Source organism: Prionailurus bengalensis, chromosome C1, assembly GCF_016509475.1.
Source record: "Prionailurus bengalensis isolate Pbe53 chromosome C1, Fcat_Pben_1.1_paternal_pri, whole genome shotgun sequence".
Taxonomy (NCBI): domain Eukaryota; kingdom Metazoa; phylum Chordata; class Mammalia; order Carnivora; family Felidae; genus Prionailurus; species Prionailurus bengalensis.
The window spans coordinates 25052887-25123885 of record NC_057345.1 but is presented as its reverse complement, the minus strand read 5'-3'; the positions used below and the strand labels follow the sequence as shown (position 1 = coordinate 25123885).

The window sequence follows — 70999 nt, the reverse complement described above, 5'->3', positions numbered from 1 at the left end:
AGATCACTAGCAGTGTCGTGCTGAGCTATCCTGGAACCTGAGGCAAAGGAAAAGTCAGTACTGCTGATCCTGTCCTTATCTGAAGTTTCGAGATGTTGTGTTTTATGGATTTTTTGTCGCTGTTTGTCACGGGCGTCATCACTATGGAAGACGTGTCACCTCATCTCGAGATGATGGTCTCCAGAACCAGACTGCTTGAGTTCCAATTATGGCTTTACCCTTACCTGCTTAGCTGCATGCTTTCAGGCCAGTTTCTTGACCTCTCTGTACCAATTTTAACGTCAAAAAATGGGGCTAATAGTGCCTACCTCTGTGTCATTCCGAGGATTAAATGACCCAATGCAAGCAAAGGACTGAGGACAGCGCCTAGCCCACACTGGACCCGTTAGCCTTAACAACGGGCCTTGGTACCCACGGAAGGATTCTAAGCGGGGAGTGTCTGCCGGCAAATCAGGCTGGGGCAGAATGTATGTGGAGGCGGGTTGGAGACAGGAAGACCACAAGCTCCTAGGATGGCTAGGGAGGCGGCTATTGCAAAACTCCAGATGAGAGATGGGAAGATGAAAGCAGCCTGGATATTGGGAGACTTGGGGGTTACTGAGCTGTGCGGGGAGGAGGATGTTGGGCCAGGTCTGGGGAGCGCGACGGCGGTCGGCCCCGGCTCTGGGTCACCCATCCCTGCCTCTTGTTCCAGAGGGAGCTGAAGGAGCAGCTTCAGGCCCTTCAGGACAGCGAGCGGGAGCACACGGAGGCGCTGCAGCTGCTCAAGCGACAGTTGGCAGAAACCAAGGTGAGCCAGGCCTGGGCGCAGGGGCGGGTCCTGCGGGGTGGGCGGGGCGTGGGGCGGGGCCGTCTAGGAAGAGGGGGCGGGGCGTAAAGGTGCCAAACGTATACTGAGAGGGGCTGGGGTGGCGGGTGTGGAACGGAGGCTGGAGCGCACCTGAATGTAAACGGGACAGGACCCATTCCCAGGACTGAGGGCAATGATTTGGGCTGGTGCCTGGCTTTAAGGGTGGGGCTCTTTCTCCCTTCCTGCCCTGGGTGGAAGGTGAGGTGGGACCAGGGACCCTCAGGAGAACTCCCAGTCCTGCAGGGCTGGGAGAATGTACCTGGTCTCTTTTTCCTCTCGCCTTATTAAACACGCCCACCCAGGGGCACCTGGGTGGCTCAGTTGGTTAAGCCTCCCACTTGGGTTGAGGTCGTGATCTCATGGTGAGTGGGCTTGAGCCCCAAATGGGGCTTTGGATTCTGTGTCTCCGTCTCTCTCTACCCCTCCCGCGCTTGTGATCAGTCTCTGTCTCTCTCTCTCTCAAGTAAATAAATATTAAAAAAACAAAACCACGCTGGCGCATTGCCAGAGGAGCCAACCCTGAGTATGTGCCCTCGAAGCCCTCCTGATGATTTGTGACCCAGCCTTTGTATCATCCCCCCTCTTAAACTCGGACACTGGGCCAAACCCTCTAGTCTCTGGCTGCGGTGGTTTGAAAAGAAAGGCTTCTTCTTGACCTGAGAAGGAGGCCCTGGATTCTGATCCAGCCACTAACTCACTGTGTGACTTTGGCTAAACTGCATACTCTTCTGGGCCCCCAGTCTTCCCATCTGTACAATGGAGACTCTGCCAAGGTCTTCGCAGCCCTGAAGTTCTAGATCCCGTGGGCTCCCTCTGAGTTCCCCCCACAGATGTCTCACCAACAGGACAAGGCTTGCTTTGATTTCTGCCCTTTCTGGGACCAAAAACTGAGGGCCCAGGCCCAGCTGCTAACCTCTACAGTGATTTCAGCCTGGCCCCACTCACTAGCAGGGGTGCAGCTGCCGGCAGCAGCTGGAGCAGAGCCTTAGGAATTTTCTGGGCCGCTGAGGGGTCAGCCTGGGGCCCGGAGAGGCCATTGGAGATCCAGATCTGTGCCTCAGCTTGGCCACCAACCCGTGTGGGGTCTTGGGAAGGTCACGACAAACATTTCTTCAGAGAACATTCTGGACTGCCTGCAGGCAGGACCCTCAGCAGGCAACAGATGAGAACAGTTAGAGGACTCTAGCCTATTTGCCGCCCACAGCCTCAGTTTCCCCATCTGTCCGGTGGTTCAGCACCTCTCAGGTGAAGAGAAGCTAATGGAAGCCTCTGTGTGAATGAGAGCGGAATATTATGGTCTGGTTTTCCCCCCAGCAATCTCTTCTCTCCACTCCCCATTGTTTTTCTCCACTGACCTTTTCCTCCCCTGCTTTCCTGTCCATCTGTCTACCTCTGGGGGGTCCTGTGGGGCCAGCTCCCCCTCCAGTTCCCCCAGCCCTGCTTCCTGTCTGGACTGGGGTGTTTATACAAGAAATGCCTATGGATGCTTTGGAGGTCATATTTCACCTGGTGCCTGACTCGGCTTTCCTGCAGAGCTTGCCCCTCCAGTGGCCCAGCCTGAGGGCCTGTCTGATCTCCCTCCCCAGGCCCAGTGTTTTCTTTGGTCGGTCCTGACCAAGTGACGCATTCTTGGCAGGGTATTTTTCTGAAGCAGCCCCAATTCCTCCAAGCCCCAGTGGATTCCCAGGGATGTGGTGGGCTGGGGTAGGGGCTACTTTCCCAGCCACAGCACCAGAGGGACTGGGGGTGGGGTGGGGGTGGCTCTGCCCTAGAAAGAAACTAGAATGAATGGGGCACACCGGTTGAGTGGAACCTTTCTCTGTGCGGGTAATTGTGTTTCCCATTCATTGTTTCACTGAACCCCACGGAATGTCATCTCTATGACAGCGGGACTCCCCAGAACCTAGCACAGTGTCTCCCACACACAATAAGTAGTTGTAGAACAAGTGAGTGTGTGCGGGGGGTTGGGAGGGAGGCAACTTTTGATGGAGGAATGTTATCTCCATTTTATTGGCAAGGAAACTGAGGCACAGAGAGGTTGAGGAACAAGCCTAAGGCATCACAGCTAGTAAGTGGCTAGTTGGCAGCTTACGGTCCAGTTTTGTCAGAACCTAGTTCTGGCATATTCCAGGCGTGTGCTGGGGTGTCCTCAGCAAGACCTATGGCTTTGTGGTCAATAGGACAGGTAGGCTGGGAGGGGGGAGGACCTTTCAGGGACAGCCTTGAATCACGTGTGGTGGCTGACTGTCACTCCGATGTTCTTTTGAGCTGACCTCTCCCTGCCTGTCTCCCTTTTCCTACCCATCTTCTTTCGTCCTGGAGACACTAGCCCGTACCCTAAAAAGAAGACAGAGTCTGCACTCACCTCTGCAGAGCAACTTTTGGCAAGATTCTTCCCCTTCACCTCTCAAGCAGGTTTTGCCTGCCAGGCTGTGCCAGGCCCTGGGATGGGCACAGGAAGCGCAAGGCTGAAAAAGACGTCATTCCTACCCCCGGGGGGGTTCATCCACTAGCTGGAGCCACGTAAAATGTGAGACTGTGTATTAGGAATATTTACAAAATGCTCTGGAGACATTTAACTATTTAACTGCCTGATAAAGTTAGGGAGGATGTCACCGAGGAGGTAGCTTTCAAGCTGGGTCTTGCAGGATGAGTAGGAGTTTGCCTGTTGAATAAAGAGTTTGTTGGGGGTGGGGCCCATTCTAGGCAGGTGTAAGTACAATGCAGTGGCACTAGAGAGGTGAGCTGGGGTCAGATTGAGGACTCTGAATGCCAGGCTAAGGAATCGAGTGTTTTACTAGTTATCAAGGAGCCAAGAAATGTTCCTAAACACAACATTGGCTTTGACCCACTTTGCACATCAGAAGGATCACTCTGGCAGTGAATTGGTTGCCAAAGACCCAGAGTTGACTTGCGGACCGAGAGAGTTGGATGGGCTGTGGGATCCCAGGAGTATGTGTAGTTGAGGCAGGTGGAAGGATGAATGTGGTGCTCAGGAGACACTCAAGACCATGGCTAAGGACACGGGAGCCATCCTCAAAGCCATGGGGTCAAACAGGAAGGAGGCCATGTAGGTGAGAATGGAAGGAGCTGGCCCAGAGAGAGCAGCCATAGAGGTGAGAGGCAAACCAGAACCTGCCGCCGGTAGAGGGGGGCCAGTGCACCAAACACTGTCATAGAGGGGTTGAGAAGGAGCCGGAAGGGGTGGCCGTGGGATTTGGGGGTCCTTGGAGGGCAGCAGCAGATGACGCAGGAAGGGCAGTCCCCGTCACCCCCGCCGTGACCCGCACAGAAGCCTCAGGGTGCAGGAAGGGGCTCAGGGAGGCCACAAGCAGCCTGGCTGTTCATCCCCAGCTTCTCCCCCGCCCCCTTTGTCTGCCTGGCGCTCTGGGTGGGCATGCGCAGGGAGGCTGGCCCACTGCCAGCACTTCTTCCTGCTGCCGCGACAGGAGGGAACTGGCCCTAATTGAGCCTTTGTTGAACCTCCCACAGAGCCCTGGGCACTGAACACAGCGGGGTCTCTGACTCTGTGAACTCCCAGCCAGAATCCCACAAAGTAAAATTGCAGAGGCAGGTCCCACACGCTGCTGCTGCCCGGCCACACTTCTGTACCCCGCGTTGTCCTGACTCCGGCTGCTCCCCGCACCCCCGGTTGACATCCTGCCCCTCCTTCGGGCCCCAGCTCAGAAGCCATCTCTCAGTGAAGACTTTTAGGGTGTGCCTGTTAGAATGGATCCCCTTTAATAGCCAGGCTCTTCTTCTGCACTTCAGACAATGGCGTGCATTTTGTGAACGTGCCCTCGCTTAGTCTTCACCAGAACCCTGCGACGTGGTTGCGTTACCCCTTTCACAGAGAAGAAAACAGGCTCAGAGACATTAGGCAACCGAGGTTTCTACAGCTAGAGACCCAGAGCTGGGATTCTCACCCAGGCTGGCGGCTACCAAAGCCCGCGCCCTGCACCGCTCAGGCCCCTCCTGGGCCTGCCAATGCCCGCGGGAACAGAGAAATGTGCAAGTCCAGTCTTGCCTCCTGTGATCATGGCTTTCGCCTCCAGCTCTTGTTTTTCAGCCAAGGGGTCTCAAGGATGAGCGACCGCCAAGGTTTGCCCGGCACATTGCCGTTTATAAAGCTCTCTGCCCTCCGTGATCTCCTTGTCGTCTTTGCTTGAACCCCATGCGTGATTTTTAAAATTTTAATTTTATTGTTTGTTTGTTTGTTTTTAAGACTCCATGCCCAACATGGGGCTTGAATTCACGACCCTGAGATCAAGAGTCTTTTGCTGTACTGACTAAGCCAACCAGGCACCCCTGAGTGATTTTTTTTTTTTTTGAAAGAAAGACCTCACTGTATCCTGGACTGAACTCAGCGTCTTTTCCTGCCCCCCTGTTCTCCCCCAGCTTCTCTGTCCCTCCCACCCCCAAGCCAGAAATCTGGGCATCATCCTCACACCTTTCTTTCCTGTACCCCTACAGCCAGCCTGTCAGTCACCAGGGCTAAAGAGACTGCCCCCAAATGTCTTTCAAGCCCACAGCCCCTCGAGTGCAAGCCTCAGTGTCTCACCCAGAGCACTTCATGAGTGTCCTGATAGGCACGTGGAAGTGTGTGCCATCCCCGGCCATGCCAGCCTGACATGCCATTGCACTTTAACAGGTGCCGTTCCCACCACGGAGTGTGCCCTTCCCCGCCCTTTCCTCTCGCCGCGCCAAGGCTCTCGGTTTCCTCCTCTCTCCCAGGGGTCACCCCATCTGCTCCCCCTGGCATAATCCCTGATGACTGTCCCCACAGTCTTCCACCAAAAGCTTGCGGACCACCATCGGTGAGGCCTTCGAGCGGCTGCACCGGCTACTGCGCGAGCGGCAGAAGGCCATGCTGGAGGAGCTGGAGGCCGACACGGCCCGCACGCTAACCGACATTGAGCAGAAAGTCCAGCGTTACAGCCAGCAGCTGCGCAAGGTGCAGGAGGGGGCCCAGATCCTGCAGGAGCGGCTGGCCGAAACCGACCGACACACCTTCCTGGCTGGGGTGGCCTCCCTGTCCGAGCGGTACGTGCCCGCCACGGGCTGCCTTCCCCAGACGGGCATCCCGTCCCCAGCCTGTGTGGGGAGATGGCCCTGGAGGCAGATGGGGTGGTTAGCAGAGAATTCATTCACTCACATCTTCATCAGACAGTTACGGGGCATTGGCTATGTGCCAGAGCCTGGTCTAAGGCTTTATGTGTTTCTATCGTTCTATATGTAATAAGTAGAATCATAGAATATTACTTACAGTACAATGTTATTTATGTTATAGTACAAGTATATATTATAGTCTTTATAATAACATTGATATTATTGATAATAAATAATATTTATATTATTATAATCCTATTAGCTCCCTTGCTGTCATCTCCATTTCACACATGTAGAAACAGGCACAGAGAAGCTATGTCAATTGGCCGAGGCCCCTCATCTAGTATATGACAGAGCCAGGATTCAACTCCAGGTCTCTCTTGTCCCATCGCCACCGTTAGAAATAATAACACTTAATTATCGGTCTGTTGATGATCCATACTGACAGCTAACATCACGTATTTGGTGTTGACCGTGAGCCAAGCACGGTGATAAGCATTGTACATACATGACTCCATGTAATCCTCACCACTAGCCTAGGAGGCAGGTGCTATCATAGCACCCATTTTAAAGATAAGGAAACTGAGGCTAGGAGAGGTAGGAAGTGGCACAAGCAGGCACTTGAACCTAGGGCTGGCAGACTTTAAATACACGGCCTTGCTCCCTGTCAGCTGCCCTGAAGGTGGCTGTGGGGCCCCCCGTGTGTTGGGACAGAAATCCGGCCCCCCAATGCAGCCTGCTCTCCTGCTTTCCTTCCAGGCTTAAAGGGAAAATCCATGAGACCAATCTGACTTATGAAGACTTCCCGACCTCCAAGTACACAGGCCCCCTGCAGTACACCATCTGGAAGTCCCTGTTCCAGGACATCCACCCAGGTAAGGCCCTTCCTGCCAGTTACCAACAGGGCCAACAAAGAGGCAAGGGTTATCCTGGGCAGGAGCTAAGCGGGGGTTACATCCCAGCCCAGCTGCCTGCTCTAATCACAGCCTGGGGGCAGGGCAGAGGGATGAGAAGAGTTTCGTGCTGAGCACCTACTGTGTTCCAGGGCTCGTGCTGGGCACCTGCGTAATCACTCAGCTCAGTGAGTCCTCCTACAACCATGAGGTCGGTTCCCTTAGTGTATCCATTCTCCAGATGAAGAGACTGAGGCGTTGGACAGTTCATTCATCCATCCTATACATGCAGCACATATCAAACCCCCTACTTCACACCAGGTGCTGGTCTAAGTGTTGGAGATGTAGCCGTGAGCAACACAGGCAAACGGTCCCTGCCTTTGTGGATCTTACATCATAAGGAGAGAGAAAATAAAAGCAAATAAGTAAAATCCATAGTTCATTAGATAAGGATAAAAGATAAGGAAGGGAGCGAGGGGATGTTGAGGTAGGATAGAGATTTTAGGTGGAGGACCCAGTTAGAAGACCTCACCGAGAAGGAAGCATAGAAGTAAAGGCCTGGGGGCAGCTGGGAGGCTCACTCAGTTGGGCATCTGACTCTTGATTTCAACTCAGGTCGTGACCTCACAGTTTGTGGAGTTGAGTCCCACATTGAGCTCTGCACTGACAGTGCGGAGCCTGCTTGGGATTCTCTCTCTCTCCCTCTCTCTCTCTGCCCATTCTTTCTCTCTCTCACTTCCCCGACTTTCTCTCAAAAATAAATAAATACTGAAAAAAAAAAAAAAAAGAAGAAGTAAAGGCCTGAAGGAAGAAGGAGAGTGATCCATGCAGGTTTCTGAGGGAAGAGTGTTCCTGGCGGTGGGGATAGCAAGTACAAAGGCCCTGAGGCAGAGCAAGCCTGACATGTACAAGGAACAGTGAGGAGACTCAGGTGGCTAGAGTAGAAGAGAGTAGAGGTGAGGAGGTCAGGGAGGCAGCAGTGGCCAGCCCGTGAGGGCCTACAGGCCAGCGTGAGAACTTCAGATTTCACGCTGAGTGAGATGGGAGCCGTTGGAGGGTTTGGGGACAGGCAGTGACGTGAGCTTAACTTCCTAGCGGCTCCCTCTTGCTGCTGGGTTGAGACCGGACTGAAGGGGATGGAGGGTGGAGGCTGGGACACTGGGTAGGAGGCTACCACAATACTGCGAGGTGATGGTGGCTTGGAGCAGGGTGATGGCAGTGGAGGTAGAAAGGAGTGATCAGATTTAAGATATATTCTGAAGGGAGAGCCAACAGGATTTGCTAATGAATGGGGGAGAACTGGGGTGGGAGAGAAAGAAGACAAGGAAACTACAGCGATTTGGGCTGAGGTGCCTGGAAGGACAGAGCTGTAAGCGTGTGAGGTCTGCAGTACCGATGAGATGTCCAAGTGCAGGTGTAGAGAAGGCAGTTGGGATGACATGTGCAGTACAGGACAAGGGTCAGGGCAGTGTCGGCATCGCGTGGACAGCATTTGATGAGCCTAGGTGAGATCACCTAGAAAGTGAGAGTGGAGAGAAGAGAGATGAAGTCACTCTAAACTTTGGAGCCCTGGGGCACTCCTAGAGGTTAGGGACAGGAGGGAGACCCAGCCAAGAGGATCAGGAAGGAGCAGCCAGAGAAGCGGGAGGGGAACCTGGGTGAGTCCTGGAAGCCAAGTAGAGAGTGGCTAATGGCAACAAAGGCCGCTAAGCCAAGTGAGAGAACCCAGAACTGACTGTTCTCTGGCAACATGGAGGTCTTCAGTGACAAGAGCTTTGGTGGAGCCACAGGGGCATAAGCTGGATAGGAAGCTGTCCGAGAGAGAGAAAGGGACATGAGGCATCTGGGTGGCTCAGTCAGTTGATTTGATTTGGCTGAGCATCCAACTTGATTTCAGCTCAGGTCATGATCCCAGGGTCGTGGGATCAAGCCCTGCATTGGGCTCCAGGCTGAGCGTGGAGCCTGCTTGGAACTCCCCCCCCTCTCCACACCCCACCCCGCCTTCGCTCATGCTTGCTTGCACACGCACTCCTCTCTAAAAATTAAAAAAAGAGAGAATGGGAGGGGAGCGAGTGGAGACAGTGCTTTCAAGGAGTTTTATTTAAGGGAAGGAGCGAGAAGGCGGCAGAGGCTGTTGAAGGTGGGAGAAGTAACAGCCTATCTGTGGGTGATGAGAAAGACCCAGTGGCAAAACCGAGGATGCAGGGCAGAGAGAGGTGCTACAGGGACAGCCAGGAGTGGGGTCTGCTGCTGCCTCTTCTGACAGCTCATCTTCAGGAACCCAGAGGAGAGAGAATAAATGGGCAGCGGTGGGAGCTTGAGGGAACGCTCTGCCCATAGCCTCCCCTTTCCCCGCGAGGTAGGAAGCAAGGTCATCCGCCGAGATGATGATGGGCGAGAGGAGGTAATGGGAGGTTTGCTGGGAGAGAAGGTCTGAACAGGTTTCTAGTAGAGTGAGTAGACCCTGGGACCCGAAATCATACAACCTACAAAGGCACCACGTCCTTTAGAGGTAAGACAAGGATATAAAGGGGAATCCTCCCTCAGAGGTCGGCACTATTATTATCCTCATTTTTTCAGATGGGAAAGCAGGCACAGAGCTGTTAGGAACAGACGTCTGAACCGGGCGCTGAAGGCTGATGGCTTTGCCACTCGGGGAAGGCTGGGGCCTGGTGGTGCCTCCAGACCGTCCCCAGTGTGGGGAGCTGCATGGGCAAAGGCAGTGGGGGAGGAGCATGAATGAACCCAGGATGCTCATGATCGGGCCTTCCAGGTAGGGATGGAGAGAGGCTGAAGGCACCACTGAGCGTGTGAATGCTGGACAGAGATGGGGGTCCCCTGTAGGTGGCTGAGGACCACACTTGATGTATCAATACTGATTTCCCAGGAGTTAAGGGACAGCTCCTGGTACTTTTTTTTTATTAATTTTTTAAAAAAATATTTATTTTTAAAAAATTTTTTTAATGTTTATTTGTTTTTTGAGAGAGAGAGGGGCAGACTGCAAGCAGGGGAGGTGCAAAGAGAGAGACAGAGAGACAGAGACAGAATCAGAAGCAGGCGCCAGGCTCTGAGTTGTCAGCACAGAGCCCAACGTGGGGCTCAAACTCACAAACCGTGAAATCATGACCTGAGTCAAAGTTGGATGCTTAACTGACTGAGCCACCCAGGCGCACCCCCCCCCCCACAAAAAAAATTATTTATTTTTGAGAGAGAGAGTGTGTGAGGAGGGGAGGGGCAGAGAGAAAGGGAGACACAGAATCTGAAGCAGGCTCCAGGCCCCAAGCTGTCAGCACACAGCCCGACGTGGGGCTCAAACTCACAAACTGTGAGATCATGACCTGAGCCGAAGTCAGACACTTAACCAACTGAGCCACCCAGGCACCCCATTCCTGGTACTCTTAAATCTGGATCTGTGCCTAGTCTGGGGAAGGGCGCATTTTCCAGCAGACTGGGGGGACTCTGGGTTATCCTCTTGGGGTCCTTCTGGCCTCTATGTGCTCCTAGACGTGGAGGGACCTCCACACTGAGACCCAGCAGGATGAGGGCCACACATGGGTGAAACAGCATAACTCAAGGAGGCAAGAAGTGCGTCCCCCACCATTGACCCAGGGCAGCCCCTCGGGTGGCTGGTCTCAGGAGCTCTATTTGTCTCAGCTGCCACCTGATGCATCCTTGTGACAGCTTAGAGAGGCAGTCCAGGGACCTCAGCCCGACAATCCAGGCCCTATAAGACCTGGGCCCTGCCATTCTCTCATTCTCCCCTCCACATCATACTCAGCCACACCGAACCATCTTCAGGTCTTAAATGAGCCCTATTCTCCCTCCTCCACTTTCACACATGCTGCTCCCTTGTGCCCGCTACACAAACCTCAGGCTTTGATGACTAACTCCTACTCCCCTTCATGTCTTAGTTTATAAACACCTCCTCTGGGAAGCCTTCCTGGATTTCTTCAGGTAGCCCGGCACTTTTCTGATCTCACTCTTTTGTCAATGTGTGTGTAGCTGTCTGTGTCGCTAGACTTTTAGCTCAGGGTCAGGCCTGGGTCTAATTCATCACTGTAGATCCCTAGAGGAGCCAGCACGGTAAATGTGTGTGGAAAAGTAAATAAAGAAATGAATGAATCCGAGTCTCAGTTCTGCTACTAGAATAAAGTAGGTACTCAGTAAGTATTTTTGAATGGAACTTGCCACACATCCTGAACAAGTCACTTCTCCTCTGAGCCTCAGTTTCCTCCTCTGTAAAATAGGGATGTTAGCCCCTTCCCAACTCCCTCACAAGTGAGTAAATGGATGTGGGAACTTGCTGGTTGCCCCAGAGCAGGGTTTCTCAACATCAGCACTATTGACATTTGGAGCTGGATAATTCCTTATTTAGGGGGCTGTCCTGTGCATGATAGGATGTTCAGCAGCATTCCTGGTATCTACCCAACTAGACGCTCCCCTCCCCAGTTTTGACAACCAAAAATGTCTCCAGACATTGTCCAATGACCCCTGCGAGGCAAATCGCCCCAGTTGAGAACCACTGACCCAGAGAAAACTGCGTGGAAGAGGGGCTGAAGGAGCAGTAGCCTGTGCCCTGAACATCCTGCCAAGGATAGCGGTCCCTGGGGAGTCCAGAGACCAGTGACCTGGTTAGCCAGGCCCCTTCCTTTGTCTGTAGGGCCTGTGAAGTCACTATGGCTCGTCTGCCAGCACCAAGGCCCTTTATGTCCAGATGGGAGGGGCAGGCGCCCCCAGGGAACTAGCCCATGGATTCTAGCAGCTTCCTGCCTGCCCTGCTTCCAGTTTGGGCTTCCTATTGGGTCATCTGAGAACTCCATTTAGCACCTGTCACTCCCCTTGCTTTGGAACCTCCACTCTCTACCCACCCCCCACCCCCTGTCCCACCCTTCAGCCGACATTGGACACCCTCCTCCAACTGCCTGGCCTGATTGTTGCTGCCCCCAAGCACAAACTTTCTCCCCAGCCAGACCAGGTGGCCTCTGCTCCCAGGACACCAGACACTGCCCGCCTTCTTTGCTTTTACCATCTGCCTCTTCTGGGCGGCTCGCCCCTCCCCCTGCTCACCTGAATCCAGTCATTTGTGGGTTCCAGCGTGCTCACCACCTAGCTGTGTAGCCCAGGGCAAATCACTGCCCTCTCTGGGCCAGTTTTCTCCTCTGTAAAACAGGGATGGAGAAGATGTGATTTATCTCCCAGCCTAGGGATAAGAATTAAATAAAATTATCTATTTGTGATAATAATCCTGGAACTTAGTAAGAACTTGATACTTGTTTATCATTGTTATAATGACAAATCAGTTGGTTCCTCAGTCTTGCTGAGCAGGCTTTCTGGAGCCACACAGAGGAAAGAACACGGTGTGACAAGGCTTTAACTCAAGTTCCAACTCTACTTCCACCCCAAGTGGCAACCTGAGCAGGCCACTTAACTCAGAGAAGTCTCCTTGGAGCCTCAGTTTCCTCTTCTGGAAAATGGGATGGTAATTTGCACTCCTGGGGCTGCTGTGGTATTCCCATGAACCAGTGGGTGTGAACGTGTTTCTCGAATGCCAGTATGGCGCAGAGGGGGCCGAAGAGGTGGGAGAACTGGGGCAGCAGATTATGTAAGGGCCTGGCCAGAGGAAAGAGCTGGCAGCGTCTCCTGTCCTATCAGGCTTCTGAAGGGTCAAGCCACTGTCCTTGAGAACAAAGAGGAACCAGCCATCTGCTGCCAAGTGATAGTACTTGACTAGGGGGTTTCTCTGCTGCTTGGGCCTGTGATGTGTGGTTGAAGATGGCCAGAAGACATTTTCCTGGCGCCTCCACAGTCCATGCCCGCCCTAAATGCCTTTGACCTCGAGGTCTCAGGCTTAAATGGGCTGCTTCAATACCTGCTTTTTGTTTTTATAAAACAGTGGGTCAGGACCTAGAAAAGAGCTCTGATCTGTACTATAGTGAACCCCAGGGGACTGGTTTGTTTTGCTGAGGTCTGGCACTTCTCCCAAGGATAAAGGATGGGTGGAGGGATTGCCAGTCTCCACCCTGGACTGACGTCTCAGAGAGGGGAAAGGGTGTTGCTAGGCCCCCTTCTAGGTCTGTCTGTGGTCTGAAGGCTGTTACTCCTGCCAGCCGTCGCCTCAGGGAGGGTGGGAAGGAGGCTTGGAAGACAGAACCTCTGTTTATGAGGAGATGGGAGACCCTGGAGGTGGACCCCAGCCTGTCCTTTGGAGTGTAAAAAGCTTCTGAGAATCAGGCCACGCCCTGTGCCAATAAGAATACCAGGCCCCGCCCCTAGCCCTGCCCCTGAGATGTGGAACCCAGCACCAAGTTATCAGGCCCCACCCCCACCTAGTCCCGCCTCCACTGCCAGCACTGCCCAATGAACAGCAGGCCCCGCCCCTAGGCCCACCCAATGAGTGGCGGGCCTTGCCCTCACCCAGTCCCCTGGGCTTCCAAGCTGAGGCTCCACGCCCAAGGAGCTGGCACTCTACGCAGTCAGGATTTCCTCTGCACTGCAGGCTCATCTTTGTGGGCCCAATCTCCGAACCACTGAGAGCCCACTTGGCTGCCTCCTGGAGCGCCCTCCCCACTCATCGGTGGCACTAGAAGTGGCCCACGTTGCCCCACATTAGGCTTTCGAGTCTGGGGCTGAGCCCTCCATCTGGTGTGCTAGTGTCTCCGCCCCTCCCCCGCCCGGTCGCACGGTCCTTCTGCCCTGAGCTGCAGTTCCTGCCTGTTGCTGACCTCCTAGATCATCCTGAGCACCACAGGCTCCCGCGTGGCACTCAGAACTGCCGCTGCCCACACCTTGTCTTTGTGCGTGCTCTAACCCTTCCTCTGTACACGCCTGAGTGTGACCCGCATTCCACAGCCGGGAGGAGTGGCCCATCTGTGTCTAATTAGATTTTTCTTTCCCTTGCCTCCCTTCACACATAACTTCCTACACCTCCCTCCACCTCTCACCTCCTGACCCCACTGTGGGAATTCCTACATTCCATGTGGCAGGAGCCTCTGGTTCTGACAGGCTGCCCTGTGACCGCTCAGACCACAGGGTAAAACATATGTCCACTGATCCAGTGTCTTCCTTCCCCTGACTCCCCCTCTTCCATGTCCCTGGATAGAGAATTGTGATTCCATTGACTGACCCCTCTATTCACAGGGCTAATTGTTTCCATGCATCCCTCTGAGTTCAAAGAACAGGAAAGGAGAATGTAAAATGCAAAACTAAATTTACTCCTAACAGAGCTCGTGGAAAGAGCTTGATGTAAGTCAACGGTCAGCTTTGTTAGTGGCCTTGTGAACGGGAGCACCAGTTCAGAAACTGGCTGTTGCTCCCTGTTGGTGACAGTTGCCACCACTGAGGCGTTTTATTTCTGTGCATGCGTGCAGCCAACAGAGGTGATAGAAGGAGGGGGTAAGGCTCCAGCCAAGTGTAGTCATGCTCCTGCTTCACCAGATAACGAAACTGCCAGAGAGCAGGATGAAGAAATTGTTCGCTCCTGGGTACTGGCGGCAGGATTCCTTTTCCTCATCCTTCCTCGCCTCTGTCTTGCTCTGGCCTGGAAATGGTCATTCAGGCTCAGGAAGGCTACTTCCAGGTTCTCCATCTTCTGGTTGGGCATCAGCTCCGTCACGGAGGAGAGAGTAAATAGAACCCTTGACATGAGAGTTCATGAGACTCTGAGAGCCAGACCTGCTAAGCCAGTGTGGCCAGCCCAGAACAGGATGACCCAGCCTGTGCCACGTGTCCAAGAGAACACAAGCAAGGGCCAGTTTAATTTGGTGAGCCTTTCTGGAAACGCTCACCATGCCTGTCTCTGTGCTGGGCACTGGGCGCACAAGGGACAGCCTATCTGCGTGGTACACAGCCCTTACCCTCCTGGTGCAAATGGTGCAAAAAGATGTGGGCACAGAAGACAATACCCCTTATATAACCAGAACACAAAATTAAGGAATTTCAGAAGAAAGAGCAACCAGGGAGCAACCACCTTCCTGTGGGCAACCAGGAAGGCTTCTCACAAGATGGGCTCTGGAGTTGAGCCTCATGCAGAGGTGATTACAACAAGCAGGGAGGAGGCAGTGGAGGGGCAGTCCGGGTGAAGGTGTTGGGGCTGCGTGTGGTGGAAGTGACGTGTGACAGGTAGAGCTGGGGCTGGACTGCACATGACCTTGCTTAGTCCTCGCCCTGCCTTTGAGTGCTGGGTGACCTGAGATTAGTCACCTTTCCTCCCTGGGTCTCATTTTCTCCATCTGTCAAGTGGAAGAGTCAGCCTAGAATCCACGGTTTTCTGCTTTTTCAGACCTGTCACCTACATTTCATAACAAATAGTTTGCAATGTCTCAAAGGTAATAATAACCTTTCCACAACTGCACTATGTATATAAACTTGAAAAACTGTATATATACAGGTATGTATATACATACTGTGATGACAATGTAAAGGAAAAATAGAAGGAAATGATTTATAATAAAATATTGTGTATGCCAATCTGTACATGCTCACTCACAGCCACAGTGGAAAACATAATGAAGCAGTCAGGTGCTCACACCGTAGATGAAACACGACTGTGCCTCACATATGGTCCACAACAGGTAGGTTATATGAGTCAGTGGCATTTTTCTCAGACATATACTTTCCCGAAAAGTGAACAATTCTCAGCAAAGTTCCAAACAAACCAAGTTCAGTCTCCCCTCAGTTTACATGGTAGTAATACTCAGTCTGTTAAAACTGTACAAAATGATTTCCTTCCCGGGGCACTTGGGTGGCTCAGTCGGTTAAGCATCCAACTTCAGTTCGGGTCATGATCTCCTGGCTTGTGGGTTCAAGTCCCCCGGTAGGGCTCTGTGCTGACAGCTCAGAACCTGTAGCCTGCTTCGGATTCTGGGTCTCTGTCTCTCTCTGCCCCTCCCCTGCTCACGTTCTCTCTCTCTCTTTCCCTCTCTCTTTCTCTATCAAAAATAAACATAAAAACTTTAAAAAAAGATTTCCTGTTTATACGTAAAAGGGAGTTAAGTTGTAATTTTAGGTCATTATAAAAATGATTTTTCATCCACATGATTGCTTGAGCATTTGAAAATTTATAGGTGGCAAAGGGGTCATGGGACTTCCCTGTGCATTTCATTCAGGGCATTTAAAAAATTTTTTTTTAATTTTTTTAATGTTTATTTTTGAGAGAGAGACAGAATGCAAGCTGGAGAGGGGCAGAGAGAGAGGGAGACAGAATCCAAAGCAGGCTCCAGGCTCTATGCTGTCAGCACAGAGCCCGACCCGGGGCTCAAACTCAGAGTTGTGAGATCCTGACCTGAGCTGGAGTCGGATGCTTAACAGGCGCCCCTCATTCAGGGCATTTAGATGCATAGATCCCACCTACTGAGAAAACCCACACCCCACCCCACAGATTCCCTTATCCCCCAGTCCCAGGGTGATTACCAGCACCTGGGATAATCTTTAAGCTCTCTCAGTTCTGAAGTTCCCTAATTCTGGATTTCATTATGGTTTACTCAACAAACTTTTGTGGGGTGCCCACTATGTCCTTGCCCCAGGCATTGGCAATGAACAGGCAGCCACAGCTTCTGCTCCCCTGCAGCCAGGCTTAAATCTGGAAGGACTTCAGCTATCGCCCTTCCATTTTACAGAGGAGGAAGCTGAGGACCAGAGAGGGCAGGCATCACATGTGTTCAGCATCACACAGCCTCCTGGGCACCGACCAGAACCTGGCCCTCGGGGAGACACCACAGAGTGGATCCCCAACCTTCTCTCCACTTATCTTTCCTCCCTCCTCCGCCCCCTGCAGTGCCCGCCGCCCTGACCCTGGACCCGGGCACTGCCCACCAGCGCCTGATCCTGTCCGACGACTGCACCATCGTGGCCTATGGCAACCTGCACCCACAGCCGCTGCAGGACTCGCCAAAGCGCTTCGACGTGGAGGTGTCGGTGCTGGGCTCCGAGGCCTTCAGCAGCGGCGTCCACTACTGGGAGGTGGTGGTGGCGGAGAAGACCCAGTGGGTGATCGGGCTGGCCCACGAGGCGGCCAGCCGCAAGGGCAGCATCCAGATCCAGCCCAGCCGCGGCTTCTACTGCATCGTCATGCACGATGGCAACCAGTACAGCGCCTGCACCGAGCCCTGGACGCGGCTCAACGTCCGCGACAAGCTCGACAAGGTGGGCGTGTTCCTGGACTACGACCAAGGCCTGCTCATCTTCTACAACGCCGACGACATGTCCTGGCTCTACACGTTCCGCGAGAAGTTCCCGGGCAAGCTCTGCTCCTACTTCAGCCCGGGGCAGAGCCACGCCAACGGCAAGAACGTGCAGCCGTTGAGGATCAACACAGTCCGCATCTAGGACGGCGCAGGGAGCCCACAGGGGCCACCTGGGCCACGGCCACCAGCAAGAGCTCTGCCCAGGGGACAGAGGCCAGGACTCCGGTCCAGTGTAGCCCCCACACCCCGTGAGGCCTCGGGCTGGGTGTTTACCCTTCAGCCTCCATTTCCCTTCTATATTGGTGGTCATGCTCCATGATTCTTAAACACTATCAGCATTGATGTCCTGTAGTTCTGACCTTGATGGGGAGGCAGCTTTGGTCCCAGGATGTGACATGGCTTCTCCTCAGGGCGGCCCCTGCCCAGCCTTCATCCCCATCCTCTGGGCGGCGGGGATGGGGAGCTTCTCCCTGTCTCCCTCCTGCCCACATGCCCTGACCTCAGGATGTGTCAAGAGTGTTGCCGGCAGTTGGCAGCCTGAAAGATACATGAAACCCACTTATGCTTCCAGGTCTAAGACTTGCCCGGCACCCCACCGTGGGCCATTTGACCCTTGACTCCGGCCCGCGGTGGACACAGGCTGTAGCTGGTCCTAGGGTTCCCGAGAACCACCTCTCCTTCTACCTCTGGACCAAGAGCTTTATGGTTCCTGTTTCTCCCACTGACCTGCAGGTAGAGATGATGCTGTGGCCTGTGGGAGGCACCCGGTCACTGAACCCACGTGTTACGGTCACTGTGCCACCAACTTCCAGCCCGCGGGTCTAAAATCAGGATGATGGCACGCGAGGCTGATGCAGAGCCTGGTAGCCTAAAAGCAGCTGCAGGACACGCATCACTGGGTGACGGAGGTCCCCAGAGGCTTAAATAAGGGTCCAAACCGGCCTCTGTGACCAGGCTTAGGGTGCGGGGAGGCTGAGGGGAACAGTTGTCTCAGGCGAGCACTGGGACAGGCTGTTGGCTGGGACTTCCCATCAGGCTTGGCGTCTGTCTCAGTTAGGATCCTGTTGCAGAAAACAAGAGCTGCTTTAGCTAGTTTAATTTGACAGCACTTATTATCACATCCCCGATTTGCAAAATCATTGGAAGGGCTGGAGGAGCAGACTCCGTGCTGAATTTCCAGGAACAACTTGCGGCTCCCACCTGCAGGAAGCCACTGCATCAGGAAGCTGCTGACCGCAGAACTGTGTTCCCTCCACTACTGGCCGGGCCGGCAAAGAGGTGTCCTGAGGCCTGCCTCTGTCCCACTCAGTTTAGTTCTCAAATCCAAATCTCTGTGAGGGATACCGTTGGGGAAACATAAATCAGATCCAGAACGTTGGCGGCAAGGGTGCCTGGGAAACGTAGTTTTCTCTCTTCTCACTGCAGCCATGCAAAAAGGCCCGGAAGGATGTTTAGGTGTTGAACAAGCCCATCCACAGTTTTTGTCACTGGAGTTCACCTCCGGGCCTTGGCTTTGAAGCAGCAGAGCCTCCACGTGTCCTGCTCCGTGGCCCTGTCCCTGCCCGAGGGCAAGAGCCCAAGAGGTGGATCTATCCGCAGCATTGGCCGAATGTCTCAAGCCTTCACTTCGCTCCCTAGTCCCGGAGCCTAGATTCTGAGCTTGTGGGGTCCCTGACCACCCTCATCCCAAAGGAGCCAGACTAGCTGAACTTGGGGGGCTCCCACCTCACAACTGCTGCCCATTGGGGTCCCCCATGGGCAGGAGGAATCCTCATTCTCACCTCACCCCTTCATCTACCAGAAGCTGGGCCACCCCCCAGCAGTATTTTTATTTTAAATGTTTCCCATTTTGTGAGTTATGATGAATTTGTATTAAATTAAAGTTACAGAATGTCAGTGGTCAGTTCTATTCATGTTGACAAAGGCCTGCCTTTTCTGTCCCAGGTAGTATTCATGTATTAACATGGCTAATCCACAAAGCAAACCTACTGGGTATGTAATATTATGCCCACTTTACAGACTTGGAAAATGAGGTTCAGAGAGAAGACATGACTTGCCCACAGTCCCAAGTCCGTGCTGGGAAGCAGTGGAACTTGGATTAGAACGGAGTTCTAAAGCCAGCATTCACATCACAACTTACTTGTCAGGGAAGACTGGCAGTCTGCCTGGAGGAGGGGGTCATGGCAGCCTTGAGAACAGAGGGGAGCTCAGGAGACAGTGCCATGGTCTCTTGAATTCTATAAGAGTGCCTGGCCTTGAATCCGAGCTCCATTGCTGTGTGACTTTAGAGAAATGGCTTAGCCTCTCTAGGCCTCAGTTTTTCCACAGAGAAAATGAGGGTAGTAACACCCATCTCATATGATTTATTGATAAGCTGCTAAATGCAGTGCACTTAGGGAGGTCCTGCCTCCCACTCTACCTGTCTCCAGGAGTCAGTGCCCTAAGACACCTGACCTTAAGGAGTCTATCTTCCTCCTTATGCCTTGTGTGGAGTGTGGGACTACCTAAGCCAGAAATGTCCCCAGGTCTGCTGTGTACAGGGAGGTCCATCCTACCTCTGACTCATGGGGAAGGAGTCTGACCAGGAGTCAGGCAGGGCCCTGCATATGGACAGATGAGCTGTGCACACTCTAAGTGGCAAAGCCCTGGGCCCCCCACAGCTGAGAAACAGGAGTCCTGAGCCTAGTCTTAGTTCTGTGCTGACTCACTTTGTACCCTGAAGGCCCTTTCCTCAGTCTCCTCCCCTGCAGATGAAGGGGGTTACACTGGATACTCCCTGAGGCTCCAGATGGATCTTCGCCTATACCTGGAGCTGGAGAGAGAGAAGGAACCACCCCAGTTGTTGAATTGCTTGGAGTTCTAGAAAAAGGGGCATGAACAAGGATTGGGGGGATTGGCAGGAGCAGAAGTAAAGGTCTCTGATCGGCTGATGGAGAGCACCCAGTTTGGGGGGAGGTGATTTTGAGACTAAAGTATCCCCAACCCGCCTGCCCCACTGGATGCCCCAAAGCCATGTCCCTCCATCTTTGCTCAGTGCATCTGTCTTCTGGGGAGACAGTACCCCCTCCACAGTCCTTCTTACCCTTCCCCTACTCAGCCTTGGCACAAGGTCCAAGAAGTGGTGGCCACTTCCCGGTATTTACTCTCCATTTCCTAGTGTCTGGGAGTAACTGTAGGGAGCTAATTTGCACACCTAACTTGGGACTCTGGGAAATCAGTGCATCTCCCTGGCTCCATACCATTGTGCATTTGTGCAATTGTGAGTCGAGCCTCAACTGCAAGACAAGGCTCATGTGTCTCTCAGGGTCCAAAGAATTCATGAATGAAGGAATCTGGAGTTGTCAGGCTGAATGATACCAGGAACCCCCCATTTAACACAGGCAAGCAAAGAGGGGAGGCAAAGGCATCTCAGCATTGGGGAGGAAGGAGGGATCAACAAAGGTCTTACCCAGAGCAGGAGAGAACTGATAGGAGGACAGTCTCCCTATCTGGATCCCAGGCAAAGTGCTGGTACTTATCTAATATCAAGACAAGCCCATGAGGTTGGTATCATTATCTGAGTGTTTGGTGGAGAAACATTACCTCCCAGGGGATCCACAGCCAGTACTCAACAGAGCTGGAAACAGACCCAGGCCCATCCAAAGCTAAAGCCAAACTCTTCTCTGGACCTCCTGGGAAATGCTTCTCAACTTTGAGGACCACTTCAGTGACAGGCAGGGGACACCAAAACTGTGATCTCCCTTGGGGTTCAAAGCAGGACTTTAACCCTGGCTCCATTCCATTGTGCATTTGTGCAATTGTGAGTCAAGCCTCAACTTCAAACCAAGCCTCATGTGTCTCTCAGGGTCAGGGGTAGACTCAAGAAGGCACTATGTGACCCTAAGCAGGTCCTTCTCTCTCTCCTTGGGCGTCAGGTTCCCCATCTCTATTGGGGAGGGACTAGGAATCTAGTTAATTGATTGCCAAGGTTCTGGCTCTGATTGGACAGGGTTCTGTAAGCCTAATGCAGGGTTTGTCCTAGTCAGAACCTAACAAGGCCATTTGCTCTGGGTCTTTCTCTCTGGGGTGGCAGCAGGAACAGAAAACAACAGAGATGACGTCTCTTGGCAGCACAGAGCTCAGCCAGAAAGGTCGTCCCCGGAGGCTGACAGCTCACACCTGGGCAGCATTCCCGGCTTCCTCTCATCCTGCCTGGGTCCTGACTCTGTTCACCATCCCCAAACACTTCACCAGGAGGTCAGCCGCAAAGGGCCATGTCACAGGCTTAAATGAAGGGGGCTTGGAGAGGAGTGGGGTTGGTTGGGGGGTGGGAGGGAGGGGGGAGTAGTGGGTGCTGGCCAAGGTGCTGAATCATCATTCTTGCCCACCCGGGAGGTGGTTATTTCTCCTTCCTCTGGGACACCCACGATTCTACTCTGTCTCCCTGGGAATCCTGACCCACCCTTGAAGAAAGGGTGATGGGAAACAGAGTAGAAACAGAGATAGAAAGAAAGAGAGATGCAGTAAGGAGGCATAGCCTCCAAAAAAAAAAAAATAGCAGGAAAGGATACTTTTATTTTGAAATGTGTTCATTTTCCTGTTTTTCCTTTTATCTGGATGAAATGACAGCATGTTTGTTTTTGTTTTACACTGGGTACAGAATAAAAGTCTTTTATCTTCTTTCACAAATTTGACAGTTCTATTATATTTCTGACTATTTCAGAATGCCCCCCACTCACCCCTGGAATTAGATGAAGTATGGGAAGGATTGCCACTTTGGACCAGAGGCCTAGGGGCTTCCTACTTTGATGTCATGACAAGGGGGACCTTTCAAGAGGCTGGATCCAGGGGCACAAAGCCCAATTCCTGTTGAGTTCCCCAAAACTGTGGTCCTGGGTGTGATCAAGCCTGAATGCCAATGGGGCCTGGGGGATCCTGAGGCCCAGAGAGGGTTGATTCCTAGCTCAAAGGCATATAGCACATGGCAGAGCCAAGACCTGATGTCCTGGTTCCCAATCAGTACACAGGAGAGGAAGAGCAGCCAGCTGAGAAGGCCCCGCCTAGGCAAGGAGAAGGAGCACAGAGGACCAGCTGGAAGGAGGCTGGAGCAGGGCTGAAGAGGGAGGCGCTCAGAGAAGGATCTCATGTCTAAGGTCAGCAGGGGTGGAGGGGTACCCTCAGTCAGCACCTGCACCCCTCAGAGAGGAGGAGAGAACAAAGGGGTCACAGGGTTGGGAAGTCCTCTCTGCGATGGAGACAACCCAACTGAACATGTCAGTAAGCATCACAGGATGGCTGCTGAGAGACCACTGACATCAACTTTACAGAGAAGAAAACTATGACCCAAATGAGAAGACACCAGCCTGTGGGCCATAGCCAGGCCTGGCCCAGGCCTCCTGCCTCCCCGCCATGTGCTCTTTCCACACAACCTTCAATCTCCCCTCAGTGGATTCTGGTGCCTCCTCCCACCCCTGGGGAACCCGGAGCCTGAGCAGAAGGAAAAAGGGAGTGGCCATGGCCCCCACAGCCCTGGGCACCAGAAGCGGAGTGCCTTTCTCTGTCCTTTTCCCCAAGAAAAAGGGACAGTTAGCCTGGACCCTAATCCCCTTCTCCAGGGCAAAGCCAGTTGGTGCCTGCCTACACCTGGGACCTCCTTTGCTGGCAACACAGTCTGGAGCCAGAATCAGCCACAGTAGGAACAAAGTCACCTGGGTAGCTGCTGGACCCACAGGGAGTTCCAAGTAAGTGAGGACATCAGGGGCGATAGCCCAAGGGGGTCCCCTGATTCCATGGCACGAGAGTTAGCCCTGGGACTTTGGTGATTTAGAGGTTTTGGAATTTTTTTCCTAGGGAAGGGACTTTTGCCCCCTCACACCCTGTAGGCTGAGCCGCTGGGCCTGCTTCCTCTGTCTACCACAAACCCCAGGCAGAAGCCCCTCCCTCACCAAACTGCCAGATCTACAAACCAGGAATGAGGTCCTGGGGCCCAGCAGCAATGTTCTTGCCACTGGGAGAAGGGAGATGCAGATAAGGGCTCCAGGAGGTCCCAGAAAAAGCAGAACTGGCTGGACATGTGTGCATCTCACAGGTGTGGAATGCAGGGTCGAGACCTGGGAGAGCCTTGCTAAACCAGGAGTGGACTCTGGCTCCATCCCTGACTCTCCAGTGACCCTGGACAGTCCCCTTCATCTCCACCTTAAGAGTGCTCATTCTTCATTGGTTCCACAAAAGGGATGGGTAGCCCTGGGTGATGGGGCAAACTCGAGTTCTAAGGTTCCAGCTTGAGGCTGTCTCGGGGAAATTGCCCCACATTGCCCACCCCTTCACCCTCCCTCTTCCTCTGTCACACTCCTTCCTCCATCAAAACACACCCTCCTGTGCTCCTCAGGATAACTGGCTTATGGTTCGAGATGCTGCCCCCTTCCCATCCTCTGTGCATTCATAATAGAGCCACTCCTGAAAGAGTAGCCAGAGGTGGGATTTCAGGGACCACACCAAGCAGGTAGGCAAAAGTTTATAGGGACGGTAGAAAGAAAGAGGGGGCTTTTTGAAAATGACTCTATTCGGGCAGCACGAGAGCAGCTGTTACTGGATGGGCACAGAGCTGGCTAGCAGTGGCAGTGGCCCCCGTGTACCTGGCCAATGCAAGCGCTGCTTTTGGCCCAGCCTTCAGGCATCACTCCCTGTCCCCAACACCCCTACACAGGGTGCTGGCCATGACATGGCTTTTCCATTTCCAGGGGCTGCCTGTGGAAGAGAGAAAGACTGCATATAATGGTGGAAGGCGAGCACTCAGAATATTAGGATCCCAAATGGAGCATGTTAGGCATGCTTTGGTCCTTAATACCTCTGCTTCTGTCATACCCATCCCCCTGCCTGGAATGCCCTTTTCCCTCCTTTTTTCCTCCTGTGGAAATCGTATTCGTCCTTCATCCACCCAAGGTGCTGCTCTCCCAGGCTTTCAGACCTAGAAGAACTCAATCTCCCACCATCACGAACATCTTGAGGCAGGGATCACATACCCCAGCTCTGCCCACTGGGTGCAGAGACGGGCTCAAGAAATGCTTGCTGGCTGGAACTGGCTAGTGCCAAAGCTGGATCTTGAAGCCACCCCAGCTCCAAGTTGGGGGGCAATCTTAGAGACCAGAGAAATCTCCTCCCTAAAGATGCTCGGATGGAAACTGAGCCCACAGGGTGAGCCCACTGTCCTGCCCCCCATCCCAGCCAGATTCCACACTGGGAGAACCAGAGAGAGCCAGCAAAGACCAGGAATGTTGTTTGATTGTTTGCCTTTTTAAAAAATTACAAAATAACTTACCCTCATTGTTTAACAATTCAAATAAATGAAAGACTATAAAGCAGAAAACTCCCTCATCTGGCTCCCAGAAATCAACAGCTGTTAACAGTTTGATTCAGGTCCTTCCAGGCATCTTTGCCTATGCATAAACAAAACTAGAGCTTTCTTTTACGAAAATATGATCATTCTTCATGTTTCCGTGTGTTCTGTGGAGTAAATTCCTACAAACGGAATTGTTGGTCAAAGGCTTGCCCATTTAAAGTGTGTCGCTTTCCTGAGTAAATTGTTTATTTTATTTTTATTTTTTTTTTAATGTTTATTTATTTTTTGAGGGGGGAGGGGCAGAATGAGAGGGAGACAGAGAATTCGAAGCAGGCTCCAGGCTCCGGGCTGTCAGCACAGAGCCCAATGCAGGCCTCGAACCCACAAACCACGAGATCATGATCTGAACCGAAGTCAGACGCTCAACCAACTGAGCCACCCAGGCACCCTGAATAAATCTTTTTCTTATTACGTGCTCATTATAGAAAATTTAGAAAATACAGTCAAGACACAGAAAGGAAAAATCATCCATCAGCCACTGTTCAGAGATAACCACTGATGGTGCTTGGGTGATAACATTTGCAGTCTTTTTTCCCATGTGAGTATGTTTATATACAAGAATCAGAACACGCTTTCTTATTGCTCCATAGCCTGTTTTCCCCACGTCATAATAGATTGTATTCATTTTTCCAGGTTGTCAGAAGTCTTCTACGCATCAGTTTAACACCAAGAGGGATGTCTGATCTCAGAGCCCCTGGAGGCCTGCTTTTCCCGCCCTCCTTTCTGAGTAGGGAGCCTGTTGCCACAGCGGCTCCAGGATCTAACCTTGGTCTGCCCCTCCTTTTTAGAAAGGGGAATGCGCTGAGCCCCTTCCTACCTCCACCCCTCCTGAGCTGAGGCCCCAACACCCCACTGATGGGCACAGAGCCCCCCTGCAACTGCTCCACGGATACCCTCCTGTGCAGAACCCCGCTCCTTTCCTCTACCACTTTCTTGAACATTGGGCTCCTCCCATGATGGGGTGGGGAGGGCTCGGGTGGACTTTGAGGCAGAGGAAGGCCTCTAGACTCAAGTGGTGGCATGTGGGATTCAAGAAAAATGTTACTTACCCTTGTACTTCAGCCAGCTCGTTAGCCAGCTTTCCCCCATACTCAAGGCACGGGGCAAGGAACAGGGTCAAGCCCATGCTAGGGGTGGTGGGGAGGGAGCTCAGCCACTTGAACATTTTCTGGTTCCTAAAGCAAATACCTAGCTTCCCAGCCCAGGCTCACCCTCTGCCCCAGGAACTTTCCAGCCAAATACTGTGGACTTGAGCGTGATCTTGGGCAAGACCCTTCTCTGCTCCAGGCGGGGGGAGGGTGGTGAGGGTGGGGGTGGATCTCAGTGACCTCACCAACATACCATGTGGTTCCTAAGGCATTTTCCCAACTCTGGAATTCTATAACCCAGTTCGAAGCCATGTTTCCAAATGCTCTCTTTTCTCTCCAAGTCCCTGCACACCTTATGATTTATTGAATCTAATTGTGCACCAAGCCTTGTTTGAAGCATTATTAGTATAGTAATTATTATTAGCTGTCATCTCAGTTAATCCTTAGGACAAGACTGAGAGGAGGTACTACTTTTATCCCCATTTTACAGATAAGAACACTAAGTCCAGAGAGTTAAGATGATTTTCCAATTAAGCAGTAGAGTTCAGATTTGAACCCAGGGCTGGGTGACTCCCAAACCCATGCTCCTTGTCAGCTTCCCATCCCCATACCATCCTGCGATATGTGTAGGGATCTGTTTCCTTGCTACAGTTGGGGAAACTGAGGTCAGAGAAGGAAGGTGAATTCCTCAAGGTGACACAGCAAGTTCATGGCAGAGCTTGGTAAGTCCAGCTTACCCCCACCTACTGCCCAGCACTGGCTAATTTCCAAGAAGGGAAGTTGATGAATCAGAAAAAGCCCTTGAGCTGGAGTCAAAATGCCCAGAACTGAATGGGGGTGGAGTGGCCAGGTGAGGAAGGGCATATTTGGTCAGGCCACACTGGGTCCACCCTCCCTGAGTTCAGTCCAAAGAAGTATTGCTTTGGGCAAGTTCTGAAGAAAGAAAAGGTGGCATTACGTGTGGGGTGGGGATGGTCCGGCCAGAGGACTCCCCTCCTTCTCTACTGTCTTCCCAAACAGCCCCACTGTGCTCCCCACTCTCTCCCTCTCTCTTTCAGTCATTCACCCAGCAAACCCCTAGAGGGTGCCTACTAGGTGCTGTCACTGAGATAAGCAATGACAGGTGCATCCCAAGTCTCTATCAAAGAGTCACAGCACATGGGCAGAGGCAAGGCTAGAGCCGGAAATGAGGCTATGTAGCTGAGGGTTGAATGTGACGCAGGGAGGCAGAGCGATGCCGCTGGAAAGGAAAGCAGGGCTGGGCCATGCCACTCTGTGAGACATCTGAGGACACTGTGGAGCCAGGACAAGGTTTTGCTTTATTTTTTTAATGTTTATTTACTTTTGAGAGAGAGAGAGAGCGAGAGAGAGAGAGAGAGAGAGCACACGCAAGCATGAGTGGGGGAGGAGCAGAGAGAGGGGGAGACACAGAATCCAAAGCAGGATCCAGGCTCTCGAGCTGTCAGCACAGATCCTGATGGGGTTCGAACCCATGAACCGTGAGATCATGACCTGAGCCGAAGTCACGCTTAACTGACTGAGCCACCCAGGAGCCCCAACAAGGTTTGAAGCAGGGGAGAAGTGAGGTCATATTTGCATGTGGTAGGGCAAAGCTGGAGGCAGGGAGTCCAAAAAAAAGGCTGAAAGGCTGGTAAGGCTGAAGCACAGGATAGAGAGAAAGACAGGAGTGAGAATTCTCCTGGGAGCACTGGGGGCTGTTTCAGAGCTGTATTGCTCAGCCCCACTCCTTTACTACAAGAGCCCCAGTGAGGACAGGTACAGCAAGCTGGCAGTTCCACAGAACAGGACCCAGAGCCCCCATGCTGTTCCTGGCACCGGCAGAACCCTTAGAGTGTGATTCTTGCAATCTCGCAAACCGTGGCATCCCTGGGTATGTTTATTGGCAGGGAGCTCATTAGTTCTGCCACAGCCCATCCCACTCCTGGACAACAATAATCAGGAGGACTTTCCTTATGTGGGTCCTCTTGTGTCCCCACTGGTCCTAGCTCCGTCTTCTGTGTCCCCCAGACAAGAATGGCCTCCTTTTCATAGGATGGCCTTTCAAAGATCCAAGGACACCTTCCCATTCTTCAGCTGAATAAACTAAGGCAGTAGTACTGGATTCCTCTGCTGCCTAAGCACCTTAGCGGATGCGAGAAAAGAGGAGTCAGCCCGGGTTTGAATCCTGGCCTTGCCACTTTCCAGCTGGGTGATCGGAGGCAAGACATTTCACCTCCCTAGCCTCAGTTTTCCTGTCTGAGAAATGGGAATGATACTATCTATCCTTACTCTGAGGGCCAAATTGGTCAATCTAATATTAACGCATAGTGAGAGCTAGAATTTGTTGAGGGACTGTCGCGCGCCAGGTGTTGTCTTACTGGGCTGGCCCATTCTTGTTGGGAAACACATCAACAGCATGAAGACCTGGCAGCATGCAGACCTGGGTTCAAATCCTGCCTCTGCCCCTTACTAACTCAGACAAGCCAACCTCTGCACCTCAGCTTCTCCACCTGGTGGGGGGGGGGGGGCAGAATATCACGGGCAGCTTGTCAGGTTGGATAAAACAAGGCATATAAAGCACGTGGTGTTACTAACATCGCTTCTCTCCCCTAATAGTCCACAACCGTGTACCAAGTATCATGTCCTTCTAAGTGTAAACCTCTGGGGGAAAGGAACTAATGGCTCCTTGCCCAAGGCCACTCAGTCTTTGCCTCCAAGTCTGTTCTTGCCTCCTCCAGACCTGGGACCCCAATATTCTGTGGGCGCAGCTACCGAGGGCAGGGGCACAGCCCTGCCCTGACTTCTCATTCCCTTTGGCCACACGTGGGTGGCTTGCAGCCTGCAGTGATCATTGTCCCAGCCCTGTTCTCCTCATCCACTCTGCTGATCTTCAGCTGCAGGTTATGGAAGACATGCTTCCAGTGGTCTTGGGTCGCCCACCCCAGCCCACCGTCCCCGTCAGGGGCCCAGGTAAGCCACTGAAGGGCCAAAAGACTGAGGAGTTTCCATTTCTGTTTTATTCTCAGTCTCCTTGTGCATACCACTCGGGAAAAGCCCTATCAAATCTGCATTGCCCAAAGGTGTGATATATGTGACCCTTAAGTCAAGAGAAGAAATCCTCTCATGAGAAGAAACCATGTTGTATGGCCTCATAGTCTCCTGTGCCCTTGTCCAGGTTCTGTTGGACATTACTCACAAACCCTCAGGTCAGGAAGCCCATTCTGCAGCCCCTGTAACTGTGGCTCTGGGTGACTATGAGACCAAGGCTGCCCTTGGCCACATGCTGCCCACTATCTCTCTGGGAACCCCCCTTCCCTGGCCTGGTGGGGTCTCCACAGGGAACCTCACCAAGGGCAGGAAGTCCTTCTCCAGGGACTGGATGAGAGCATACCTGGTTTCATCCCAACTGGGCACTGGCTTATCAGATTATCCAAGGCTTAGTGTACTTGGAATTTTCCACTTGTCATATCTTAAAACACCCACATCATCTTTGCTTTCCTGAGGTCATGGAGTTTCTGCTTATTACATGGTTCTTCTGGGGAACATGGCCTAAGCCCCTGACAGACAAAGCCTGGATGGCATGGAAATTGCCAGGGCCCTGAACCCCTGTCCAACCTGGAGCCTCTCCTCTATCTTACCCACTGCCTGAGCTCTGGGATTCAGAGGAGCAACAAAAAGAGGGAGTGGGTCTCACACACCTAATACAAAAGCCCAGAATTCTCACCACTGCCCTAAGATCTCAAACATTTGCTCTGACTGTCCGCCAGCCACAGATTCACGGCTCCTTCCACCCATCCAATGATACCCAGGTGTGCTGGGTGCTGGGTTCTTAATGATAAATGAGATCCAGACTAGTAATCTAGTGCTTGGAACAGAACGACAATGAGAAGGCTTGGGTGGGGTACAGGAGTTTGTGGAAGCATAGGGAAGAGACCATTAACCAGACAGGGAAGGAGAGTTAAGGAAATTTCCAAGAAGTGGCATCTGAACCAAGAACTGAAGAATGACTAGCAGCTTGCTGGAAAAAAGGTGGAAGAGGATAGTATAGGAGGCAAAACCGGAAAGTACAGTGTAGGAATTGGCAAAATATGACCCACTACCTGGTTTTACAAATAAAGTTTTATTGAAACATAGTCATATATCCGTTTACTTATGTATTGTCTCTGATTGCTTTTGCTGTACACAGCAGAGTGGAACAGTTGCAACAGAGATAGTATGGCTTGTAACGCATAAGATACTTACTATCTGGCCCTTAACAGAAAAAGTTTGCTGACTCCTAGAGGTTACAGAACTCAGACTGCCCTTTAGGAATATAAAGGCTGGAGGGTAGAGGGAGGAAATGTACAGCAAGCAGCTCACAAAGAGTCCTTAATGGATTGACCCAGGAATAGACATACCTGATTTACACTATCTATTCAGATTCTCTCTTCCTAGGAATTTGAACTGTGGCATATAAGACCCAGAAATAGAGCTGAGTCACAATAACGTCTGTGAACCTCTGCTGCTGAGGCCCCAACCTGACTTCACTAGTTACTATCTGGGCTAGCCAAGCTACTTCCTATCTAAGCCTTGGTCTCCTAGCTTGTAAATGGAAATAACTTAAATGGTTGCTATGGTTAGCAAGTCAGGTGCCGTTCTAAGCGCTTTAAATGCTCATTAATTTAATCCTTAGAACAACGGTATAAGGTAAGGACAATTATGCCATTTCACAGACGCAGAAACTGTGGCACAAAATGTGAACCTGCCCCAGGAAACAGGCAATAACAGACAGAACCAGGATTACAACACAGGCAGCGAGGGGTCGGAACCTGTCAAAGTAACTTCACAGGCTTGCGCGGATGAAATGAAATAAAGCGAGCGAGGGGCGAGGGCGGGGCATGGCACACAGTAAGCACTCTATTCTTTCAAAATGTAAAATCACTTTGGCCTCCAGCTCAAGATTTCGTTCAAAGCCCCTGTTTTTCTGCGTGAACTCATCACGTGTCTCTCTCGGGTACGAAACGGACAGGCATAGAAGAAATTTGAAGACAAGCCTCCCGGCACCCTACAGATCCCGGGTCCTTTTACTCGAGGACCCTCCCACTTTGTAAAGCGAGGCGGAAGTAGCTGGTGGGTAACATGCCCACTTCCGGTGTTACTTAGAGCCTTTCTAGCCCGGCCGAGACCAGGTCGCCGCCTTCCCACGCCGCTTTCGTCCCGGCCTGACCCCTTTCCTGTGGGAGCCCCGCCCACGGCAAAAGTTTGGTGTTTCATTGGTGGAGGCTGGTAGCAGCGTCCGTCTTTCAACCAATGGACTCCGCTCTCTCTTCCCTTTGGTGAAGTCGGCTTCTCCTCCGGGCCGGCAGAGGGCGCGATAGCACGGGGCTCGAAGCCTAGGAGGCTCTCTGGCACGGAAGTGACATCACGCCACCGGAAATCCGCGGCCGCCGCGGTTGGGAGCCGTGCATTCGGTGTTCCGTGAAGCCTTGGCGGAATCGTTTCCGCCCTCGACTGGTGCTAAGTGAGAAAACCGAGCTCCTGCAGGCAGGGCCTTGCACGTATTCACTCAGCGAGAAACTCTCCTGAGACCGGCGCGCTCCCACACGGCTCAGCGGAGGGACAGCCCCTATGGGAGCATTCCTCCGCCTGGGGGGCCGCCCGAGGCTGCTCTCCCAGAAATACCCCCTTTCACAGATGGGGAAAACGAAACCCAGAGAGAGACAGGGTAAGGTTACCAGTTTTAGCAAATACAATGCAAGACGCCCAGTTAGAGCTGAATTTCAGATAAACAAGTGACGTTTTTCTGTAAGAGTATCCCAAATACTGCACGGGATAATCGTTTACTAAAAAAGCGTCCGTCGTTTGTCTGAATTCAGATTTATCTGGCAGTCCTAGGCCAAGGCCACCGAGCTAAGTGGAGGAGCAGAAAGAGCTCTTGTGGCACCGTGTGTGCCTTCCTTCCCAAGGACCCTCCCTCTGCAGGGTCCTGGCTGCTCTTCTGGAGCTGAGCCGAAGGGGCCAGATGCCCACCCGTCCCGCCCTCCATGACTAGTTTATTCAAAAGACACTAAACACCTAGCCTACAGGCACAAATCCAGGCTCCAAGTGACGCTGGCAATTAGGAGAAACTCCTTATCTTTGTGGGATTAACAGATTGGCAAGAAGAAAACGTAGACAAAAATTATGTGATCAACCGCTCTTTAGTATGATTAGATAGAGGATACTATGAATGCTTACAAGGCACAGAGGAGGAGAAAAGGGAGAGGTGCCTACGCTGAGATCTGAAAGATTCCTTCTTTCAGCAGTTATTTATGGAACAGCTATGTATAGGGCACAGTTCTAGGCACTGGGGACAGGGCAGTGAACAAAATAAATCTGTGCCTTTAAGAGCCTAATTCCAAATAGACGGTATAGTATGTCAGAAGGTGAGCTATGGGGCGGGGTGGGGGAAGGGGAAGGGTACCAAGAGATAACAAAATGCTGGGGTGGGAATGTTAGTTTTTAAAGAGTGGTGGTGAGCAAGGCTTCACTGAGAAGGTAACATTTGAGCGAAGACCTGAAGGAGGGGGAGAAAGATCATGGAGCTATTTGGGGCTGTAAAGAAATGGTGCCTGGCATGTCAGAGGAACAGAAATAAAGGAAATGGTGTATTATCTCCAATAGGATAGCTTCCTAAGGATATTCGGGGACAATCCTGAGGTGGTGTTGTTTTGTTTTTTGTTTTGGTTTTGTTTTGTTTACCTAAAATAATGCCTTTAGGATCTAATTCTTATAAAATGTGACCTCACCTAACATGGACAGGGGGCCATTTTGTAGAGGGTATTCAGAAAGGCCTTTCCAAGGTGGTGACATTTAAGGTGACCCTTTAAAATGAGAATGAGTCAGCCCAGGAGAAGCAGAAGGAACAGCAAGGGCAAAGGCCTGGAGGCAGGAAAGAACCCTGTAATTGTGAGGAACTAAAAAGAGGCCAGTAGGCCGGAGCATGGTGAAAGCAGACTGGCAGATGAGATTGGTGAGGTAGGCAGAGATCTCAGCCAATTTTGCTTTTATTGGCATCACAGTGGGGATTGACTGAGGGATTTCAACAGAGGACTGACAAGATCAGGTTCAGATTTCAGAAAGATACCTCTGACTGCTAGGAAGCTGCATCGAATCATTTTGCTGGTTGAATTTACACAGGTTTAGCTCCTCGTTCCAGAGGTGCCAGGAAGAGAATTTAAAATGGAGCAGAGTGTTGAGTGGGAACTCCCATCCTGTTGCCTTCCCTGTGGTCCCTTTATAGCTGGAATGAGCTGGCCTTGGCAGGTCTGTTTCCAAGGGGAGGGATGACACCCAGAGAGCCACAGTTTCCCTCTAGGACAAGGGTAGACAGAGGTGACAGCTGTGTCCCTTGGACCTCTGTGAGGCTCCCTGGCTGGGCCCTTAACCAGGCTGTCGGGGGAAGGAAGTGCATGCTACCACCAGCCCACCAGGTCTCTTTCCTCTGATCTTTTTGAATATACTTTCAATTATCTTTTCCGAGGTCCTGTCATGCTTCTGTTCCAGAATCATGTGGGGCTCCCTACGGCCTACGGAATTAAGATCAGACTCCTTACTCTCATTCAGGCTTCTCTATGACCACACTGCCCTGTGAGTTCCGTGAGGACTCCTCTGCATCCCCAGCGTCTACTGCAGGGCGTGGCCACAGTAAATACTGAAGGAATTTCCTTTCAACATCATTTACTGAACACCTAATGATGTGCCAGGCCCTGAGCTGAGTGCTTTATACCATTTTCTTAATCCTTGAGGGCAGTAACCCTTTGAGGGCAATTTGGCAGCCGCATTTTACAAATGAGGAAACATATTGAGACAGGTCAAGTTGCTATGTTTATTCACTTGTCCATTTGACATACACTTTTTGAGCACCTAGTTTGTTCTAAGTAATGAAGACCTAGCAGTGAAAAAAACAAAAGTTCTTGCCAAGCTCACATTCTGGAGGAGCTGACAGATGACACACAGACCAACATGTAAGGGAGTGTGTCGAGTGCTGATAGGTACTGTGAAGAATAAAACCAGTTAAGGGAGAAGAGAGAGCCTGGAAAGTGCCTTTTCTAAAGAGTCATCAGAGAAGCCCTTGCCTGGGGAAAACATTTGAGTAGAACCTGAATGGAGTGAGCCCCACAGATAACCCGGAAAGGTCATTTCAGAGAGAGGGGGCAGTAAATGCAGGCCCAGCATGGGTGCCGTGCGTGGAGTGTTTGAGGAATAGAGGGGCCAGTATGTCTGGGGAGTAGTGAATAAGGGAGGAAAGGGAGCCAGAGAAGAAGTTGGACAAGGACTTTAAATGTTATTCTTGATGAAATGGGAACCAGGGGTGACTGGATCCAGTGCTGAGTAGAGTGGACAGTGGAGGGGAAGGAGGGGGCCAGTCCCTGGGTGAGAGGTGACAGCTTGTTCCAGGAGTGGCAGTAGCAGGTCTGTTAACCTCCCAGAGTAAGTAAGTGAGCTAGTAAGCCCACGGGAGGAGGCACAGATGGATTATGGGGAGGTGTTGAGAGGAGGGTGTCCCTTAGGTGAGGTCCCAGGGCAGGATGGGGTTGGGAGAGGCCACCAGGAAAGTGACCTCTGGGGCAGCCAGCATGGCACGCAGTTTCACTGCCAGTGGCTTGCTTAGGGAGGGACTCAAAGGAGGCAAATGCCTGTGCAGCCCAGGCTCCAGGAGACCCCGGTCAAATTCCCCTGTACAGGCCTGAAAGGCCCTCAACATTCTCCACGTGTTTAATACTTTTCACACACAAAAAAAGATGGAAGTGACAAAAACAACTGAAAAGAAATGACTGTTTATTACCAAGTAAGTCACATCAACTTCTCTGTATAGCTTTCTCAGAAAAGTAAGTTTCACACATTTCTTGCAGCAAATGGAACATGAAACCTTTTGAAAGGCTCCAGTGAGAAATCTGTTCAAACTCCCTGCCAGCTGCTGTCACTTTAAAAGCCACAGACGCATCTCCCCAGTGAACCTGCCTCAGACAAGGTAATGAGTTAGGCCTAGATCTCACTGCAGCCAGCCGTCTTAGCAGGGCATCTGCTGCCTTTGGAAGCAGACACCCGCTTCCAGCAGAAGAACCTATGTTTGCCCTCTCCTTCCCTTTCCTCCAAAAAAGCAGGAGTGGGTCCAGGTCTGCTTGGGCATCAAAACAGAAGTCTCAGAAATGGCCTCATAGACGAAGGCTGAGCCCAGCACGGTAATATGTAAAACCTGGTCGTGGGTGAATAACTAAGGAGCAGTAGAGTGACCCTTTCTGATTGGTCTCTGAATCTCTTGGTGTCCTGTCAGCCTATTTAGTGTCAAAGTATCAAAAAGTAGGCCAAGCCTGGAAAAGATATCTCTGCTTTTGACAAGCACCCAGTTCACTCAGAACACACTGCCTCATTAGATGACCTCAGAGCCACACGCAGGACCCAGGACTGGCTGAGATGCTGAGACAGGATGACGAGATATGATATTATGACTTACAATAATAAATGTATATTTTGTTTTCACCCCCATTCCTGGCACAGAGATCCTAAAAATCTTTGGAATTTCCTAAGCGATGAGAGTGACAAAGGTGTCTTTTGTTATACCCTACCCTCAAACTCTGGGGAGGGGAGGAGGCTGGAGATTGAGTTCAATCACCGGTGGCCAATGATTTCATCAGTCCCGTGTAGGTAATGAAGCCTCCATAAAAACCCAAAGGACAGGGTTTGGAGAGCCTCCAGGCTGGTGCGACATGGAGATGCTGGGAGGGAGGTGCACGCTTTCTCCACACCTTGCCCTGTGCAGCTCTTCCTCTGGCCATTCCTGAGTTACGTCCTTTCACAATAAACCAGGAATATAGGAAGTGTTTCCCTGAGTTCTGTGACCCATCCTAGAAAATTAATTGAACCCAAGGAAGAGAGTCATTGGGACCTCCAATCTACAGCCTGTTGGTCCAAACACAAGGCACAGCCTGGACTTGGTGATTGGTATCTGAAGTGGGGGTGGGGGGGGGCAGTGAGGAAGTCTTCTAGGACTGAGCCCTTAACCTATGGGATCTGAAGTGATCTCTAAGCAGATAGTGTCAGAATTGAATTGAACTGTGGGATACCCAGCTGGTGTCAGAGAATTGCTTGGCGGTGTGGGGAAGGAAAAAAACAACAACAACCCACATACCAGGCTTACCCAGAGAGAAGCTCAAGTGAAGGTATAAAAACATTATTAATATGTCTGGAACAGACAAATCCATGGGGATGGAAAGTAGATGAGTGACTGCCAGGGGCTGGGGAAGGGGAAAAAGAGGAGTGAATGCTGATGAGCACAGGGTTCCTTTTTGAGGTAATATACATGTTCTGGGATCGGACAGTAGTGATGGTTGTACAAACTCCGTGAATTATACTAAAAAACACTGAATTCCATGCTTTGAAAGGGTGGATTTTAAGGCACGTGAATTACATTTTAATGGTTTTTAATTGCAGAAGAAAAATCTTTTGAATCCCCTGTAGCAGCGAGGGGAACTCTAAATCTGAACTCCTTTGCTAAGCAACTCACATACCCCAGGTGCATAGCCTGGGACCCTAGCAGTGTGAAGGAGGCTTTATCCTGATGATAGACTTCCAGTCGAGAAGACATCACTCTCAGGGCCCCTGGCACTGGATGTGGCAGTGCCCCGGGGCCACCCTGTTATGGCAGTTACTGCCTGAGTATGTGACCCCAACCTCCATGTATTTGTATTACTCCTACTGCCTTGCAGACCTGCAAGGAGAGTAAGGGTGCAGGTCTCCTCAAGACCTCTCAGACACCCATCTCTTTGCTCTTTATCTTTGGTATGTATTTCCAGAGCCGTGTCAGATATTCAGTTGCCCTGTGTTGGGCCAGGCCTTAGGTTGGGTATTGGGTTCACATCGAGGCCCCTCACCAGTCAGGAGATGCAGCTCTAGGGCTGAAGGGTGGCAGGCAGCTCTGACCCCTACCTCAACCCTAACAGCTCACTCTTCCTCATGACACCAGGCATCGCGGCCTATGCAGAGGAAGGAGATGAGTCAGAGAAGCTGGGTGCCAGTGGGAGAGACTGCAGCCAGGTCAGGACTGAAGCAGAGGGCATGGGGTCATCAGTGTAGGGTGGGCTAGGCCCTGGCCTAGCCCAGGCTGCTTTGTGAATTGAACTGCTAGATTCCACTGAGGTATTAAAAGAAAAAAACCTAAATATTTATTTGCTTCATATTTACAAAGTAGGAAGGAGACCAAGGGAGACCCCCAAGAACACCCCCACACCTGGCTGACCAGGCCCCTTGCGCTGCAGAGGAGTCAGACACAACTGGAAGGGACAGGATTTATGTTGCATACTTGAACTACAGTGAGTGTAAGACTGGTCCTATTTACAGGGCAGAAACACTACAGGTGGGGCATGGGAGGCAGCAGAGTGAGCACCAGAGTCCTGGCCAAAGGGTGCCCCTGCTCGCTGCCTTCCCCAAGTCTCCCAGAGGCATCTCTGCGGCCCCGCTAGAGTTCTCCAGGGGTGGGGGGGGAACGGGGTCCGCTCACATGATGCTCGCCGGCGTGAAGACAGGGCCCACGCACAAGGTGTCTGTGATCTCCCAGCCACAGGACAGAGGCTTGCACATGCCCTCGGTGTCCTCGTCCTGTTCTGCAGGCAGCAGCTGCCCTCGAAGGGCTTCCCTGCAGGCAAGAGAGGGGCACTGGAGGCAGCCAGCATGGGGCCCACAGGCCAGGGGCTCCTGAAGGCCCCTGCACCAGAAGACCCAGCCCCCTCGGTATAGGGTTCCCACATGGGCCCCAGAGCCCAGCCTAGGGCAGGAGTGGGGCAGGTCTGCTGAACTGTCCCCGCACCGCTCTATTCTCCCCTATGGTCCACCTCCACAGTAAGGGGAGAGGAACCCACATTTATTGAGCACTCACACTATATGCCAGACGTTGTGCCAGGCACTTTACTTACAGTGTCTAATTGTATCCTCCCCCAAATCATATAAGTGCAGCATTATTATCCCCATTTTACCGGTAAGGAAGTTGAGACCCAGAGAGAAGTGACCTGCACAAGGTCACATCCTTAGAAGGTGGTAAAACTAGGATTCAACCCAACTCTTTCCATCTAAATCCCACAATCTTTATAGCCCAGGCTTAGGACTTTAAAAAATAAAATCATCTCCTGCCCCCTCTCAAAATCCCTACGAACCTACCTACCCAGGTTGATAAATGGCTCTACCATCTGACCAGCTGCTCAGCCACAAGTTGGGAATCTTGTTCTCACACCCAGTCCATCCCTGCCAAACCCAGCTCCAGAATTCCCTCACAGGCACCCATCTCTCTCCATTCCCAGTGCTGCCACCATCTCTAGCCGGGGCTACACGGCCTCCCTGCTCTGCTCCTGCCACCACACGATTCAGGCCCAGGTTCGTCTTTCCAGGAGGCAAATTCCTGTCCTTGAGTCACCAGCAGCTTCTGTTTGCTCTCAGACGCTGCTCAGCCCAGTCTCCCACCTGCAGGAGGGCCTCCCTCTTTGCTGACGTGTGCAGTTGGTGATCAGGCTGTTCCCTTCTGGCGGAAGGCTCCCCAGGCCAAGCACCCTCTGTCTGTCTCCTCATCGCTCGAAACGGATTGGCCCAGTTTCTTAAAAAGTATCAGTGGCTCTCTACTGCCTTCAAGATCAAGTCCAACCTGGACCTGCAAGGCCCTCCTCCATCTAGTCTTCCACACAGGCCACTCCAGTCAGGCACAACTACTTGCAGCTCTGTGAATGGACTGGACTCAAGCCCCCACATCTCTCGGCCCAGACTGCTCCCTTTCAGCTTTCCTGCGCCTGGCTGCCTCCTCCGTACCCATCAGCCCTGACCACCCCTCCCCAGTCTGCCGTCTCTCACTCCCCAGTACCTTTCTGCCCTCTGCGCCAGTGTCCACGTGTGCAGGTCACCATGCTGTCTAAGGTGCTCTTTTCCCCCCAGGGCCCAGCACAGAGCCAGGCTTGAAAGCAGGATGTTTTGCCGGGATTTCTTTGATATGGGTAATTTTTCGGCATGGTCATTTTAATACATCAAAATTTTTTGTTTCTAGTAATGAAGAAACTGACTCCCCACAACCTCCTCTGTTTGCTTAAGGTGGGGCTGGGATGGGATAAGGAGGCCTGTGTGGTAGATTTTTTAAGTTTGTTTCAGGCCTTGTCACAATATCCCTGAGGTCACAATGGCTGCATCATTCCATCCTGTGCCCTTGCGGGGAGGAGGTACAACCAAGGACTGTTGACTGGATGAATGAAATGTGACTTTGATGCTGCACCCCATCAAGCGGGGGTTGCTACATTGTTGGGGGGAGGGGGTCCCTCAAGCATCTAGTGTGTCCCCCAGGACACAGGCAGCACTCACTCCTGAGGCCCAACATGGAAGTCCCCCCAACGGCTCCTGCCTCCCCAGGCATCTCCCAGCCCTGAAAGGGGGCTCTTCACCACTGACCAAAACTCTCTGTGATAGCACGGATCCCGCAGAGTTGTGTGCAGGTGAGAGGAAATAATCATATGATTCCTGACCTAAGGCCTGACAGGCTCAACAAACGTGACTTCTGTCTGCCTTGTGCCCCCCCTTGCCACCCTGAATCCCAGCACTGGCCCGGTGAGGCAAGCAGGGCCAGTGTGTGCATTTCCTGTGAGGCTCGGCCAGCAGGCAAGTCTTTCCGGGGCCACAGAGCAGCCACCCAACTGGTCTGCTCAGTCCACATCTGCCCTTGTCCTCCCTTATTCCCCCCCGAGTAGCCACCGTGGTCTTTCTAAAATCCAAACCTGACCACGTCACTCCCCTGCTTCAAATCAGTCCATGCTTTGCACCGCTCCAAGCCCTTCACTCGGCTTTCAAGGCCCTTCCCAGATCCAGCCCTGCTCCCTCTCCAGCCACAGCCAGCCTCAGTTTCTGGAAGGCAGCATGCTCACTCCCTGTTCCTTCTGCCTAGAGCCCCCTACTGCCTCCTGCTGGCTAACTCCCATTCATCTACCATCTTCTTTCCTTTGGGGAAGTCGGTCTGGGCATCAGGGAGGGTTCTCAGGTTCCACAGCCCAGCCTCGCCCCCCGGTATTATGAGGAGTGCCTGTCTACCTGTCTGTGTCTCTCACAGGGTGCTGAGCTCCTCAGGGGAGGCTCCATCTCATTCATGGCCATGGCAAGGTGCCAAGTGCAGGCCTCACTTGGAATCAGCAGCCAAGAGCTACTTGTCAAGCTGGATTACATGCAAGCCAGTCTCAATTCTCAGATTTACCCCCTTTCCCTACCTGTTCCCTTCTCCTCCCCGACCCCCTTCTCAGGGCCCCCTTACCAGGCCACCCGGGACATGGCATACGTGACTCGGCATGTCTGGGCCCCCTCAAGGAGGGAACCCATGCCCACAGTGTAGGCGCCCATGTTCTCAAAGACCAGCCAGTCCCCTACGTGTAGTTGCGGCAGCCACAGGCCCTCAGCTATGCAGTCACAGCCATCGACCACAGGGCCCCACAGGCTGCTGCTGTACAGGGGCTGCTCCATGGATGATTTCTGCAGGAGACAGGGATAGTCACATTGAGCGCAGCCTTAGCATTCCTCCCTCAAAAGCTTTCCATGGCTCCCATAACCAGTTCAGTAAAGACTGGATGGGCACGTAAGGCCCTCCAGCTTCTCTGCGCTCATTGCCTTATACATTCTGAAGCCACAATGCCTGGTCTTAAAGCCAGCCTCCAAGACTTACTAGCTGTGTGACCTTGGGCAAGGTACTTAATCCCTCTGTGCCTCAGTTTGCTCATTTGTAAAATGGGAATAATTGGAGTACCTATCTCCTAGGGTTACTGAAAGGGTAAGTGAGCATATGTCAAGCATTCATAACAGTATCTGGCACATGACAAGGGCCCAGTAAGGTAGCGCTATCATTACTGTTATTGTTACCACCTCCTCGCTTTAGTCTTCACTGGCATATCTGCCGCTTTCCGAACCTCTGTAGCTCTTCCCCCTTCCTCAAATCCACCTTGACCTCTGGGCCCAGCCCTGGGGCTCCCTCTTCTATGAAGGCCTCCCAGTTGCTCTCATTTCCATGCCAGGCCCCATCGGAGAAGCCAGAAGTACACAGGTGAGTAGAACCCACCCTCCCTTGGGCTCTCAGACAGGGGAGGAAGATGGGCCTCCAACAGATAATCACAGGGTGGCCTGGCAGAGGTCACAGAGGACCCCATGGGGTAGACAGAAATTCCTCCCATTCAGGAAAACTGAGGCTCTGAGAGATTGAGTGGCTTGCCCAAAGACACAACCACCAATTACATAAAATGTTTTTTCTTAAATGACTGAAAAATCCAGGAAAGAACTCTGTAACACGGACCATTTGCTGACAACCAGTGCAATTTGTCACAGTGTGGGATCCTGCCAGGCAGGTCCTAGGAGGAGAAGTCATGACCGAAAGATGGATGTGAGCAAACCCTGACTGCCTTTTAGTCCCCTTGTCCATCCCTGCTGTGTCATGTTCCAGTCACTCCAGTTGCCCTGGGCTCCCAGGGAAACCCTGTTTCCCTTCCCCTAGCCCCAGCACACCCCATGATGTTCCCTGAGGAACGCCACCAACTCCTAATTTTCCTTCAGATCTCAGCTACAATGGCTTCGTGAAAGTCTTTGCTAAAGCTCCATGCTCCACCCACAAACTTTGCCTTCATGGCCTTTGTCAAAATTTATAATTAGGTATTTGTGAAATGTATCTGCTCAGGCCTGTCTTCCCTGTCAGACTATAAGTTCCATGACCCCAGAGATCATGAATGACCTCCTTGTTCACCGCACCGTCTCCTCCATGCCTAGCAATCTGGCATATAGTAGGTGCTTTTATGAATAATATCTTTTAAATGAATGAATGAAGGGGTGCCTCGGTGGCTCAGTTGGTTGGGCGTCCGACTTCAGCTCAGGTCATGATCTCGCGGTCCATGAGTTCGAGCCCCATGTCGGGCTCTGTGCTGACAGCTCAGAGCCTGGTGCCTGTTTTAGATTCTGTGTCTCCCTCTCTCTGACCCTCCCCATTCATGCTCTGTCTCTCTCTGTCTCAAAAATAAATAAACATTAAGAAAGAAAAAAATTAAATAAAATGAATGAATGAATGAATGAATGAATAGCAAATATGAGTGGTGAGAAAGGGAAGGAAGGAAGGAGAGAGAAAGGGAGAGAAAGAAAGGAAGGAAGGGAGGAATAGAAGCCATCCAGAGTCTAGAAGGAGGTAGTAGAGGAGACCAATGAGGAAAAAGAAAAGGTGCTTCAATTCCTTAGCCAGGAGCAGGAATGCATAAAATTGAGAAAGAAAAGCCATAGATTCCATAGGCAGAAAAAATATTCATGTATATGAGAAGTTAGTAAGCCATTAGTCTCATTAATAAAGAAAAACATGCACATATTAAAAGTCAGAAATTCAAACTATCCTATATTCATTAATTGATCCATTCAACAAATACTTATTGAGCACCTACTATGTGCCAGGCTCTGATCTAGGGGCTGGGAAGTTCATATTCTAAAAAAGGGAGACAAATATATCCTTGTTCATATAACTTAATGTTCTTGTTTATGAGCTTTTTGTTAATAAGTAAAATTGATCTCAATTGCTCTGAAGTATTTCCCTTAGCTCCACTTCTTAAAAAACATTAAGCTAATTTCTAAAGCTTTTGGGGGGAAATTCTATATATGAATCTATGAGGATCCTGAGAAAAGAGGTTCCAAAGGTTCTTTCACAATAAAGTAAAAAGAAAAGACACACTTGCATTATAATGAGTTCTCTTCTTATTAGTGGCATAAATAAAAAATCAGTGGGAAAAAAAATTAACTTCACAGGGAATAATGCAAAGCTATCCTTTTGCCATTTAAAGCCATTTTTTTAGGGGCACCTGGGTGGCTCAGTCAGGTGAGCGTCCAACTCTTGGCTTCAGCCCAGGTCATGATCTCATGGTTTGTGAGTTCAAGCTCCACGTCAGGCTCTGCACTATCAGTGTCGTCCAAGAGCCTGTTTGGAATTCTCTCTCCCTCTCTGACCCCACCCGACTTGTGCTCTCTCTCTCTCTCTCTCTCTTGCTCTCAAAATAACTTAAAAAAAATTTTAAGCCATTAAAAAAAAAAAAAGAAACAAAAAAATGTGCAAAATAAATATTCCAAAAGCATGTGGCAACACACTTGTTAAGTCCTCGCTCTTTTTATGAGTCTGGAAACTGAGTGGAAATGGACAAGCACCTGTAAAAATATCAGCTGCCCAATATGCTACAAGGCCCCCCTCTGTGAGAGGGCAGAGCATGCCCACCACTACTTGACAGCTCATCTGAGAGGCAGCTGCAATTCCCATTTTACAGATAGGAAAAGTCAGAGAGTGGAAGTGACCTGCTGCAGATTCTGGAGGATGTTAGTAGCAGAACTCCGAGCGGTCCTGGACAAGGGGCCTCCTAGCTGCACCAATGGGCTGCCTTCCTCAAAGAGGCCCAATAAGTAAGTGGATCCACAGAAGAAATAAGATCACACACTTAAAATGTTTAGTGGCCCTGATGGAGTCCTCACATAATTCCCCAACTTTTAAAGAATGAATCAATAATCCCTATTCTACATAAAGTACACAAAAATATTTTAAAAGGAAAAAAATGGAATGAACAAGAGCAGCACACAAAAAGGGGAAAAAGCAGAACAAAAACATATGGTCACAATTTAACTTATGAACATACAGGAAAATCTGAAATGAAACCGTAACTAACCAAATCTGCCCTCCTAGTCAAAGAATCACCTTCAGTGATTTCCTTCAATATGGAACAATATAGACAGTTTGCCTCTGTATGAAAGGCAGGGACAATATGAGCAAGGCGAACACTGACTTCATCATAATATGGAAAATATAGATCTACAATTGAAATCTAATTTTCCTAGTACATGTCAGTATGGCATTCAATAGCCTATACCGTCTATTCTTGATTAAAACTACAGACAAAACAGGGGCGCCTGGGTGGCGCAGTCGGTTAAGCGTCCGACTTCAGCCAGGTCACGATCTCGCGGTCCGTGGGTTCGAGCCCCGCGTCAGGCTCAGGGCTGATGGCTCAGAGCCTGGAGCCTGTTTCTGATTCTGTGTCTCCCTCTCTCTCTGCCCCTCCCCCGTTCATGCTCTGTCTCTCTCTGTCCCAAAAAAATAAATAAACGTTGAAAAAAAAATTAAAAAAAAAAACAAAAACAAACTACAGACAAAACAAAATCAAACCCCACAATGCAGAGAAACTATTTAAAATAAAGAGGCAACTCTAACTTAATGGAAATACATTAGATGGCCTCATTTCAGAACCAGAAGCAACCTTAGTAATTAAGTTCAGCCCTTCATTTTACAGATGAAGAAACCAGAGAAACAGGCTGAGATTAAGGTCAGTTACTTAGCCAGTATATGGTAAAGTCAGGACCCATGTCTTCTGACTCCAAGTCTGAAGCTTTCTGTCACCATTCCTATCTTATAAATCATCTAATAACCATTAGGAAAAAAATATTTTAAAAGGTATAGTATATAGAAAATGAAAAAAAATATCACATTGCAGATACCATGTTTGCTTACCTGGAAGATCCAAAGGGAAGGAGGTAATTTATTAGAGGAAATGAAGGAGTCTCGACATGCAAGCCATTATCTCAGCTCAAAAACACAGGGAAATGTTTCCATTCACAATAGTAATGAAAGCATTACGTTATTAAATTCTTGGATGTACTTGGGTCACAATAACTTATTCAAAGAAAATAATAAAACCTTAATGAGAGAAATAAAATACAAGAGCTCTACACTCTCTTAACTGGAAAAACTTAGTAAAGCAAAAAAGAGAATTCTTCCCAATTTAATAGATTAAGTAGACTACTACTAATTAAAACCCCCAAGATATTTTTCTGAATGTTAGACATGGCATGATAAAAGAATAAATGTGAGCCTATCAAAGAATACTAATAAGCAATAATGATAGACTCAATTTTGTTAAATATTTAATTCCTACAAAATAATATTTATACCATGTGTAAGATGTAAAGAAAAATAAAATGAGTATCTGTGTATCCACCCCCAGCTAAAGAAATATAAAATTTATAATATCTTTGAAACTCCCGCGTGGCCCACCCAGTGACATGCCACTTCCCTAACCCCTCCAGAAGTAACCATTATCCTGAATTTTGTTTTCATTATTCTCTTGATTTGTTTTCCACAAGCATAGTATTTAGTTTTGTACACTTCTGAAATTTATGTAAATGAAATTATAGAGTATATAATCTCTGCAACTTGCTTTTTTTGTTGTTGAAACTTACACTCCCAAGATTCATCCAACTAATTATTTATATATATATATATATATATATAGCCATAATTCACAATATGCTGCATAGAATCCATTATATGGAATACACGGTAATTTGTTTATCTATTACCCTGCCAACAAACATTAATGTTGTTTCCAATGTTTTATATTATAAAAATTGCTCCTGTGAACATTCTTGTATTTTTCCCCAAATACATATGGGAACTTGCTGGAAGATACGTTATACACACGTCTAACTTTACCTGAGTAATGCCAACTTGTTTCCCAAAGTAGAAATACCAACTCCTACCTGTCAGTGTCTAAGAGATCCAACTACTCTATACCCTCACCAACTTTTGATATTGTCATGCTTTGTTTTTTTCTAATCTAGTCAGTAGAAAATGGTGTCTCCTCATTTGTATTTCCTTGATTACCAAGGAGGTAGAGCACTTTTTCATTTTCTATTTGGATTTCCTCTTCTGGGAAATGCCTGTTAAAGTCTTTTTGCCTTATTTCTGTTGCTTTCTATTTTGTATTGCTTTTCTTATTTTCTTAAGATTCTTACATAAGAATCCTCCAAATATTCTGTCTACTAATCCCTTATCAGTTTATATATGTGTTTCCATATTTTCTTACAGAGTGTGATTGCCTCTTTCCTTTTGCTAACAGATGAACAGAAGCTCTTCATTTTAGTGTAGACAAACATCAGTTTCTTCCTTTTTGGTTTTTAAGAGATTTTTCACTGTTCTTCCTTGTTTCAAGGTCAGACAGATATTCTCCTATATTGATATCTGGGATTTATATTCACATGTGCTGTGAGATAGGGATTCAATTTCATTTTTTGCATGTGGACAATCAGGTGTCCCAGCATCATATATTAAACAATCCCCAGTGATCTTCTTTGCAAGCCCTATCAAAAATCAAGTTTCTAGATATATATGGGTCTTTCCTGTGCTCTCAACTATGGTTTTTTGCCTAATTTTTTTATGCTTGTGTCCAAACTAAATCATTTTAATTATCATCAGTGTTGGTAATTACATTATATAGTTATCTAGATATTATATATTTCTATTATATACATTATCCATTATATTACCTATTTTTATTATTTTATGGTTACTCTAAACATTTACTTTTTAACATGCATGCCTAGCTTAAAGTCTAAAGTCTAAAATTAATCAATATCTTCCTCTCAGTTAAAAAGCCTAGAACACCAACTTGGTCACTTTACCTCCCTACTTACATTCTCATGTTGTCCAGTGTTCTATTTGATCTTATTTGTGGCAGAGACTGCTAATTGCCTACCCCAGCAATTCAACCCTCAGTTTTTGCTAGGAACATGACCACCTAGAATAAAGACCATATTTGCTAACTTTCCTTGCAGGTAGTTAGGGCCATGGGACTAACATCTTAGCCCCATAGCTATGGGATAAAAACACAAGTGTTATGTGGCTACTTTTAGGAAGTTTCTTTAAAAGACAACTGGCACATGGGCTTTACTTCTTCTTCTTTCCTGTAAGGGCTGGCACTTCATTTTGTATCTACCAAGATGAAGACAACACCTAGAAATAGGTACAAGTAGAAGCAATATGGTTCCATATGACTCTAAAACCACTATACCAGTTCAGGATTGCCTGCGTCTAGACATCTACATGAGCAAAATAAGCCTCAGTATTTCATTCAAGTCATGTAAGTTGGGATCTACTCACAGCTGAACCTAATCACACCTGAAACCTATTTTTAACCCCACAAATTAACTGTTATTGTTGGGGTGGTGGTGACAGTCAATGATCCTTTGGATATACCCAAATATTTAGCTATCTTTGGTCACCATTCCTTCTTGCAACTCAGACCATCCATCTGGTATCATTTTCCTTATGCCTGAAGTATATCCTTTAGAACTTCGGTTCGTGAAGGTATGTCTCTCAGTATTTGCTTTGTCTGAAAATGCCTACATTCCATACTCATTCTTGAAAAGCAATTTTGCTGGATACAAAATTCTAGGTTGATACATTAAGGCTGCTACTCCAGGATCTCCTCCTTCCATTGTTATGGGAGAAAAATAAGCTGTAAGTCTGTCATTATTCTACAGGTAGTCTTCTATCTGTCTCAATTCTCTCACTAGTTTTAAGATCTTCTCTTTGTCCATAGTATTCAGTTTCACTAATGTTTGGGATTTGTTTGATTTCCTAAATCTGAAGATAGGTCTTACTCTCTCCCAGTCTATTGACTCTCTGCCAGTTATTAACTTTTTATCTCTCAGCCCCCAATCCACCCTTCTTTGCCTTGCTTTGTGGTACTGGAGCTGAATGCTATAGACTTTCCTTATTTGCCAGGTAGCTCTAAGTTAGGCTTTGTCAACAGAGGTTGCTGGCAAGATCGGGAAGAAAAGACTTTTCCTCTTTTAGTATGCTGTTTTTCTTTGTGGCCCCCTATGGCTCAGCATATGAGGGTCTGGTAGTTCTTACCTCAGTGGCCTTCACAGTTCAACCTTGGCCCACACCCTCCAGCAAGTTTCCTCTCCACTCAGCAGCAGGCTGCCCCTATGAGTCAGTTGTGGTGGGCACCCTCTGACAAGTTTCTTTGTCACTGGCAGGCTGCATGTCTCTGTGACAGTCACAGCCTTTCTTCAAAGGTTTCAACCTCAGCCTTGGAAGGGGGAGCCCTCCTCTGAGTTGCTTCCTTCTTCACTCTCTCTTACCAGTGGTAGTAACTGCTTTTGACCCTTTTAGTAATTAACCATATTTAAATGTTGACAATTCTTTATATTAAAATTTCCCTGTTCAAATTACTGGTGTGGTTTCTGTGTCCTCATGCAATCTCTTCCTGAAACTATGATTATAGTTCAGACATTATGCCTTCTCACTCTATCTGCCACTTCCTGTGCCTTTCTTATTTTCTGTCTCCATGTCTTTGTGCTACATTGGCATAATTTCTTTAGCTCTGTCTTCCCATTCTCTAATCCTCTCTTCAACTGTCTCTAATAGCTTTGCTTACTCTGTGCACTATTGCAATTATCATACTTTTCATTTTTAGAAGTTCTATTTAATCCTTTTAAAATCTGTTAGATAATATTTTTATATTTGCTTATTTGGTGTAATTTTCAGTTTCTTATTTCTTTAAACATTGTAAATATTTTGTTTTATCTTTAACATATGATGATTCTAATACATGAAATAATTGCAGGACTGATTCTGCTGTCTGTGACTTCTGCTGGCTTTCCTTCAGGGTGACCTATTTCTTTGTGTTTTGTGATTTTTTAATGTGAGCTCATGTACTTTGGCACTTGTGAGAATTCTTAGAAGCCTAGGCTGAATATTTCTACTGCAGAGAGAAGTTGTGTTTGCTTCTGCAAGATAAAATAAATTCTAGCCTTGAGGTTTATCAGACAACACATCAGACAATATGAATTTGGGCAACAAAGCCAGGAAAAGGCTGGCTTATGGCTGTAAATTCTTAATTTTGTGCCCTCTTCCAACCACTACCAAGGTCAAAAAGACATGTTTTGTTGTTGTTGTTGTTGTTGTTGTTGTTGTTGTTGTTGTTGTTTTTGCTGGCCTCCTCTGTGGGACACGTGTTTTCTGGTTTACCCTTACACTGATGATGATGTACTTTTGGGGGGTCCACAGCTTTATGTGAGGGATCCTATCAGATTCCCCATCCTGACTGAGTCCCTAGGAACCCATGCAGCTATCAAAACTGAAGATCAATGCTACAAGGATTCAGCATACACTCCCAGAGAGAAACCAGTTTCAGAGTTAGGTTTTCTCTCTAGGTTAATTAATTCATTTGACTCATATTTGAATAGTCACTATTTTATGTACTTGGGAGACACTGGCAAACAAAATAGACAAAGTCCTTGTCCTATGGGGTTTACAGTCTAGCAGGAGGGAGGCAAACAAAATAAAGAAGTAAATTATATAGTATATTGGGAGATAATAAATGATATGAAATAAAAGAAAGAACAGAGTGGGGGGGGGCAGGTTGCAGTTTTATATAAAGTGTAAGGTCTCACTGAGAAGATGACCTTTGGGCAAAGATGGAAAGGAGGTAAAAGAGTGAGCCCATGTGGTACTTAGAAGAAAGGCGATCTGGGCAGAAGAGCAGGTGCAAAGGTGCTAAGGCAGGAATGTGCCCGGGGGAGTTTGAGGAACTGCAAGGAGGCTGCGGTCACTGCAATGGGATGAGCAAAACCAGAGAGTGGTGAGGGAGGGGATCAGAGAAGAGACAGGGCGGGTCACAGAGGGCCTTAGAAGCCCCTGGAGGACTTTGGCTTTAATCTGAAGCGGGATGGGAACCAGAGTAGGGTTTTAGGCAGTTTTAATAAAACTAGACATGATTTGACTTACATTTTTAAAGGATCTCTCTGGTTAGTGGGTGGAAACTAGACTGGCTTTCACTCTAAGTGGAGATGCCTGCTTTCATTTAATTTTGACCTCTGAAGGATCCCCTGCTTTCTTGTAAGTCAGGATACCGTTTTCTTTGTTGTCAGTGGGGCGGCTGTTGAGAGTATCTAGACTACCACGTTGCTGGAAATAGAAGGCACCCTACTGGTTTTCTAAACACAGTACAAAGCTATTGTCAAAACACTACGGAATAGGCTGAACAAGGAAAAAAATTATCAAAAGGTCAGGATAAAGACAAGACATAGTTGAAAAAAAAATAAAACTAGTGTATAGTATGGCAAAGAGTAATTTAAAAAAAGCATTAGGAATCATTACTTAAGGATTTTTAAGATAAAAACTAACCAGATCCACACTTGACAAATGCTATTGCAATACACTCAAGACAGAGTCCTGCTTTTTTAACCATAAAACACTAGAATAAAATACAATGGCAAGTAAGAAAGCCCAATCTTGTCAACAGAGAGAGGGTCTTCAGGTAGAGTGGAGTGACTGAAGCTTGTACCCTGAATTTTGGTTCCCAAGATTCTTATAAAACTTCTGTGGTACTTACCTCATCTGGGCCCCTCTCTACACCCAACTATAGCTTGCATTTATAAAGTGCCAATTCACATTTATTAAGTCGTATCTTTAACCCTAAATATATGTCATTTTAGACTACTCAATGAATGCTTAAAATGTTTATACATTAGAAGTCCACCTGGGGCACCTGGGTGGCTCAATAATTTAAGGTCCGACCCTTGATTTTGGCTCAGGTCATGATTGCACAGTTTGTGAGACCCAGCCCCAAACTGGGCTCTGTGCTGACAGCTGGAGCCTGCCTGGGATTCTCTCTCTCCCTCTCTCTCTACCCCTACCCCGTTCTCTCTCTCTCTCTCTCTCCCTCTCTCAAAATAAATAAATTAAAAAAAAAATAAAAATAGAACTATGGTGAGATCCAGCAATCCTACTTCTGGGTATTTATCCAAAAGAATTTAAATCAGGGTCTTTAAGAGGTATTAGCTCTCATGTTTACTGCAGCAGTATTAACAACTGCCAAGACCTAAATGTCCGCTGACAGACGAATGAATTAAAAAATGCTGTATATACATATATCCAATGGAATATTATCGGCCTCATAAAAGAAGGAAATCCTGCAATATACAACAACGTGAATGAACGTTAAGGATGTTATGTCAACTGAAATAGTCACAGAAGTTCAGATACTGCACGACTGCATTTATATGAGGTATCTAATAGTCAAACTCATGGAAACAAAGAATAGAAACATGGTTGCCAGGGGTGATGGGAGGGGAAATGGGAAGTTGGTAGTCAATGGACATAAAATTTCAGCTCTGTAAAATGGACAAATTCTAGAGACCTGCTGTGCCTATAGATAATAGGACTGTATTATACACTTAAACGTCTGTTACAAGATGTTTATGTTAAGTGTTCTTACTACAATAGAAGAAAAACTATATTAAAAAAAGAAAAACCTATATGAAAAAATGGTAACACATGAGTCAACACATGGGTACTTTGCATGAGAAGAGACAAAGGAATGAGGTGGCAAAATGGTAAGAATGCTTATTACACTAAAAAGAAAGTAATACACTTTGTATTATACTACAGAGACAAGTTCTCCCATGAAACATTTTTACCCCAAAACTGATTGGGAATCTAATGAAACCATTCAATCTAACGACCTAGTATCAAAGAAACACAAGGCACGGTATAACGTATTCAATAGCAGTGAAGGGATCCAGAGAATTCACCAATCAGGAAAATCCAGAATGCAGGAAATTTTAGGACCAGTTTTAGTCAGTTTCATCAACAAATAAAGAATTAAAAAAAAATGTTGGCGAGACTAATAGGATAGTAGAGAGACAATTCAACCAAATATAGTATGTGAACCTTTTTTGGCTGCTGATTTCAGCAAATCAACTAGAAAACCCATCTATGAGGCAAGATGATAGGGGATACTATGGAATTGTTCATTTCTAATTTGATAATGACATTATGATTTTTCTAAAGTCTTTTCCTTTAAAAATTAAAAAAAAATTTTAATGTTTATTTATTTTTGAAAGGAAGAGACAGAGACAGAGTGCAAGCAGGAGAGGGGCAGAGAGAGAGGGAGGCACAGAATCCGAAGCAGGCTCCAGGCTCCCAGCTACCAGCACAGAGCCCGACACAGGGCTTGAACCCACAAATTGCGAGATAATGACCTGAGCCGAAGTTGGACACTTCACTGACGAGCCACCCAGGGTGCCCCAAAAGTCTTTTCCTTTTAAAGATATATACTAAAATATTTTTTAAAAAATTCCAATAATACTTGTTCTGTAGTTTTCTGTACTTTTCTCATGACACTGTTGTAGCCTAGGTACTAATCACACATACACACCCCTACCCAGCAGAATTGTATTTCCGAAGCATAGACCTTTTTTCTCACCTACTATTCTGTGCAGGCCTCAGCATAGTGCTTTGCATACTGAGAGTACTCAAATATTTATTAAATTCTTAATTTTTTTCATGTCTTTTATTTTGAGAGAAAGAGAAAGTGTGTGTGTGTGTGTGTGTGTGTGTGTGTGTGTGTGTGCGCGCACACGCCTGCAAGTTGGGGAGGAGCAGAGGGAGCGGGGAGGAGAGAGAATCCCAAGCAGGCTCCACACCATCAGCACAGAATCTGTTGTGGGGTTCGAACCTACGAACCATGACCTAATGCTGATCATGACCATGATCATGACCTGAGCTGAAATCAAGAGTAAGATGCTTAACAGACTAAGCCACCCAGGCACCCCTTATTTAATTTTTAAAAACAAAGAAAGCAACCAAACAAAAAAGGGCCAAGTAGGCTCCAGTGATGAGAAGTATACTTTGAACCAAGATTTATGTTTAATATAACTTTCTGTACATGAGGTCCAAACACAAAGTCCTGGGGAACAAAGAGCAGGGATGCAAAGCTGCCATCCTGACTAGTGAAGGGGATCTTCCTTGGGGAAGAAGGTACAGAAACCCCCAGCCAGCCTGGGTCCCTCTGACACACTCCAACACAATTGTAGCTAACTTATTATGTGTGCTGTCATCTGTCTCCACCACCAGACTGGGGCCCGACCCCGCATCTGGTCACATGGCTGGACCTGGTAAGTGGTTGACAGCCCAAAGGAAGAAACTTCAACATCATCCAGAGGAGAAACAGGACAGACCACAAAGAGGGTCAGTAACATCGTGGGGCCTGAGACAGCAACACCAACTGGAGATTAATCAAAACAGAGACTCTGGATGGGGGGTGTGGTAGTGGGCTGGGCCCACTCGTTCATCTGAGGAGCTGAAGGGAATGGGGAGTGGATCAGGGACTGCATGGACCAGAAAGAGGTGCACTGGAAGGCGGAGGGGATCTAAGGGAGACAGGAACTGAGAAGCAGCTGCCACCCTCCTGTATGACGCGGGGCATGGCTGCCCGAGGCCAGCCTGGTTCTTTCTCAGTGCAGAAGGATGTGGGAAACCACAAGAATGCAGGCAGGGCTAGTGCATCACAGTGGAAAAGTGAATTCCTGAGCACATCAGGGAGGCTTACTCAGACTAGCCAGAGGAAACCACATTTAACAACCCAGCTACAGAATGAGGATGCAATCAAGTTGTGGCCTGGGCACCTGGAGGTAGGAGGGCTCCTTCTGCCTGTGATAGACAAGGGGCAGGAAGAGCTACAAAGAGGAGCTGACATCTGAGTGGGTCTTGAAAAACTAGACAGGATGGAAAGAGAGAGCAAAACAAAAACACACTGAGCACTCATGATGGTCTAGGTGCTGGTTAGGCACTTGAGTTCCCTTCCAGGAAAGGGGCTACATAGACAAAAATACAACGGTGTGCCTGATTGTCTTCCCCCTCTTTGTCCATTCCTATTCCCTTGTTAACCTAGAAAAACCCATTAAAGACGAACTGTTTCTTTTTACTTCTAGAAATTCACTCCAGGGCTTGATCAGAGATGGATGTCAAGATATACTTGCAGTGCTCAAAAACAGGAAACCAAACCACTAGGGTTAGATTAGTTAAAATAATACGTAGTCTTCAAAAAGCATGTTGTCAATGATTAGCTAATGGTATGGAAAGAGCTATACCCCATATTGAGTGGGAAAAAAAGCAGTTACAAAACAATACAATCCAACTTTATTTTTTTAAATATAATACATTTTTTAAAGACTGAAAAATCTAATGTTCAAAGCGTCTATCTCTACATGGTAGGATTATGGATGATAATCTTCTTCATCCCACTATCTTCTATAATGAATGTTTTACTTTTTAAAAATTAAATAAAAACACCCCCAAAATGTTATTTAAACACACACACACACACACAACTGAAAACAGGCCCACGTGGGGTAGGCTCACCTTCTGTAGGATGGGGGTAGGGCAGGTGTTGTCAAACAAGACTGAGTTGAAGATTCCATACACGCCCTCACCGAGGTGGTACACGATGGTCTTGGGGGTGGAACCGCTTTCCTCTGTGGGGAGGGGAGGGGTCAGGGGAAGTACAAGCAGCAGTGTGAGGGGGGCTGGGGCTGAGGAACTGGCACAATGGTAGGCTCAGCAATGATGATAGGTAACTGAAGCAAAAAGGTTGCCCCTTCCTCAACTATGGGGTGGGTCCTGCCTCCTCCTATGACATGAGGTTCATGTTGTGCACACTCACCCTTGCAGCTGAGCAACCCTGCCCAGGACATACTTCCTAACTGCATCTGAGCCCCTGGATGCCCAGCAAAGGCAAAAGAGCAGCCCAGCCAAACTCAATACCCCAAGATGTTAAGCCACTTGCTCAGAGACACACGATGGGGCAAGTGCATGAGCTGAAATGAGAAACCAGGTCTCCTGGCTGGATTAGATACGGCAATCACCCAGATTTATAAAGGAAGCCAGAAGAATGTCGTCTCTACACACATACACACACAGGTACACGCACACACAGAAGACCTTCTACCTGGAGCCCACCACCCTGCCAAATGGTTTCTCAAGGGAAGACACACAGACCTCAGCTCTCTTGCCTGGGGTCCTAGAGCAGAAGACAAAGCCCCAAGATCAGAGTCCCTGACCCCACTCAGTCAAGAGGCTGATGGGAGAATTGATCTATCTGAAAAGGCAAAGATGAGTGCTGATGTTGCAGTGTGGGCAGAGAACCATGAGTCAGTCCAGCCTGCACTTGAATCCAGGCACTGCCCCTTACCAGCTGTGTGACTTTGGGCTAGTGACTCAACCTCTCTATGCCTATGTTCTGTCATCTATAACTAGACTTAGAAAAATATAAGTTGTTATTAATTATTTTCATTATGTTATGAGAATCAGTAGGATGAGTAAGAGTCTGTACTTTGGAGAGGAGACAGACATGAGGTCAAATGCAGGCTTTACTTTTTCCTATTAAGCAATTCACTTGTATTCTCTTTGGCTCTCAATTTTCTCATCTGTACAATGGGTTAGTAAAGTATCTATTCTCCCTGAGGTTGTTTTGATTTCAATCTTCACAAGATATAAACATGCATAGGAAGAAAAAATAATAAGTATCTTGGAGGTAAGAAAGGACTTGGTTGTAAGTTTCCCTAAAGCAAGGATCCATCCTTCAAATTCCCCATTCCCTAAAACCAGACCTTGCTCGGCCAGCCACTGTCCCTAGCTTGAGGAAAAAATGGGGCTGTGCCGCCCACCTGGCACCTACCCTCCCTGCCAGGCTGGTCCAAAAGAACCTCCTTCTTGGCGATGATGCTGACTGCCAAGGTGAAGGCCGAAGTCACATAGTAGCGCCCCAGCTCCGCAAGGATGTCCACACCACATCCCTCTGGGAAGTACAGGTCCAAGGCTGAGTTGATCACAGAACAAATCTGGTGGTAGGGGGATGGGAGACAATTACATATTTGAAATGTGGGGTTTACATACTAAGGACTTGCTATAGCTCCAAGTGTATTTCTTTTTTTTTTTTTTAACAACTTTTTCTCTTTTTTTAAAGTTTATTTATTTTGAGAGATAGAGAACCAGCAGAGGAGGGGCAGAGAGAGACAGAGTGAAAATCCCAAGCAGGCTCCATGCTGTCAGTGCAGAGACCAACACAGGGCTCAATCCCACAAACCGTAAGATCATGACCTGAGACAAAATCAAGAGTCAGACACTTAACTGACTGAACCATCCAGGCACCCTTCCAAGTCTATTTCTTGAAAGCTTCTTTGATTTCAGAAAGAAGGACTTGGCAGCTGCTAAGTTCCCAGCTGGGGACTGCAGACAATTGGCCAAGAAGGTAGGAGGCAAAGAGAGCTGGGTCAAGACTCTTATACTCATGTAAGTCAACTTCCTCAACGCCTACATTATGGGAGGAGGTATTCTCAGATTCCAGAAGCCCTGATATGGAACTTTCTTTTATAAATGACCAATCTGTTAAAAGACACGTTTTTTTTTTTTTCCACAGAAAATAAAGAGAAGAAAAAAGATCAAAACCACCCTTAATTCTATCATGCAGATTGTTAATCATTGTTAACTTTTTGGAGTAGTCCCTTTCTTTTTTTTCTCTTTCATACAAATGCCATTTTTATTATAAACATAATAGGGATATATATATATATATATATATATATATATATATATATATATATATATTTCATAACCTTTTACTCAACAGATTCTGTGAATGACCTCAGTGGGTAAGTCATACAAATGTTTCATAATTTAACCAATTCCCCAGTGTTATATGGACCAGGAAAGTCCACTGGACTTTTGTAATGAACACCACAACAATGCTCATCTTTGAAGCTCTTTGTGTCCATCAGGGGTTATTTTCTTAGGGTAAGTCCCTGGATGTGGATATTCCAGGACCAGGCTCTTACTATGGAGAACGACCCCTAGTGGTTAGAGTGGGGATTGCGGTGACACATTTTTCTTGATTTCATCTTGAGAGGAGTACACAGAAGGTGGGCTTTTCCTTTTCCCGCCCTCCCCTTTGATTTCTCATCAGCTCACCCAAGGGAGAACAGAGCGTACCAGGCCCTCAAAGAGTTTTAGGACTTAGCAAATAACACTGGTTAAGCTTCAAATTTGTGCATGGGCTAGAGACAGGCAGAGCTGGGACTCAGAAAGTGACATAACCTCCAAGAACCTCAGTTTGCTCAGCTGTAACACAGGGCTAATAATAAGATAGTTCAGGGGCTCCTAGGTGGCTCAGTAGGTTAAGCATCAGACTTTGCACTGACAGCGAAGAACCTGCTTAGGATTCTCTGTCTCCCTCTCTCTCTGACCCTTCCCCACTCACGTGCTTGCTCTTTCTCTCTCTCTCTCTCTCAATAAATAAACATTTAAAAAAAGATAATCCAGGTAAAGCACCAAGCACAGTATGCAGCACATAGGACCCACTCACAGTGCCCAGTACACACCCCCCACCCCCCACAGAGCCCAGTACCACACTTCTGACCCCAGGATTACCTCTTCGAATCTCACTTTGGCCCCCTCCAATCCAGGGAAGCCACCACCAAGGTCCAGGATGTGCATCCTGTGGCCCAGCTCAGTGCCCATTTCAAACACAAGCCGGGCGTCTGCGATGGACTGAGTGTAGGCCTGAAGGTCAGGACAGCCAGTGCCAACGTGAAAACTGAGGAGGGAGGAAGAGACTTGGCTTACGTGCAGGGCCCCAGGTGCCACCAGCTCAGCCCCAGCCAGGAGCAACCTTGGACAGGCACATTGGACACTGTGCCCATTCTACAGATGTAGTGACTGAGGGTCTCAAAGGTTAAATGCATTGCCAAGGGTCTTGTGGCAAGTAAGGAGTGGACAAGAGACCAGATCTAAGGTCCGCTGGTATTTGGTGTCCCTCCCATCCCTTTGTGCTGCCACTGGGGCTGAGCCTTCTGGGATGAGGACCAGGGCCTTACCGTCAGCCAGGTCTGTATGTACCTGTCAGTGGTGTAGCCTGCCTGTGCTTTAGTTTCCCCATCTATAAAGTGGGGATAAGATCCCACAGGGCTGTGGGATAATGTACCTGAAGCATTTAGCACAGTGCCTGGCATATCCTAAGCACAGGATCAATGAAAACTATACTGTTAGGCCTTTATTATGACTTCTTCCATATCCCTGCAAGAAAAGAGGCACAGCAAAGATGTGGCTGCATAACCTTTGGCCTACAGGCTGGTCTAACTCCTGCAAAGACAGGTCTCTCCGGGAACCTCCAAGGACAAGACCTTGTGGGGACCATGGGGTTGAGTCAGCGGGACACTCCAAACCTTCTTTCCAAAGAGAGGAAAGTCTCCGATGGCAGGACTCTAGGCCTGTGGCCTGAGGACTCTGTGCCTCTGATGGCAGGACTCGATGGCCTCCTTTGGAGGCCCTGAGGGGGCTCTTGTACAGAGTTGATTAATTCCTGGGAAAGGGGCAGCGGGCCCGGAAGGGGAGGTGGGGCCTCCAGGTACTCACCTCACACCCACCACCTCCATGTGGCTCCTCTTGGCATTTTCAAGCAGGTGTCTGCAGGATTTCAGCGACGCCCCAAACTTGAAGCTCAGGCGGCTCGGGGAGTCCTCAGCAGCGATGTGCAGAACCATCCTGAGGAGACAGGCACCTCTGCCGGGTGGACCCCATCTCCCGCTACCCCAGCCACGTCCTCTCCAAGAAAAGGGGTGTAAACTCAGAGCTGCCCGCCCCGCAGGTCCCTGACCCCTTCATGTCCCTGCACTGCCGGTCAGCCTCCAGGGCCTGTCAAGTCCATTCTCTGAACGTCCCTTGGCCCATCCCTAGGCCCCTGCCCTGGTCCCGACCTCCTCAGTCCTCTCCAGAAGCTCCACCTCTTCAACCAGCCTCCACACCAGCTGGACTTTTCCAACTTTTCTTGCATGAGAGGCACCACTTTTTAAACACAGTCTTATTGAGAACCCCAATATCATGTAAAACAGACAAAATGAAAGCTGCTTTGGGTGAACCAGAGTGGTCCAGCCACCTGGCCTCCCCATCATCCCAAGGAGGCCCTCCCTGGAATCCCCAGGGTGTCAAGTGACCACGTGCAAGCCACAGCCCGAGCAGAATGTCCAGCCCTGACCCCTGCCAGAGCCCGTTTGCACCAGGCCCCTGCCCTGTGACCGTGTTGACCAACATTCCCTGTTGCCCTCGCCCCGCACACATGGTATGTTCCAGCCACACCAAATTCCTGCTCATGTCTCAAACGCCCCCTGCTGTTTCCGACCTCCATGCATTCTTTGCTTCGGCAGTTCACTCTGATGCACTGTCTGTGCGCCCTCCTAGTTCTTTTCACCCCTTGGGCGCACCTCAAATGCCACCTCCTTGGCGCAGCTTTCCTGACCACCCCCTGTTGCTCTCGGCCCGCGACTTTGACCTCCATAATACCGTGGGCTTTGCTCTGCCCGGGCTGTAATGGTTATTCTTGCCTTTGTCCTCGTCAGGCCCTGGCATGCTGGGTCCAGTCCAGGAGTGCCCGCCCCAGCCTCCCGTGAGTGTGGCTGGGTCCAGGGCAGGGTCCTCTGCTCCACCTCTACCCCGCCCATGCCCACTGTCCTCACACTCGGCCCAGCCCCCCACGTGAGCGGTCCTCGGCTTACTTGGCACTGGGGTGGCTCTTTACCACCTTTGCCAGCTCCAGCTCGTTGTCAAAGCTCAGCAGCCGGACCCCATGCTTGGCAGCATACTTGATCTGTGCAATTTGCTTACAGGGGTTGGCGTAGATGATCTTACCGGCGGGGATGCCAATACGCTGGACCAACTCCATCTCTGCCTGTGGGGTCCCAAAGGTGAAGGTGAGGAGGCTCAGGGCCCATCGGGCCCACAGAAGCCGAGAAGCACAAACGAGGGGCAAAGTCATAGCTACGCATGGGGACGTCCATAAGAAGGGGGCCTCATTTTCACACAACAGAGACATGAAAATCGGGACTCACGCTGGTTCACCATTCTCGGACAGGCAAGGCTGCCACAGCCAGCTATGCAGGTAGCACACTGTGCAGTTGGGGGGGGGGGGGGTAGGTCCCATCCGCAGAGGATACATGGTAGATTTATATATTTGTTACAATTTCCCGGCAGTAAAGCCTCTCATCCTGACAAAATCAGTATATTCATCACAACAACTGTCTTAAGGGATATATTTTCTAATTCACACAAAGACATGACATGGAGTCATAACGGCCCTGACAGTAGGCATGTGACACATTTTCCTGACAGATTTCACATTTAAAGAATATCCCTTGATGTGGTGGAAAGTTCACCGAACCAAGTCATCCCACATCCAAAGTCCTGCTGTGCGCGTACCACTGTGCCGGGGGACCCTGGCAAGCCCCTGTCCCCGAGGGGCCTCGTCTTCCTCACCTTTACGGAACACCGTTCCACGAGATTGCTGCATTCATGGTACAGACAGCGATGACGATGAGAGCAGCCATCGTCACTGAGCGCCCACCACAAGCAGGCACCGAATGCGATGTTAGTAAACCTTTTCTGTAAAGGACCAGTGAGCAAATGGTTTAGGCCGCGTGGGCCATGTAGGTTGTGTGACAACTCCTCAACAGCAAAGCCGCCAGAGAGAGTGCATAAGTGAACGAGCGTGGATGTGACCCAGTCAAGCATCACAAGATCAGGCAAGTGGCCTGGATGTGGTAACCATCCATGGTTTGCCAACCCTTGCTTTGGATTAACTATCTTATTTACCCCTTAGAATAACCCCATCAGAGGGGCACTGGATCCACTCTATAGAGAAAGAAACTAGTACTCAGAGAGGCTATGCAGCAACAAGGAGGCAGGGCCAGCTTTCAAACTCAAGTCTGACTCTCCATGATTAAGGGAAGGAAGTCAAGAGGAAGCCAGTTCTGAAATGCTATAGCAGGCACAGGGCCATTTTTAGCCACTCTTGAGTTTTTGATAAGACTCAAAGGGCACCTGGGTGGCTCAGTCAGCTAAGCGTCTGACTTCAGCTCAGGTCATGATCTCACAGTTCATGGGTTCAAGCCCCGCACTGGGCTCCGTGCTGGCAGCTCAGAGCCTGGAGCCTGCTACAGATTCTGTGTCTCCCTCTCTCTCTCTGCCCCTCCCCTGCTCATTCTCTGTCTCTCTCTGTCCCTCAAACATAAAAGTTAAAAAAAAATTTATAATAAGACTCTAATGTCAATTTAGCAACTTTTCAGCACGAGGTACTACTGTGACTTATCCCATGTGATGCCAGTAACTGTCCTATGAAGTATTTATTGGCCACATTTTACAGAGGACAAAATCGAGTTCAAAGGACTCCACCTGCCTACAGAAACACAGGTAGTAAGGAGCAAAGTGGGACAGGGCTGGCGTTGCAGCCGTCACAGCTTGCTTTCAAAGACACTGAGTCTGAGTGGACACGAATATGTGTTTTTGCTCCCAGCTTCACCACATGAGGTAAGAGAAGAAGCAATGGTAGCAATTTGGGACTTGTGATTTAGCTTCGATTATACTTAAACAGTATATACTTAGATATATACATATTTATACTTAAACAGTAACTACTGTTACTCATTGAAGGATTACCATATGCCAGTCATTGCATTAAATATTTTATATACATGGGGCATCTGGGTGGCTCAATCGGTTGAGCATCTGACTTCGGCTCAGGTCATGATCTTGTGGTTCACGAGTTCTAGCCCCGCATTGGGCTCTATGCTGACAACTCAGACCCTGGAGGCTGCTTTCGGATTCATTGTCTCCCTCTCTCTCTGTCCCTCCCCTCCTCATGTCCTGTCTCTCTCTCTCTCTCTCTCTCTCTCTCTCTCAAAAATAAATAAAAACATTAAAAAATACATTTTATATACATTTTCATTTAAGATTTCATAGTAATCTTATGAGACAGGAAACAGAGGACAGAGGCTCAGAGAGGTTAAGTGACTTGTCCAAAGTCTCACAGCTTTCGAGTGGCAAAGCTGACAGGACTGCCAGACTTTAGCCTACACCAGCTCCTAGCCACAGTGCTGTAATGGGAAATTCAACCTCAATACTGAGTTGACAAGTGTTTACTGACTATCTATTAACATGCCAGCCTCTGTGACTGGTGCTAAAGAAAACAAGTGGTGAGTAAAATAAAGTCTCTGACCCTGTGAAGCTTTCAGGTTGGGGAAAGTGGCATGGTGAGACCCAGGTGTGAGGAGTGAAGGACAGCTTTTCTGAGGGTCAGAAAATTAAGCTGAGCTCCACAGGAGGTCATATCCAGAGGGAAAAGGAAGGAAAGAATGTTTCTGGTGCAGATGTCCTGAGGCAGAATGTGCTCGGCCTAGTCAAGGAAGAGAGAGCGCTGGGGGGGCCTGGGCAGGGGGAGCGCAGTGGGGGAAGATAAGGCTGCAGGGGGGTGGGCTGATGTGGATTTATATTTTACCCTGCGAGTCACGGGAATCCGTCTGAAGGGTTTCATGAGGGGAAACGACACGGTCAGATTTGCATTTTAAATGCAAGGTTTAAATGCATATCACTCAGGCTACCATGTGAACTCAGGGCTCAGGAAGGGCCGAGAGGATTCTGGAGGGACCGGTCACCATTGCCCTGGGTGAAGTAACAGATGGGGGAGTTGTGCTCTGGAGGCAGGGCTGGCAAGCGTGGTGGTGGATTGCAATGTGGGCATGTCTGACTCCACGCCCTGCAGGCCGAGGGGCCCTTCTCGAAGGGGGAGATCATGAGCGCATTTGAACACCCGGGTTCCGGGCACCCTGGGGTATCAAGTCAGCTGCTGGATAGAAGGTCTGGGCTGGAGATCAAAATGCGGGAGGTGGTGGTACATTGATGGTATTTAGGGCCGTGGAAGGAGATGAAATTCCATAAGAGGAAGGAGAGTTTACAAGAGAAAGGGAGCCTGAGACAGAATCCAGAGGAATCTCCCATTTTGAGAGCAGGAAGTTGGCACCTGGGACCTATGGAGAGGGAAGGAGAAAGAATGCGTCCAGAAGAGGGGGAACGATACACAGATTATAACATCACTCCCATCACAGCAAACCTTGCCTCGCAATTCATGTCTATACAGGAGAAGGGTGTCAGGTGTCAGAGGCGCCCCGTGCGAGGTGGGGCAGGTACAGAGCTGTGTCCCCCATCAATTGATTTGCTGCTGAAGGCTTTACAATTGGGAGCATAGGTGACTGTTGAGTGTTTTTAAAAAGAATATGTCACAAATGAGGAATTGCTATTTAGTGGGCATAAAGTTCCAGTCCTGCAAGATGAATTAAGTCCTAGAGATCTGTAGAACCCTGCCCATAGTTAAGAATACTGTATTGTACCCTTGAAGATTGGTTAAGAGGGTAGATCTCACATTAAGTGTTATTATCACAAAAACAAACAAACAGACAGTCACTGTGCTGAATGCTGTTGAGAATCAGGATAACAAGAGGACCTGTGTCCCCGACAAGGTCTAAATGCATCAACATGGACAGATTTCCAACACCTGCTGAGTTTAAAGCTATTGAGACACAGTACCCACCACATAAATATATTTTATATTTTGTATATTTTCTATGGATCATATTTGTAAGTATTTTTTAAGTACCACATACCCACCAAACTCAAACTCATAATGGTGATTATCTCTGGAGACATAAAGCCGATGGCCTACGTGTGTGTGTAAGTGAATCAACGGGTTATTTGAATAATTCAAAGTGAATGTTGAAAATAAAGTGCTTACTGGATCCTGGAGATCTCTGGGGACGTTGGTAAGAGGAGATTCCTCAGAGTAGTGACAGTGGCAGTGGGGAAGCAGTGGCTCAGATGCAGGTGCTGAAGCAAAGAGCCAGGTGCACGCAGACAGGCGAGTGTAGACAACTCTGTTTGGCCGTCAAGTGGGAGCATGGGACCGGGCAGGGGGGTGGTATGGAGTCCCGGGAAGGCTTTTTAAGATGGGAGGATGCTGATAGAGACTGCAAGAGAAGGCAGGATGGGGGCAGGGGAAGTGACAGAAGGTCCTTGAGAAGGTGGGTGGGTGGACCGTAGCCCCATGCGAGGCGTGGCCTGTGCCCTTGACCTGTCTGTTGCATAACTGTACACCCGGCCCTCGCTCACACCCGGCCCTCCGTCAACCCTCCGCCAACGTTGGCCAAGGCGTGGAGCTGTCAGGCGTAGCCACTAGTGATGTCCCACCAGAAGAGGGCAGCCTTGGCCTTTCAAGAAAAGCTGTGCATCCCAGAGCCACCTCTCAGTCAATGTACCCAAAGGCTAGTGATCTTCCCGCCTGCGGGGACGGGCCTTGGCCTCTCCCAGCCCACGAGTTAGCTAAAGCAATGGTCACCAGCTGGGGCCCAGCTCTGCCATCCTCTCCCCAAGGACAATGGAAAGATGCAGTGAGAGAGCCGGAGACCACCCCCCTGCCACTGGCCCTACTCAAGCGGCCAGTTGCCAGTGAGTCCCTCACCCTCTGTGCCTCCTTTCCCATACGTGAAATGCTTCCTCACAGGGCTGTTGTCAGAATCAGGGTAATAATAATTACCTCACAGGGTTGTTGCGATAATAAAATGAGATCACCTACAGAAAACGCTCAGCAAAGTGCCTGGCCCGACAGAAGCACTCAGCAACGGTACATGCTTTTAATAATGTCCCTGTGGACTTCAGGATCCTTCTGAGCCCTAACACCCCACAACCCTGCTCTTTGTGGAGGCCGGCCCTGAGCCAGAGGGCCAAGCACAGTGTACCACCTCTGGGTTTCCAGATGCACAGGAGGTCCTTGACCCTAGACTGAGAAGGCTGGAAAAGGATCCCCTTCCTCCTCTCTGGGAGCAGAGCCCCCAGCGTGCTGCAGGGGGAGGTCCTGGTCCTGCTACCGGCAAGCTGTGCGTGGCTGGCCGATGGTTTCCTCAACTGTAAAATGGCTATCTCTCCCCATGCACCTCCCTTCATGTGACACACGCACGAAACTAGGTGTGCAAAGCAAGTGCTAACGCAAAGGGGCTTTGCAGTGACAATAGGGGTGGACTCAGCTATCACTCACTAAGAGCATGAACATTCGTCTTTGATAAAGGTTAACCTTCTCATTCTCACTGTTCCACCATGGTGCACACCTCTTTCCCACCCAGAATCTTCCTACCCCTGTCATCCTGCCCAGGCTAGCTCTCCTTCTTTCTCCTCCAGGGTCCCCTTCTAGAATCCTCCTCACTAACCAAGAGGTTAAAGAGGAAAATGAAAAGCACATGGAAGCCAATGAAAATGATAACACCACAGCCCAAAACCTCTGGGACGCAGCAAAGGTGGTCATAAGAGGGAAGTATATAGCAATCCAGGCCTTCCTAAAGAAGGAAGAAAGGTCTCAGATACACAACCTAACCTTACACCTTAAACAGCTGGAAAAAGAACAGCAAATAAAACCCCAAACCAGCAGAAGACAGGAATTAATAAAGATTAGAGCAGAAATCAATGCTATAGAAATCAAAAACATGGTAGAACGGATCAATGAAACCAGGAGCTGGTTCTTTGAAAGAATTAACAAAATTGATAAACCACTAGCTAGTTTGATCACAATGAACAAGGAAAGGACCCAAATAAATAAAATCAAGAATGAAAGAGGAGAGATCACAACCAATACTGCAGAAATAACAAATAATAATAAGAGAATATTATGAGCAATTATATGCCAATAGATTGGGCAATCTGGAAGAAATGGACAAATTTCTAGAAACATATAAACTACCCAAACTGAAACAGGAAGAAATAGAAAATTTGAACAGACACATAACCAGTAAAGAAATAGAATTAGTAATCAAAAATCTCCCAGGGGCGCCTGGGTGGCTCAGTCAGTTGAGCACCCGACTTCGGCTCAGGTCATGGGGAGGAGGTCAAACTTTCACTCTTCTCAGATGACATAACACTCTATATGGAAAACCCAAAAGATTCCACCAAAAAACTGCTAGAACTGATCCATGAATTCACAGCCATATTGCTGACAAGGGTTTAAAAGGAGTTCCCCTAAAAATAATCATTACTAACCATTAAAAAAATAGCAGTAATGGGGCACCTGGGTGGCTCAGTTGGTTAAGCGTCTCTTGATTTCAGCTCAGGTCATGATCTTGCAGTTCATGAGTTCGAGCCCTGCCTCAGGCTCCATGCAGAGCCTGCTTGGGATTCTCCACCCCCCCCTTCTGTCCTTCTCCCCTCCCTCAAAATAAATAAATGAACATTTAAAAAATTTTTTAAAATAACAGTAATGACAACATCACAAAGCAACAACGTACCGGGTTTGCTCGCACCTCAGGGCCTTTGCACTTGCTGTCCCCTCTGCCTGGAATGTTCTTCCCCTAGTTCTCCACCTGGCTTGACCCTTTGCTTCCCTCAGGTCTGTATTCAAATGTCAGTGAAGCCTTCCCTGACCAAACTATATAAAAGTATAATCCTCCCTCCCAACATTTCCTACTTTCCTTCCCCACCTCAATTTTCTCCGTAGCATCGACCATCTTATAAAATAATATAGATTTTCATTGTTGAACTTGTTTTTTAGAAAGCAAGTTCCATAAAAGAGGGGCCTTTTTTGTTTTGTTTGTTTCATTCACTCTCTAAATCCCCACCTGAAATAAGACTTGGCCCCATGAGAGTTGCTCAAAAAAGGTTTGCTGAATGAATAAATATATCCATAGCTATGCTCTGAAGAAAATTTTATAGCTTAAAGGCTTTTATCAACTAAGAACAGGATGAAAATGATAAGCTAAGCGTCCTCAACTCTGGGACAAGGGAGCCTGGCTTGCTCAACACTGTGTTGCCATCCCTACTTACACATTGACCAGCACATCGTAGTTCAACGACTAGAGAATGATAGTAAATAAGCAAAATAAATCTAGAGACAGCGAGAGGCGATTAAGACAACAGCATTAATCGAATTAGAAGGGCAGCAAAATGGGCAACACAACAGAATTCTCGAAGGATTAGTTGAGAAAATGTACTGTCACACATTAATAAGACTATAAAACAAACAAACAAACAAACAAATAATGATAAAAGGTGTTTTCGTTTTGTTTCATTTTAATCGAACATTTTATACCATGTATCGCTCTAGGCCAAGAAGCTTGAAAATCTCCATTGAAAAGGTGACCCACCTACCCAGAGACACACAAGGTTCCAATTTAGAACTTCCATGCCTGTTTTGCCCTCCCTCATCCCTTAACCACCTCCCAAGTGGGTGGCCCTTCCCAGAGGGCAGGGGCCAACTGCAGGCCACCCCTGCTTCCCCGGCGGGGGGTGAGGGGGGGCCACCCGCAGCAGCCCAGCCATGTGGGTGTTGAGTAGGCAGCGAGGGGCAGTGCGCCAGTGGGGGGCACGGGCTCACCTTGTTGGCACAGCTGAAGCCCAGCCCCAGCTCGGCCAGGACCTTCAGCACACCTGGGCTGCTGTTGCACTTGACAGTGTAAAAGGGCCGGACCCGCGGCAGGCACTTCAGAAAGCAGAAGTGCCTCCTCACGACGGCACCCAGGTCGGCCACGAAGAAGGCAGCAACATCACCCTGCACGAGAAGGGTAAATGTGAGGCCCCGCTCAGCCCCCTCCTGCTGCGGGCCATCTATGGTCCTCCCAGGTACCTGTCCCGAGCCTGAGCCCGGCTCCGCCACAGCCACACTGTTCTAAAAGTCTCTGCACAGAAGGCAGACTCCTCAGCCTGCGTTCAGGGGTTCTGTGATCTGGCTCCAGCCCCTCCCCTCGCTACAGCTCAAGCTCCAGCTGCACGCTGGAGTGTTTTCCCACCTCCAAGCTCTGGTTCCCACCGTGCCCTTCACGCAGAAGACCCTTTCTCCGAAAAGGCAATCCACCTTCAAGTTTCAGCTCAAATGCCACCTCCCCCAAACCAATAAAGCAATTCTGCCTTTAATGCTCTCACTGCATTTTGCACACGCTTCCAAAGTATCGGAACCGTGTACACATTCATCTGATAAATCCCTGCGGGCCAAAGCTATGGCCTGCAGCCCACTGTCTTCCACATATAGGTGGTCGCTGAAGCCTTGAGCTAATTCCACGGCACTGCAACCCGTGCCTGTGAGCTGGGCAGCAGATTTGCTGAGGGCTGAACATGAATGAGACTGTGGGTGAGACAGCATCACTTAAACCCTCATTGGGACTCAGTTTCCTGTTTATGCGAGACTTTTTTACTGAAGCCCATTTGGTGTCTGACATTATGCTAAGGGACAGAGATGACCAGACAGGGCTTGGGTCTTGAAGAGAACAAAAAACCCTTTAAGAAATTACAAGCCCGTTCAATAAACTCGACTGGAGTTCCTACAGAAGGCAGTGGAAGCCACGGAGAAAGGGACATAAAAAATCCGCCTGGGAGAGTAGGAAAAAGTAACACTGATGAGTAATGAGGAAGGACAGAAACAGAGCGAGAGAGGCTGGCAGAAGGGCATTCCAGGCAGAGGGAAGAGCCCAGGAAAATGGGGTGATAACAGAGCACATGGCATTGCTGGGGAAAATACCAGCAGTGGTTGGGCTCTGATGGAGCACGATAGATGGTGGGGAAAGCTGGGAGAGGGACTGTGAAGACAGAGAGTTCTGGCTTGGCCCTGCTGGTCGCGGGGAACCGCCAAACAGTTCTGAGTTTGAGCGTGGCCGTGATAAAGTGGGAGCAGGCAGGATGAGGCAGGGAGGAGGTTAGAGGGCCTCTAGAGAGATGAGGCCTGATCTACAAAGCCAGGGTGTCGGAAGACCACAGGTGGTGGTCAGAGCTTGGTGACACGCCAATGAGAGGGGTGTGGGTGGGGGAAGCAGGAGTCCCAGGTTTCTGACCCAGAAGGCTGGGTAGGTGGTGGTGGTGGTTCATCAGGGCAGGGCAGGCAGGAAGGGCAAAGTTTGGGGACAAGGACAAGGAAATGGGGATACAATGAGCCCGTCTCCGCCAACAGCAAGGACTGAACACCAAATAAGTGAGGGAAGATGAAGGCCTGAGAAGTCCTTTCGGAGAAGGCAGCTGGGCCTGCACAGGGAACAGGGGACCCACCCCCGCTCCCAGCGGCTCACCGTGGTGGCCTGTGAGGCCCCCAGAGTGAGCTCCTCCAACAGGTCTCGGGTGCTGAAGCCCTCCTCCACCATCACAAAGTCCGTTTCGCTCACGTAGCCAGCCATGCCGAGAAGGAGGAGCCGATGGGCTGGATGGAGCCGCCGCCCCGCCGCCTCAGAAAGTATGCAACACACTGCAGGGAGGGGAGGCGTAGAGTGAGGGAGCTGCTGGAGGGGGTTGCCCTCCGCTGCCCTCTCTGACCTCCTCCAAGCCAGGGCTCTCAGTCCTGTCACACCCCGCCGCCGCCAGCACAAGCCTGGGGAGCTTGAGTTCACTGGGAAGTGTGGGGACGATCAGGAACCCTGTACTGCGACAAGGCATTACATGCCTAGATGTCATTCACTGCCTCTCCGAGCCTCAGTTTCCCAATCTGTAAAATGAATGTATTATTTTGGAGGTCCTTTCCAGTTATGAAACTCGGGTTTTAGCAAAAAGGAAAAGAACGAGAGGGTACAGGAAAGCCAAGAAGCTCCAGTGGGGAAGTTTTCAGGGGACCCTCAGTCTTGACCACGCCCAACTAAGAGAGTGGCCCCACCAAAGAGTCTCAGCCCGAGAGCAAGAACTTAGGTTCGAGTCTGCCCTCTGCTGCGTGACATTGGGTACTCCCTAGCCTCAGTTTCACCGTTTGCAAATGGAGGGCCAGGCTGGTCCTGACGTGCTAGGGTTCTAAGGGTGCATGGGGCCACATGGTGGGTGGGGGTCGCAGGCTCCTGGGAGGGAGCCGAAGGCTGAGGTTCTGTCCTGGTGAGCCCTCCCGAGTGCAGGGCCGAGGACCCGCCCCCCACACCGCCTTACCAAGCCCGGTCCTCCTTCGCGGGGGCCAGAGCCAGGCGCGCTGCTAGGGGGGGTCGCCGGTGACCTCGAAACTTGTGCAACACCCCGAGGAGGAGTGGCAGTTGCGGAGCCGAGGCCCCTGCTGAAAGGAGGCAAGGGGGCCGGGGACAGGTCAGCACTGGAGCCGAGGGCGCCCGCTCCCGGAGGCTCCCCGAGCCACTCCCCGCACTCGCCTTAAAACGCATTTACACGGCTTCGGCCCATAGGTCTCCCCAGCGAGTGAATCTGTTCCTCGGCGCCTCCGCTCGCCCTCTCCCCCCCCCAGCTCGGGCCGCGCGGCCTGCGCCCCGCCCGCCCAGCAGCCACCGACCCCACGCCCCTCCTTCAGCCTGCCGTCCGCTTATATAAGCTCCGCCCGGGCCCCGCCCCTGGGCCCAGGCCCCGCCCCTCTCGGCCCCCTCTGTAGCCCTGGCAACCGGGTGCCGCCATCCCATTGGTCGATTCCGACAAAAAGCATTGAGCTCTGCCACGCTGCGCAAACCTGTGTAAGCTTCAGCCCTCCCAGCGGACTGGCTTCGCGGCTCCCCACACTGGGAAATGGGAACTGCAGGGCCGCTGCCTCAGAATCCCCAGCGCCTACGCGGTGGGACGCTTAGATCCTGGATCTTGGATCTTAGCGAGGGGCAGGAAGCCAGGAGGTTTCCTATTTGCTCCGGGAAATCTTTTCTGTGACGACCTCCACTCTCCTCTCCTCTGGTGATCTGCTCACTCAACCCTCAACGCCCAGGTCAAATGTCATCTCCTTGTCATCTCCTTTTCTAATAAAATCCTTTTTATTTAATTAACCTCTTCCAGCATCTTCTCTGATTCCTCCAACTCAAAACCCAGCTAACATGTCTTCAGAGAGCCTCCTTGTGACCTTCCCAGCTCAGGGCAATCCCTCCCTTCATCCCACCCTCTGAATGGGGCAAATGCCTGCTCACCTCTCAAATGAAATGTCTCCTCCAGGAAGCATTCTCTGAATTCCCCAACTCAAAACATTTCTTCTCTTCTATACCTGACAAACTCCTGTTCACCTATCAAAGCACACTCACTATAATGTCACCTTCCCTGTTGAGCCTCCCATGACCTTCCTAGCCTGCAGGGACAATGGAACTCACAGCAGTTATATCTGTGTGTCCCCCTCACTCATTTGGCTCTTGTTACCCAGAGCATGGGATTTCTGTTGTTTTACACTTCCTGTTTGGTTACACTTCTCAACTGTTTTGTGAGCTCCCAAGGGCAGGAATTGAGTGCCTGACTTCTCAGAGTGCCCAGTGACCGGTATAAACAAGGGTGCTGACGAAGATTCAGTATCAGTGTTACTCAAAAGCGAATTCAAAAGTTCATATGAGGAGCACCTGGCTGGCTCAGTCGGTAGAGCACGTGACTCTTAATCTCCGGGTCATGAGTTCAAGCCCTATGTTGGGCATGGAGCCTACTTAAAAAAAAAAAAAAAAAAAAGGAGAAGAAGAAGTTAAAAGTTTATCTGAAGCAGTGATTGTATAAGAACAGCCAAGACATTCTTGGAGGAAAAAAAAAAAAAAAAGAGGACTTCCTCTACCAGGTATCAAAATATGTTATAAAGCTGTGGACTTTAAAACATCATGGTGCTCTGCAGGAAGAGACAGCTGTAGAACAGTCTTCTGCGTATTGGATAATTTGATACATAATGAGGGCAGCATTTCAAATCAGTACAGCCAAAGGGCTTTTGTTCTAATGTATGTGTTTGTCCTGCCTCAGTATCTCCCTAGGGCATTCTGCACAACCTAATCAGAAAGTGCTTAGCGCACATATGGTGTAGACCATGGAGTATGGAAAAGCCATGTTCTGCTCCCTGCTCAGCCTGGCTGCATGACTCCTTGGTTGGGTCATCCTGCTTAGACCAAGTTACTTGTGCCTAGTTTGATTACCCCACTGTGAACTGAGAGGGTTCAGACTGAATGAATTCTCTAGGTCCTTCTGCCTGGAACCTCCTTGCTTTCTATACATAGGAACAGTCTTTCAGGGGCAGCCAGCTTTACAGGATGGGTCATTTGCAGGTCCATGCTTTGAGAGATTTGTAGTCATTTGCACCATAGTATGA

The 70999-nt window shown here is 49.4% G+C and overlaps 2 protein-coding genes across 4 annotated transcripts in view; one reads left to right on the top strand and one right to left on the bottom strand.

Moving 5' to 3' along the window:
* Nucleotides 1-18929, top strand: part of TRIM62 (tripartite motif containing 62) — a 31039-nt gene extending 12110 nt beyond the window's left edge. For all 3 annotated transcript variants that reach the window (XM_043578655.1, XM_043578654.1, XM_043578656.1), the window contains 4 exons: nucleotides 695-790; nucleotides 5637-5893; nucleotides 6719-6834; nucleotides 16625-18929. In XM_043578655.1, coding sequence (XP_043434590.1) covers nucleotides 695-790; nucleotides 5637-5893; nucleotides 6719-6834; nucleotides 16625-17175 — 1020 coding nt within the window. In that variant the 3' untranslated portion in view covers nucleotides 17176-18929. The remainder of the gene's footprint in view (nucleotides 1-694; nucleotides 791-5636; nucleotides 5894-6718; nucleotides 6835-16624) is intronic.
* Nucleotides 18930-36791: 17862 nt separating this feature from the next.
* AZIN2 (antizyme inhibitor 2) lies at nucleotides 36792-69254 on the bottom strand. Its single transcript, XM_043578653.1, is given in 13 exon segments — nucleotides 36792-37152; nucleotides 39787-40001; nucleotides 53518-53630; nucleotides 54833-54995; nucleotides 56581-56746; nucleotides 57565-57693; nucleotides 58701-58873; nucleotides 62765-62908; nucleotides 62910-62996; nucleotides 66383-66556; nucleotides 68061-68233; nucleotides 68896-69016; nucleotides 69108-69254. Coding segments are annotated over 11 exon segments (1608 nt in total). The 5' UTR covers nucleotides 68166-68233; nucleotides 68896-69016; nucleotides 69108-69254; the 3' UTR covers nucleotides 36792-37013.
* Nucleotides 69255-70999: the final 1745 nt, after the last annotated feature.